The sequence below is a fragment of the Diceros bicornis genome, unplaced genomic scaffold (assembly GCF_020826845.1).
Source record: "Diceros bicornis minor isolate mBicDic1 unplaced genomic scaffold, mDicBic1.mat.cur scaffold_61_ctg1, whole genome shotgun sequence".
NCBI lineage: Eukaryota > Metazoa > Chordata > Mammalia > Perissodactyla > Rhinocerotidae > Diceros > Diceros bicornis.
Genome location: NW_026691491.1, coordinates 120930 through 193018, shown reverse-complemented (window position 1 = coordinate 193018; position 72089 = coordinate 120930). Strand labels below are relative to the sequence as shown.

Below are 72089 nucleotides of genomic sequence, written 5' to 3'. Positions count from 1 at the left end.
CTTGTGCCATTAAACTAAGCTCGAGGGTTTCAGGAAATCATAGCTAGATTGGTCAATTACTGTGCAATAATCCACTTAGGGAGGCAGCTTCCTAGGACCACTAGGGTTAAGGGTAATTTTGTAAGAATTCTCGATTTATAAGGCAGCACCCACTCTTATACCTGTGCCACACTGGACTCATTTGCCTGCTGCCAACATATCCGTGTGAAGAGATGTGAGAACTGCTGTAAAACGAGAACCACAACGATTTCCCAGTGATAGCATGGCTATGTTCTGATTTTAATATATGGAACTAAAAATCCAAGTCACGCTTCTTTCTTCCAAACTCTAGCTCATAATAACTGTCTACTAAACCAAGTGTGCCTGGTAAACTAGCATAATTGACCCAGTCAGTAACAATAACAAAAGAATAGAGGCAGCAGCGCTTAGCACAGTGCTAAACACTTTAGTTGCATTTATTATTCACAAGAACCAAACAAGTAGACTCTGCTAACACCACCCTCCCCATTTTAGAGATGAGGTAATGGAAGTTTAAGAGGTTAAATAATTTGTTATTGTCACACTGCTATTACGTTGTGGGCCTAGCACTGGAATGCTAGTCTATGTGACTCTAAGTACCAAGCACTCTATAAATATTTAACCAAATACTTCAAGATGGTGGCAGTTAAATACCCTGTCTCTGAACTGAATTTGATTTCCACCATCCCAGAAAAATAAGTTTATAACCTTTTCTTAAATGCCCCTTTCTTCCTCAATAGCATCAACTAATGCCTTGCAATTTTAATATTCTTTCCAATAATTAATTTTTTGTTTGTTTTCGGAACTAATTTTAATTGGCTATGAAATTAAGAAAATCATAAACTAAGCTTCTTAATTTTCTTTTTATTGAGGTTACATTGGTTTATAACATGTAAATTTCATGTGTACATCCTTATATTTTGGCTTCTGTATAGATTGCATCATGTTTACTACCAAGAGTCTAGTTTCCATCCATCACCATATATATGTGCCCCTTTACCCCTTTCGCCTTCTCCCCCCCCGGCCCCACTTCCCCTCTGGTAACCTCCAAGCTGTTCTTATCTATGTGTTTGTTTGGTTTTTTGTCTTTCACATACGAGTGAAATCATATGGTATTTGTCTTTCTCTGTCTGACATTTCACTTAGCATAATACCCTCTAGATCCATCCATGTTGTCGCAAATGGCAGAGGCAACTATAACCTAGCCAAGTTGACACATAAAACTAATCATCACACATTCTGAATTGAACAAATGAATGAACGAAAACCCATTCACTTGTTATCCCAGCTTTATAATTGCAGAGGATAAGCCATTATAACTGGGAAGAGAATGGAATTTGGAGAAGCTAAAAATGACCAACTCTATCCCAACACAAGAAATACCAGTTTCTTGTGCAGAGGAATTCCTCTGCTACACCAAAATGAAAAGTTCATTATCTCCCTGACTTAGCCCACATATTGTGCTTTCCAATCTTTGCTCAGTATTACATGTCTATTGGAATACCGTATCCTACTCTGCAGTCCAAGTAACAGCCTTCCTTCAAGGTTCAGCTAAGCACTGCTTACGGAGTGAAGCTTGCTTAGAGGGCAATTTGCTCTGGACTTCCATTGCAGGTAAGGTTTACAGTACTTATTTAGCAATTCCATCCACAGCTTTTATCATTATTCATCATTAGAACTAATCCCCCAGCTAGACCATGGTAATGAGTCCATATGCAATTTTGTGTTCCCTAGATGCATAATAGGTCAAAAACGATTATGACCACTCAGGTCCCTGTCAGACAAAGAGAATGGCTTCGTAAGCTAGTCTACTTTTATTAAAAGACCATCCTGATAGCAAAGTGAGCAGAAATATGTAAAGAGATCACTACATTCTCTGCAGCGCAGTATGTGCCTGTTGGTGTGCAGCCGAATCTGTTTTGGCTGCATCTGCTTTTGTTTTTTCTCCTCTTGCATTTCCTTTTCCCTTTCCTCCCCTTCTCACTGCACATGCCCATGCCTCTAAGAAGCCATACTAATATCTCTTGACAAATGCATGGGCTGCAGGTCTTACCCTGCCTCCTCAGCTCCGCCACACAGACCCTGTGCTTTAGCATGACTCACAATAGCAAGACCCAGCTAGGGTCCCGTCACCTCAGAGTGCTTCCGTGCCTCTGTAGAGACACGCTTAATTCCTGCTGGTGTTGCTGGGAGCTTATTTACAAGTGTGGGATCGAGGAATAATCCCCTAAAGGCATTACAAATGATACTTGCTTTTCAAATCTTTTTGTCTAGTGATTTAATCAAACACTGTGCTCAAGTTAAGTATCACAGATTGTAGGATATGAAAGCAGGAAAATGCCACATTACATCTTCTTCTTTTCCCTGCCATTACATGATGATCCTTGTGGTCTATTTCTTGGAATAATTAAACCCTATCTTACACCTAAGTTGTACTACAAAATTAAACCCTGAGTCATTTGTCTGGAACTTGGAATGTCTTTTCCCATTGAAAGATGTTATTACTATTGGTCAATTTCCTGAAATAGGCTAAAAAATCTCAAGATAGACTTAATTCCGCAAACTAGGCTCAGTATATTATCAATATTTTGGATTTTTTTCCCCAGTAAACTGTATTGAAAATGCAGCCATTATTTATAGCACAAGTTTCACTTTGTGACAGTGGGAGCTTATCTTCCTGCCAGAAAGGCGCTGGATAGAGATGTGGATGGATATTTGTACTTGTAGATTTCATCCACTGGATGTTTATATGAAGCGTGGCCACAACCCATGTATTTTCTGAATGAAAAAATATATTTATGAATAAGCAGATATCCTATCTGCTATGTACCATGACAGAGGAAAAACGTTAAAAATACCTCTTTTGGTATCAAGCAGCAAGAATCACAGGGAATGTTGGATCACATCCTCTCATTGAACAATTCCCTTTTGCTAAAATAAAAAATCTAACCTTTCCTTGACATTGTGTGGATAAACTCACCCCAAAATCAGGCAATTAAAGACAAGGTGTTGGTATGATGGAAGCTGGCTATATTTACATAGTTTGTTCAAATGAAGACTAGCATTAAAGACTCTACCAGGAGAGTTGACCATGTCTGTCCCTCCAAAAATCTCAGATGTCTTTCTGTTCCCTTTTTAGAAGACTTGAATAAAAAATGCAGAGTACTTAAAAACATACGCTCAGCTGGAGAAAGCAGATAGAGAAACAAGAGAAAGCTTCCTTGCCTGGTGCAAAGGGAGGGAAATGCCTGCCTTTTATATATAAAACCCTGAGACTAATTACATTAAAGGCATATTCAGTAATATCATTTAATAATTTTTTCCAGGATACTTACGAGTAATTTTAATATATATCTTTTAACCTATACCTCATGTTCCATTATACATAATTATTCTGCTTGCTTATTATACCCTTTAAATTACAATGATTAATCATACACATTGCATAATTGAATTGTGAAAAATGATTAATCATCATTGTATTATTGTTTAATTATACTACACATTTCATTTTAACTAGAAAATGCAAAGTGCTTTAACTCATGGGCTAACCACATTGTTATATGGCTAATTAGCCAGGATTTTATTACAGGTAAAGAAATTAAGGTCCAGGTTGGGTGACTTATCCAAGGTGAAACAAGAATATTCCTTGCCCTTGGTCTGAATTAAGAATAGGTTAGAATGCAGAACTTTTAGCCATTTTTTCACAAAACCAAACCAAAGAAAAACAAAAAGTTTTTCTCTCTTATATGATAACTCTTAAAGAATATGTACTCTTCTTTCCCAGAATCACCTGGTTCCTATAGGGTTTCAGAGAACATAGTCAATGAGGATATCTGATAACCTCCTATTGACATTAAACCCAGGTAGGCACACTATCCCAGTCCCAGCCTCTGACCCTATACAGTTCCACAGCATCCTGGAACAGCTTCAGGATATCTTACCTCATAACTGGCCTCCAGACAGGTGTTGTCTCCAGAGGGCAGTAGCGGAGAACTGCGATCCTGGACATAAACGCTCCATCTTTTCTTTTCTATTATAACGCCTATCCACAATACAAAATGGACAGAGACAATAAAAAGAACCGATGGGAATTGTTCTAAATCCCAAGGCAGCTTTTTCTGATTCTTAAGGAAGTAGTTAAATTCCCTCTCGAGTAAACTGCATTTGGTTTAGTTAAGTCCATTGATGGATCTTTGGATTATTGTTCAAGTTAAGACTCAAGCCTTAACCAGGAAAAGACAGGAAACAAGCGAATGAACATCAACAATAGCAACAAATTGGTCTCTGTTTTATCTCTTGCATGATGTGATATTCATAATTCCTGAGAGGGAAAGTCTCATTGCTCAATGTTAGATCATAGCACTGCCCCCTACCCCAGTTTAATTATGGGGAAGGGAGGACATTTGATATGAGATACTTGACTGAAGGAGTTTGCAGGAACCCTCTAGCTTCTGTTGACTGTAGGCAGAGCACCTACATTAATGTCACACCCAAACTCCACATAACAAGTGGGAAACATTCCTCAAGGTAGATTGGAAAATTGTTAGAAAGGGAAAATAGACGCTGAGCAGCAAAAGGTAAAAATAAAAATATACGTCCACTACAGAGTCTAATTGACACACTGGGATTTTTAAAATATGCATTGGTATCTGAATAAGGTTAATATTATTTCAAATATTCTACATTTATATTTTTACGTATGTGTGTGTTTATATCAAAATTTACAACTGGGAAGATACAACTCAGTTATTCTTCAAGTACCTCTCTCTTAATAAAGAAACATGGGAAAATCCAGCGAATACATTTTTATTTGAAGAGAAACTCTAAAATCAAGGATCATATATAAGGTATATTAACTTGCTTGTAACAATTTTTCTGGTAAGAGCTTCAAATTGCAAATTCTCTAAAGTGAATATTTTTTAAAAATATGGTAAATATCTTTATTATACACAGTCTTCTTACATGCTCTCATAATTTGTCCCTGTTAGCGTTCTTGACTGGATACAACAGACTCAAGAAATAATCCTTCTATTTGACGTTTTTAGATCTGGCATCTAACTGCAGATACCATGGTTACAATGTCAAGTGTTAGGCATGAAATTGTAGGCTTTAAAATGCAGCAAAATTGATATATTGGCTTTTTAGGACATTCAACCACATCTGGCCCAGATCACATATTTATTTATGAAGAAATGGTTGTCAGTAAGATAAGGTGATGTAGACCATTAATTATAGATGAAGCCAGGAGATAAGGAAAAAGATGATTATTTATACAACCTGGTTCCAGAGTGCTGTACAGTGCAAGAGCTAATAAAACGGCTCTAATAACTTTGAACCCAAGAGGTAATTTACATTTTATTAGGTGGAAGAGATTTGAAATTGTTTGTTGCAGAAGATTAAAAAGAAAGAAAATAAAGAGAAAGAGACTGAAGCCTAAATTAGAAATGAGATTCATGATTTTCCTTTTGATCCACAGAAGAGCAGCTGTCTGTAGTTCATTATAACTTCATATAATGTCCCCTCAGGTTGTTGTAAAATTGACTCTTTAAACGTGATGATGGTGAAAAATGGTGTCTAAAAAAAAAGATTTCTTTTTTTTAACATTACTGTCTCCTGCAGCATTTTGCTAATGTGATACACAATAAAATTATATCACTCATGCATTATTTAACATCACACCCCCCAGATTTCCATCTCTTGATTTTAGGTGACTCACATGCCCAAAAAGAGAACAGCCCCAGGCATTTTAGATTTTGAATATAAATCACCTATATAGTCTAAGAATGTTATTTTAAATAAAATACTCAATTGTCTGCCCTCTATTACATGTGAAAGAGAATATGTATTTTTGATTAATTATAACTTCATTTACATATTGCAATATTTCTTTTGTTCATTGAACAAATTTTTATTGAATGCCCGTTGGTACAGATGTTATGATAGGGATATAGGATATTGTTTAATTTAATTAAAAAATCATTAACTCCTAGCATATTCCATACCTCCCATGCTGGCACTTGAAAGAAATACTTTGATAACTTGCTGGTATAAATTAAAATATTTACAGAGATAAGATATCCATTCCACATTCAAAATGGCCCGGGACTTTAACATTTAAGTTGCAGAGGGAAATATGTTTATGTGCCCAAACCATGTAATTAAGTAGGAAGATTTATACAGTGGTGTGTGTGCTGGAGTCAGCTTATTCTGGCTCAAGAGAACTGTTGTAAGAATCTCTTTCAAATCCACGTTCACTACTGTCAAGTTACTGACTTGAAATTGGCCATAGTAAGTATTTACACCAGCGAAATTGTAAATGCAGCAAACCAGTGGTTTTTGTTTTGTTTTGTTGTTTTCAGAGGGCCAGTTGTTAGACATTTACCAGTGCACCGCTGGATTCATGCAATATTGTTTAGAGAATCACGCACACAAATAAAATGCAATCTTGAAAGAGCAACAATCCTTTTGAAAGATTTCCAATGTTGTAAATGTTGTACCAAAATAACGTTACATTAAAATAATATTGACAAATTATATATTTGGCGTTTACCTTAAAATAATCCATCTCACCTAAAAAAATGAGTTGGTATGGTGATAGGAAATAGATAAAAGAAACTGGTAAAAAATATTAATATTTTTAAAGTTGGGTGATTAATATATAAGTTCATTTTCCATTTTTATATTTGTGAAGATTTCCATAAAAACATGTTAAAAATAACTAAGAAAAAAGTCAATATGCGTATACATATATATATTCACTGATATATACTCATATATGCATGTGTGTATATATATTTACATTTTTTATTAATAATTATATGTATTCATAGATAAGTAGTATATTCTCAAAAATAAAGACCATATAAATATTCTCAAAAATAAAGACAAAGCATTTGCTGTATAGACAGTCCATTATTTTCTTAGTATTTCTCTGTATCAGGAAGTTATAGTTTGTAGTTTAATTATGAAAAGAATATTTTTCATTAATCTCAAATATTTCCTTAACTATGATTCAAATCTCATCTGGGAACAAAAAGAAGGGACCAAATTTTCTTCTTAAGTAAATGTATGACAAATAAAAGCACCAGAGGTTATAGTTTAATATTATCTTAATAGAGGTATTAAGGGCTTGTATATTTCAAAACCCTGTAAGATTGATGAGGTCCTTTGCATACTATTGAGTCCAACTATTTTATTTTGTGAATGAAAAAAAACAAAACTTAAAAAAGAGCAGGGATTTCTTCCAAGTTAGTTAACTAAGTTCTTGCTACTCAAAGTGTGGACCAGCCCCAACATCTCCTAGGAGCTGGTCCCTACCCCGGAACAACTGGAAGGGAATCTCTAGTTAAACAAGACCCCTAGTGATATACATGCGCTTCAAAAACTGAGAAGCACCCAACCAGGCAGTAACAAATTTGGGCTAGAAATCAGGTCCCCTAACTCTTTCTCTGATTCCCCCATCTCATTATACCACACTCCCTAGGGAGTGGATGAACTTCCTTTTGTTAATCATAACAGGAATATAGCCTTTCCTCATTCTATTTGTATTTTCCTCGTCTAGGTTATGTTTGTGCAGACATATGCAAATACTGGAGAGGCAGCAAGAGACTTCTGCCAGGTTTTGCCTATTTCCTTCAATCTCGGGTTGGTCATTTTATACAAGGACCATGTTGATATTCTGCAACTCGAGAAAAGTTACCATATGCTAAAAGAATCGGCACTAGGGACAGCAGTGATCTGTGATGATGATGATGGTAAAAAAAAAAAGTCTGCACTCTGCATGACAGAAAAGGAGTCACATAGATTCATCAAGATTCATACGTTAATGAGTTTGAGAAGAACTGAAAACGCTGTGCTAGTGGCCACATACTGCCCTTAAAGGGGTGTATAACCTTTCCCCTGACCTCAATAGCACTCTCTTTATTTAAAGAAAAAGCGCATGTGGAAAGCACATGGTGTCGAGAACGCAGAGCTTCTCGGACAGAGAGCCTTTGAGAGAATTCAGACGGGAGGGAGCTGCCACGGGTTAAACCGGTTACCCCACACTAAACTTAATTGACGAATAATTTATAGAAGCCAAGAAATGTTAATTGAACAATGAATCACTTAGACTGAAGGATAAAATGCACCTGGATTGATCACTAGAAAGCAAACAAGATTGAAAAGAGCTTAGGAGGACTTGAGTACCTTGAAACTTAAAGCCGCTAAATAAAGAACGTCATGACAGCAGGACTAGCAAACACTGGAGAGAGAAACTGGCAGAGCTCGTGGGGTCCCAGTGCATGGCTTGACGGCAACAGGTGTTTGTGCTTTTGTTCAATTCTTTCGCGGAAGTAGGGCACTGGGCTAGGAGAATTCTACCATATTTTTTTAACCATGTTCTTCAAACACTATTTCTTTTTTCCTTCAGGCATGCTACCCCCAAGAAATTAAGACAACTGTCATTTCAATATTTGGAACACACAGGGTGTGGTGGGCATTAATTAATTTCCTACAAGGCTCAAGAAGCTGTTCAGGTTACAGTTGAGGGGATGGCTGATGAGAGAGAGGAGTCAGGCTTGGTCATCAGGCCAACAGAAATTGGTACAGAATTAAACACAAATCTGAGTGCAACGCCTGGAGGGAATTCTGGTCAAATAGTGTTAGCGTAAGCTTGCCAAATTAAGTAACGTGACAGCAACAGGAAAAGGATACTAAACAGCAAAACACTCAGTTGAGTTAGGATCTGCCATCATACCTGTTTGTCACTGAAAATATAATTGTATTTATACAAGAGCAATGTTTATTTTATTTATTTATTTATTTATTTATTTATTTATTTATTTATTTATTTTTGAGGAGGACTAGCCCTGAGCTAACATCCAATGCCAATCCTCCTCTTTTTTCTGAGGAAGATTGTCCCTGGGCTAACATCCATGCCCATCTCCCTCTACTTTGTATGGGGGATCACCTGCCACAGCATGGCTTGACAAGCGGTGCATAGGTCCTCACCCAGGATCTGAACCTGCGAACCCTGGGCCGCCAAAGCAGAGCGTGTGCACTTAACCACTATACCACCCGGCTGGGCCCTTATTATTTTTTTAAGCAAGGATTGTTTAGAAATTTTGATGAAGTTTTGCTTGTTTTTAAGGTAATGTGGTATGACTGGGTCACAGTTTGCTAGTTTTCTAACTCTCTCCAAGTTCTGGTATGGATCCTGGTAAAATAATCTGAGAGACTTGCTTCAGTCTTTGACGTTGGAATGAAAGATTTGCTGAGCCTTTATTTTCCCTGAGAGACAGCACGGGGCAGCAGGGAGATCTCGGCAGGCAGGCAAAACTCTGGCTCTGCCCTTCTCAGCTACTAGCCACAAGCAATAACCACGTCTAGCTGTCAGCCTCCTCATCTTTGCATCTCAGATCATCCTTCACCAGCTTGCTGTGGAGACTAAATGAGGTAATAAAAGTAGATTGTTCTGCACAGTGCCTGGCATACAAAATGAGAAAAAATCTAAAAGCTCTTTTCTCCCTTCCCTCCATCTGTGATGGAAGATTTCTTCAAACACAAATCACCCAGAAGTGGCTAAACGAAGTGATTTATGGGAAAACAATAATTTCCTCCATTTTGAATAATTTACTACTACGAATTATTGAGTGTGTCACTATGACCATCTAGCTAACTATTCCCAAACAAGGGTATATGTGTGCTCACATTAAAAAACAAAAAAAGTCAAAAAAAGGAAATCCAAATAAAACAAAATTTAAAAGAAACAAAAGTCAAAATTACAGAAAATTTAAATAGTTTTCTTAAATGTTCAGAGTTTGGTCTCCTCTTCTCTCCCAGCTATATTTGTCTGTAAGGTTGACCTCAATTTAGTGATCGTTCTTACTCTGGGATGCGATAACCTTACGTTTATGGAAAATTGCTTTGAATTTTCTTAAGGTGATAGCCATTCGAGCATAAACATGCACTGTCATTTGTTTTGGGCTCTGTTTTGCCAGGAGACGTTGTGCATCTTTCAGAAAGCATGTTTCCCTTTCACTGCTTGTGTTTTCTAAGAGATCAGCCTGGCAGTGTTATTTTATGGGTTACTTTATGCTTTGTGATTTTCCTGTGATTGACTTCTTGCACTTAAGCTAAAGGGACTTACTGATGTTAACTGAGGTTGTTTCATTCCTGTAAAAGCTCAGGCTTTAACTAGGCAAATCTCAGGTGGATAAAGATGCTTCACATTCTACACTGCATCAGGATATGCATAGGATTTTACAGCAAGGGGTTTGGAGAACAGTTAGGAAAAGTTAAATAGATACACATTTGTTAACATCATTCTTCACTTCGCTGTGTATTTACAGTTTGTTGAGAACATACTTCTTGACCCCCAAGAATGATGATGAAGTGACTAATTTTCTTTGTGTCACAGTTGCCTCATTCTAACATGAAAGATTTAAACTAGATGAGACAATGACTTAATAAATGTGAAAACTTTTGTCAAATCTAAAGTGTCTGTAAATATGTATTAGCCAGCCTCCAAGATGGTTCCAGTAATCTCTGTCTCTTGTATTCACGTGCCTGTGTGGTGCCCTCCCATATTAAATAGGACTGGCCTGTTGAACCTACAGGATATCATGGAAATGATGGTGTGTGATTTCCAAGGTTAGGTCATAAAAGATATCACAGTTTACACCCTGATCTCTTTCAGATCACTTGGTCTAGGGAAAGCCAGCATCTACGACATGAGCACACACAAGCAGTCCTAAGGAGAGACCCAGACATCACGATCATAATCTCATGAGAAACTCTGAGCTAAAACTGCCCGGCTAAGCCAATTCCAAATCCGTGACCCACACAAACTGTCCAAAATAATAAATCTCTATTGTTGACATAAGCCAATAAATTTGGGGGCAATTTGTTATGTGACTATAGTTAACAAATAGGAAATGGTGGTTCATTCATTCATTCATTCAATGTGTGTAGAGCATGTTGTACCAGACACTGTAACGGAAGGTTGGATACAAAGATAAACAAGCACTCAATTCACTGAGAAAGAAAAATGTGAAAAAAAAAACTAAAAAATGTTTTACTTGGCACACTTGACTTTGATTGTAAAAGCACCATTGCTGTAATTCTTTAATCTATGATTAAGTAGCATTTATATAATCCTTGGGCAAACACAAAGTAGAAGGAAAGAAATTTCCCTCAGCAACCTGGATAAATGCACTGTGATTATTACTACTTTCATTTTCTTTCAAAATGTGTCCAGGCTAACTAATTAATTTGATCAAAAGCATGTCTCATGAACCAGAGTCAAATGCCCAATCCTTGGCCAGAGAGTTTTCCATTCCATGGCCAACACCAAAGCTCCTTAACTTGGCTTCCCTCTTCCTCAGAAGACAGGCCAAGAGAAGGTGTCACAATCAGCAGAAATAGGAAAATTAAATGCAAGCAAACCAACACAGTGAGCAAATAAACCCATCATTATATATATGATGTGCGCCTTATGAAATTTTGAAACTATCTATAGCAAGTTAAAATTGTTACATAAACTTACCTGAGTTTCAAGAATTACAAGGAGTTGTGCACAAAGACACCATGTTGATCACTGATCCAAATGATGCATTTTACAGACGTAGCAAAAGTTACAGATAAAGTAGCTTACCATCAGTCACAGAATTAGTTAATTCAAGAAGCAGAGATATAACACAGAAGTCCAATGCAGATGATTTTGCAAACTCCCTAAGTGGCTTCTTTGGCAGTTTAAGAATCACAATAACAGGGGCCGGGGCATAGTGGTTAAGTTCATGCACTCCACTTCAGCGGCCCAGGGTTTGCGGGTTCAGATCCCAGGCGCAGACCTCTGCACTGCTTACCAAGCCATGCTGTGGCAGCGTCCCACATATAAAGTAGAGGAAGACGGGCATGGATGTTAGCCCAGGGCCAATCTTCCTCAGCAAAAAGAGGAGGATTGGCAAGAGATGTTAGCTCAGGGCTAGTCTTCCTCACCAAAAAATAAAATAAAATAAATAAGAAACACAGTAACAGAAATGTGGCTGAACTCACTGCTCTGTAAATTCTAATTTAGGTTGATGACATAAACTTCTCGCTGTTCCCTTAGTGGGAGTGTCAAATGTCTATTTGATACACATTATACCAAAGAGCAAAACAATTTCTTTCTTATGCCACAAGAAGAGATAATCTTGTGGATTTGACAATGTCACGTCAGAAAGCTGTATAATACTCCCTCAAAACTACACTTTAGAGAGCATCAAGAACAGAGATGTTGCCACAGGGCAATCAGACCCTAGAGTACGACTTTTCAAACAGCAGTTGTTCCCACGTTTAGAGTCAAATAAACAAGATCTGTAAGGCTCCTAGAAATGAGGTGCTGGAACTGGGTGTGCTTTGATATTCAAAACTTTTCCAGAGGGAGAAATTGACAGTCTGACAACAGCATACGTCAGAGTTTTTCACGATTTGATATTGCTGGGAAGGTAGAGCTCCGAGCCTGGAGTAGCCAGGTTTCACATTTTTCTTTCGTAATACAACTTTAGGCTATAGCATAGTGTCAAATGAATTCAGTGATCTTCTTGATTGTTTTATTCTTAGAGAGTACTATTTACAGTTCTCAGGTTTAAAATTAATATTCAATATGTCACAGAAACAAATACGGAAATATTACTTTCCTCATAATTTCAGTGTACAAATAGTGTTATTCTATTTATTAATCTAATGAAAAAGACAACAATCTTCACTTTTTCTTTGATTAACTCAAACAAACTAAACCTCCCCTCAGAAAAGTTTTATCTACAACTCAGTTATAATTCACATTTAAAACCACTTCAAAATTTAATAATTCTACTTCATTTTTATAGTCTTCAAATGTATGACTTAACAAGCAACACCTTTCCAAGTGCTTAAAAATAGTTTTTAAGAATGTAGCAAATTAAACTTATGAAAATAGTTACTCAAATTATTTTGATTATCCCAACATAGTTTAGAGTAGTGGCCAAATTCCTTTATATTTTTCCTGCTGAAATCAGAAGTCCAAAATCAATTGTGCGTTTTAAATTGTAAATTTTAATCTAATAAAATCTCGATAGTCTATGTCAAATTCTCTTAAATGTGATAAACATTTAAAATGCCAATTACATATACTATTCTTAACCCTAGCGCCAAAGTAAGAATTCTTTAGGTTTGGTTTATTTTGTCATTTTATTTTCAGCTTTAACCGTTTGCATACTGGAAAGATACTTATCTAATAAGGAAATATTTTGATCATCTCAGGTGTGTTGGTTGCCATCTCAATAAGCTATGGGGTCACTGATCAGCCAAAAGAAGTGCTCAGGTCTGGGCCGGAGGGGCTGCACATCCAGAGTGATTCCTCCCCCACCAAAGAGGCATGCACTGAGCCATTTTCCATATTCACTTTGCAAACTGAGGAGTCAAAGCCCATACTTTTCAGATAGGATGCTAACTTTCACAAGTTAAGAGTTAAAATTCTATAATTCAATACTTTATTTCACTATATGAATATGTAAATACAGCTAAAATTGCAAATAACTGAAGTCTTTACTGAACTTCTTATTTTTTCTTTCTCTTCATTTTTCATATTCACAATTCTTTACAGTTACCTTAACGACACTCGATTATATTTTCCATGTGTCTCATAACTTTGGTGATGCACAACTCTAATGTCACCAAATGAAATGTGGAAGAGAGGTTTATAAAATATCAATACAGCAGGACAAATCTACTGAAAGCCCTACACACACAACTGTAGGACTTTCAGTAGATTTAATACTATCGTTGGGTCTCTCCTCCTAGAATAGTTGAGCAGAGTTGGCCACCTATGGATGCTTATAAGACACTTTGCCACCATAGGATCTGTCAGAGTGATGATGCATTGTTTCATCCATTCTTCACACCATTCCTTTTGACTGGATAGTATATATTTCCTTATTTAAATGTTTTATAATTATAATAAACAAAAGTATTAATTAAACTTGTGAATTTAACATTAAAAGGAATCTTAATGGAGTTGAATACTGTCTCAGAGGCACAAAGAAAAAAATGGGAATTAAATTATATACACTAGAAAGGTTATACTTCTAGTGCCATTTCAGTGACAAAGAACAATTTCTTAAAAGGGATAGTCCTCGTGAGAATGTTGTCCTGAGAAATAGGCCACTTTAACTACCAAGAGAGTGCTCAGCAGAGCTGTGTGCTTCCCTCTCGTATTAGTTTGTTAAGGCTGCCATGACGGAGAACCACAGACTGAGTGACAAACAACAGAAATTTATTTTCTAACACTTCTGAAAACTGGAAGTCTGAGATCAAGGTGTCGGCAGGGTCATGCTCCCTCTGAAGGCTCTGGGGAAGGATCTATTCCAGGCCTGTCTCCTAGCTTCTGGTAGTTCTTTGGCTGTGGCAACATAACTCCAATCTTCACATGGAATTCTCCCTGTGTGCTTGTTTGTCTCTGTGTCCAAACTCTCCCCTTGTATAAGAACACCAGTCATATGGGATTAGAGCCTAGCCAAATGACCTCATCTTCATTAATCACATCTGCAACAAACTTATTCCCAAATAAGGTCACATTCTGAAGTACTGGGAGTTAGGACTTCAACATATGAACTTTAGGGGGACACAATTCAACCCATAACCCCTCTCCAGTGCTGTCTAAGAGCAGAAGGACCTCAGAGTTATTTGAGACTGACGAGAGCAAGCGGCAAGTCATCATCACTCTGGGAGTGGAATGGCTTGAGACCTGAGATTTAAACATCTTTCCTGGAGGTGAAACATCTAATGCAGGGGTACGGGAGATGCTCTTGAGTAACAAGTCACTGACTTGGACATGAGGGGATATTTAAGAAAGCAGTAATGCAAAATATTTTTCCATAAATGAAGAACATGTTTTCATATTTTAGAAAGAGTTTAAGGAGATAGAAAATTTTTCTGAAGATAACCTTACTATTTGCAATTCTTAGCCCTGTTTCAACACAGCTTAGGACCCTTAAAAGAGAGAAATTCATCTATCCATTTAGCTTAGATATTTCTAGAAGTAGGTAAATGTGGTCACACTAAGAAAAAGCACTATAATTACCTACCATTGGATCTATTAAAACAGATTACTAAATTATAGAAATTAAATTAAGATCCCTCTGATTTCTAGAAGAAGGTGTCTCCAAAGTGTAAACACCATGATTTGGCAAAAGCTGAGTTCTGTCATTATATTTTTACCTTATTTTTATTCTATGATCTATTTTGTCCTGCTAAATCAAGAGAACTGAAAGACATATTGCACTTTGATTCAATGAAGTCAGAACATCTGATTCCACGCTCAGCCTAAGTACCAGAGCCCCCTGCTCTACCCATTGTCCCCCAAATATGTTTTGTACATCCTTATCTTAGCTTAAGTTGACATCTGTGGCCTTGCCCTATTCAGAATCATTGCATGTATTACTATTGAGGTCTCTATCATGTCAATAAACGACCATATATTCTGGGAACTCACGAAGGACACAGAGTAAATTAAAATTGTTGTAACATTATATTCTCCCGTCCAGCAGTAAAATCTCTAGTGTCTCATGTATTGGGAAGGCAAAGTCTTAAATACCAACCTGGGAGTCTATGCTTATCCTGAAGATTTCTCAACCCCTCTCACAATTTTACTGATAATGCTTTAGTAAAAGCAATCTCCACTCCAAACCTGTACAAGGCAGGCTGGCTTGAGGGACCCTGACACGGTGGACAATGCAATGGCCATGCCCCAACAGGGCAAAGTGGAGCCCAATTTTAGAAGCACGGATAACCTCTTCCAATATCACGAGAATCTTCTGCCCCAGAACTGAGAATCTGATCACATTAATTTCAATTGCATTCCTGCCCGTATTAACTATTTTTGTGACCTTGCTGTGCAACTGGATGTGGCTTAGCCGACGCTGGTGTCTGTTTCAGTTGGTTTTCCAGTCTTCGGTTTGGATCTTGGCTTTGTCAAACCTTAGCTTGCAGTTGTGCGAGCACACGCCCCGCAGCTTTAGCTCTTCTCTTCTTTCCTCACCAGTCTGGATCTCCGGGAAAGTCCAAGGGCTTGTCTCACCTTCACTGCAAAACCTGAGGGAGGTGGCGCCCAGATTTTTGGATTTGGGACTGGTGCTCTGCTGCCCCCTCCTGGCCCTAGGCCATACTTGACATTGAAGAACAACCTCTTCAAAAGCCAAGCATTTCTAAAGGAGCTTTTCTTTCCAGAACTCAATCAAACATCTATAAAGTTGACTAATAAAGAGAAAAAGCCTAATACATATTGAGAACTTAAATTCCCAGCCACCACGCTTGGACTTTTGTGCATATTCATGATTTAATCTTCTTAACTTCCTTGTGAGATAACTGTTATTATAACTCACTAGATAAATTGTTTTCAGGGAGAATTGGAGAGATTAGATAATGTGCCTAAGAAATCAAGCATAGGTCATACCTGGGGTTTTGCTTTTTTGGTAACTGTTCATACCTGCTTTTCTCTGACTCAGGGCACAGGTTCACTAACTCTCTTGGCTCAGAGTAAATTCTTAAATGCCCAAAATACCATTTTATCATTCGCAGCAACGGGGTTAAAATTAAGCTATGTACGAATTTGGGCTACAGTTCAAATTGTTTTTTCTACTATTTTCAGGACATAGAGAAATACTACAAAAGAAAATAAACATTGGATAGAAAGTCAAAAAGCCTGGATATAAATTTCAGGCTGTTGCTTGGGCAAGTCAATACACAGCCTGAGTCACAATTCCCTGAAATGCAAAACAGAGAGCACCCTCTTTCTGCCTCAGCAAGGAGTCGTGTGGATCACACCACAGTGTGGGGAACTTAGTGCACGCTCTGCAGAAGTGCCGGCACTTCTTGCGTGTCTCATTCTAGATTCCCCAATGTACATACGCATAGTGACTTTAATAAGGATCATAGATTATGCGTGAGAGAAAGAACACCGGTATTTCCTATTAAACAACAGTGGGCTTATATTGAAAAATTCAAACATTAATAATATTATAGCAATCAATATGCAAAGGATGATGTAAACAGTAGAAAGGAAAATAATTCTTGATGCAGGAGCTTACTCAAATGAACAAGCATGAACCTAAATGCTTTTTATTATTTTAATTCAATAAGTTATAAGACGACTACAACTGCCGCTACTATTACTACTACTCTTATTATAAGGTAGAAAAGGGAAGAAATTATGTTACTAATTTTGCCTCTTTATGTATAATAATCACGTAAGATGTTTACAAACTTTCTACAAGAAACATATAGAAATCATTGTAATGGTTATACAATATGCAGTCAACTTTTTTTCTGGGAAATATTATTAGCAACAAGGTTGACTTTTCTCTCCCATTTATGTTATTCCCATGAGAATTAGTTCCCCTGTGGTTAGTGTTTTGTTTTCACTGAAATTTAAAATGGAAAATAAGTAGATTATTTCAAAAACAGTGGTCCTGTAAATTAATCCTTATGACTGTAGAACAATGTAATCTATATTATCCAAGGCTATGTTCAAGAACCTCATAAGCTGTTTTCTGCCTCCCTTCTTATATCTCTCAACCTATTGCATCAGAAAGACCTATGCAAAATCCAATCTCACCAATTCACTCATTTTTTAAAAATACTTTTAATTTATATCCATTGCTTGCAAGGTAAAGTCAAATCTCCTTTGAGGGACGTATGATTCTTTTCATGATCAAGTTCCTGCTTCTCTCTTTAGCGCTCTTCTACCACTCCCCACTTGCACTTTACGATTCAGTCATATCAAACCGATGGCATTTCAAGATTATGACGTCACATCCATCTGTCTTTGTCAACTGCTCACCCTTCTTTATTCCTGGGCTTCTCTACAACCCCTTTCATCCTTTAGAGAGTTTTTATTCAGCCTTCAAGAGCCAGAATCTCTGCAAGAGAACTTTCCAGGAAGTCATCCCTAACCTTCCTCACCAATCTAGGCTCCACTAGTCACAATGATAAATTATATTTGGTTAACAATTTAATTCTAGCTCTGGGCTAAGCATGGCACATACATTAATTATGTAATCCAGACAATAACCATATGAGTAGTTAATATTATTATCCCTTTGTGTATAATGAAATAAAAACACAGAAAAGTTAATCAACTTGGCAAAGACCACACAGCTACTCAGTTGCAAAGCTGAGAATCCAAATTCCGTTAGTTTAGCTCCCGAATCCATCAGCTTTAACATCTCTGCAGACACTATTTTTCACGTACAACACTATACTGAAATGACCCCTTCAAATAGTCATCTCCCCACCAAGATTTACCAGGAGAAAAAAATCAGGTCATTCATGTTTCTATCTACAGCATATCATATGTTATAGCGTTCGATAAATATTTGTTGAGGCTAACCATGCTCTATTTTTTAAATTATGTTATTTTTCAATTACATAGAGCTTTTCAAGGGGAAAATGTATACTTATTGGAGTAAAGAGTATATAATATAAAATGTTCTTCTGAAAAGAATTTGAGATAAGTCAATAAAACCCATGTACATAGTAAGGCTATTAAATTTGCAGATAATAAAATAAAATGTGTAGTTTTCTCAACATTTTTATAACCCGATGGAATAATATGATGAAAAATTTTATGAACTCAGAGACTCTAATACACCTTCCTATGGGAGGCTTCTCTTTCCCTGACTGTTTAGAATCAATGATGCAGAACAAGCGAATAGATCAACCTCTAAGAGTAATGATTAAACATCAAGTCTAACTCTGAACTTCTCAGCAACAAAAGCAAAGTATGAAATATGATATGCATGTGTCTCCATTATAATGAAGCAAACTTTTAATTCAAATCATAATTTTAATAGTAAATTAAGTAGTAATCATAATCGTAGCATTTTAATAGTAGGTATTTATATTGATTTTTAATTATACATTAATATATTTCCAAGTTATTTGGATGAAGCAAAAAATATTAAAAAATATATATCTTTCTCCTTAAACAATATGACTATATACAAGAAAAGATTATATATAATATCATATGTATATACTTATTTTATGATAAACAGTATATAATTGTATACATAGGTAGGTCTATACATATATAGATAAACAGAAAGATTTACCTACTTGACAAAGTAGTAGGTTACATATTTCTATCAGATATTTGCTTGTTTCTGTCCACTTGAAGCAGGTATGTCCAGAATTATTCCTGACATCCAACTGTGAACACTAGATAAACAAGTTCCTTGGATACAGTCTTTGTGTTGACTATTTTTAAGATTTCCAAATTATTTAGAGACAGCAAACAGAATGTTGATGTCTAACAAATAAGACACATATCAGTACCTTAAACTTCCACCATAAATAATGTAGTTTTCTACATTGTTAATATTCTGTGATACAGAATTCTATCAAGATTTTTACTGTTTTTGAGCACTCAGACCCAGGCATGCTCATTTGCTGCAACTCTGAACACCAGGAAATAAATAAAACTTCCTTGAATATAATTCTTATATTGGAATCAGACACTCATCTGTTCATCTCTATAATGGGCCTCAGCAAAAGAATGGTTTCCTCTGGGTTGCAAACATTTGCTATGCAGGGGGAAAAAAGAGAGAGAGAGATCATTTGAGATCATCATGAATATTGTGGGGCAGTCAAGTGGGATATGTCTAATACATTGTGCTCATCATAATCTTTTTTTCTAAAATACATATTTTATAATACAAGCTAATCTCTGTCTATCTGCCTTCCGTTAATATTTTTCTAAATTGATTCATCTATTAAATTTTCCTAGTCTAATTTGTTTTGCTGATGTTGAGTGGCCTTTTGTATCAATTTACTCAAAGTTTACTCTCCCATCTATTCTCTCATTCTTAGCTGTTCTGATGTTATAAAATTGTTGATATTTCTATAATTTTATTGATGATAAAATTAATATAATTTGGGTTAAACGGTGACTTAAACTGTTTAAACAATTTCCTTAATTTTGCCTTGGCTCCCAGAAAATTATAGCCGGAAAAGTAGTAAATAGAAATAAATACAAATAAATAAAGCACATACTAGGATAAAGGGTTTTAAGTACTATGTAAAAAAAAGCCAAAAACAAAGTAAATCAGGGTAAGATATCGTGAGAGACAGGGAGAGAGAATGATTCACCCATTGTATGTTAAGAACATTTTTGGCAATGGAGCAACTACTGACATGTCCCCCCTTGCCCCATGTGCCCTGTTGAAGAATGCACAGTAGCTCACATTGTAGATGAAGACAATTATTATAAGCTAGGATTCCATAATGTTAATTATTTATTAGTAAAAAGCCTTTGCATTATACACATTAAAAGAGAAGAAATATGTAGTCAAAATGTAGCTAATATTGCCTTTAAGAGAGGAAAAGTCAAAATGTATAACTAATGAGATATGCTATTAAGTCAATACAATTAATTATATACTCTTTTTGATAAAACGAAGACATCTTAGAAATGAATTGAATATGCAGATGGAAGGGTCCCAAATCATTGAAGAACCAAGTTCTAGAAGAAAAATGTCAATTGAATTAAGGACTATTCTACGTTTATTTTGATAAGAATTGAATATTATTAATATTTTCAGGTTTTAAAACATCATACAGTCTTTAATTTAGATGACAGGAATAACCTGAGGCTTGCGGTGATTTTTTTCCCCTCTTTTTTCAGGCAAACTAAGGGTGATTCTCTTTTCAATTATTATTGCCAGGTCTTAGGTATAGTGATAATTTTTTCCTGAAATTTAATTTACATATGAATGGGATGAGTTTACATTTCTTCCATTTCTCACACTTTTCAAATTAACTTAATTAAAGAATATCAAAGGAATTTAAGTTACAAACAGAATAATTCTGAAAGAGAGAGTTTGGCTCCATCCTTTAAGACAAATAAAGAAACAGATATTAATTCACAGATATCAGTGAAGGGAAAGTACCGAATAAGAGTTTGAGTTAAATAGGAGTCATTGTGCATGTGTGTGTGTGTGTGTGTGTATGTGCGTGTGTAAGTGAAGCTTTGGAATCTTTGGAATATCACACAGTGAAAGTGACATAACTCAGTCTATGAGGATGAGGACGCCAAACCAGAAACCCTGACACTGTCGTTGCCAGGTAGCCACGAGCGGCCACTCAGGCATTAGGAAGCTGGTTAATCAGGACCTGAATTTCAGGAAAGCACTTAGTCGCCAATGAGCTCGAGTCTGAAAGGGCAATCGAGTCACCCCAAGGCAAAGAAAACAAAGATGAGCATCAGCTGAACAGCAGAATCCATAGAATCCTGCCGCCTGGAGTGCGCTGAGACCCGGAGCAAGGTGGATTCGGGGGTCAGGATTAGAAGGATGGTGAGAGAATGTCCCAGATGGGGAAAAGGAAGAACCAGGAAAGACAGGAAGACAGACCGAATATTCCTGCAACTCCCGTGATGCTGGCTGTCTGTTGTGCCTCTCCCTTGACCAACTCAGACTCCCTAAGCTTATTTCACTTTGAAACTTCTCTTAAATTTGGCAATTGATCAATAAAAAGAATTGTGAAGACATGTAAATCAAGTATTTAAAAGATGAGTCATTTTTAAACCACACAATTCTCCTAGTGTATTTTGCAATAAGCAAAGTTGTTCAATAAGAACTGTCAGATCAGGGAACTAACAATTTCAAAAGTAGATAAAATAACTAAAATGTGTGTTATTTAGCATGCAATTTGCACTCATTTGAGTTTATTAATGTTATGAAGCAGCAGCCCATTTTTTATCAGATTCCTTTCTTCATGCCCCAAATAAAATTTCCTGGAAATTCATATATAAATATCTATGAGGATGCAATGAACGCAAAGAGCAGGATGCTGCTACGTGCTGGAGAGAAAAATTGATGCATTTAAGCACATGACACTGGAGGAAGAAGAAAAACCTGAAAATGTGTGAAGAGACATTTCCCTCTAGTGTTTGTATTTTGCCCACACAGACACTAGCTCAGCTTTTATCAAGAGGGCCATAATCTGTTTTTTCTTTTTTCACAAAGGAAGCAATGAGAAGAGTGAGACTAAAGCAGTGTACTGCCACTTCCCTGAGCTAGACAGGGTCAATCAGGGTCAGAAGTGCCAAGAAGACACCAGGGCAACACAGCTTATCAGGGCGTGTCTTTGGAGCCCTCAAGCGAGAAACATCTCCTGAGAGCAAAGAAAGTCAGAGAGAGACGCGGAGGGATACTCACGAGGTGGGGGAAATTGTAGGACTGACTTGAATTTTTTAAAGTAAATAATGTGTCTGTGATATGAGACGTAGTGGAAACACAGAGCCAATTAGTCTAACTTTTTAGACTTGTTCTCTACTAATCTTAATTATCTGACACAGCAGTGACCTTATCCAGTAATAAAATGAGGTTGAAAAACTCTCTTTCTTACAACCACTTTATTGAAACGTGATTGACATACAAAAAGCTATATATATTTAATACATACGAATCGATGAGTTTGCAGGTAAGTATACACCTGTGAAATCGTCGCCACAATCTATGTGGTAAACATATCCATCAGCTCCAAAAGTTTCCTATTGCCCTCTTTAATAATTCATTACTATTATTTTTTGTGATAAGAACACTTGACATTAGATCTACCCCTTCAGCAAGTTTTTAAGTATACCATATATTATTAACTATAGATACTATCCTGTACACTAGATCTCTAGGTCTTATTCATCTTGTATACTTGAAACTTTGTGCTCTCCTATTAATATCTTCCCATATCCTCTTCCCCCCATTCCCTGGTAACCACCCTTCTACTCGCTGGTTCTATGAGTTCGGCTATTTCAGATTTCTCCTGTAAGTGGTATCATGCGTATTTGCCCTTCTGGACTGGTTTATTTCACTTAATATAATGACCTCCAGGTTCGTCCATGTTGCTGCAAATGGCAGAATTTCCTTCAATAAACATTAACGTTGCTTCCATGTTTTGTCTATTGTGAATAATGCTACAACGAACATAGGAGCACAAATAATGTTTTTATCTTCTTCTTAGTATTTAAGTGGTTAAATATAAAAGAAAGTACAGTGCCAAGAAAGAGGATATGAAAAGGAATATGCAGCCTGGTATATAAACCTATGAAGCTAAATTTAAAAATTCGAATATAGGGGCTCGCCTCGTGGTGGAGCAATTAAGTGCGCATGCTCCATTTTGGCAACCTGGGGTTCGCAGGTTCGGATCCCCGGCCTGGACCAACACAGCGCCTGTCAAGCCACGCTGTCACAGCGTCCCATATAAAGTAAAGGAAGATAGGCATGGATGTTAGCTCTGGGCTGATCTTCCTCACCAAAAAAAAAAAAAAAAATGTGAGAGAGAGAAATGATTATTGGGTGTGTATATGTATGTATTTTTTCCTAGATTATAAAATAGTTTACATAATATGAAAGGCGAATTTTTGACTAGGAAAAATTGCAGAAACATAATGGATAAAAAGCCAATATCTTTTTAATAAGAGTACAAATCTATAGGAAATAGATGAAAACTCCAGTAGAAAATGTATAATGATGTATAAGAATATTATTAGACCATTTAAAAAAATTTAATATAATAAACAAATGTTTAACCTCTTGTTCGCTTAAATCAAAGCTAATTAAAATATTTTTGAAAATATTTTAATGCTAATATCAAACATCTAGAAGTTTTGTGGAAAAGGAAAGTCTCATTTACTGCTGGTGACAGTGCAATTTGCTGTGACAGCAACTTGGAAATATGTATCAGTTGATGTATTTGACAATATGTATCAACATATCAAAAAAGGTTAAAAGATGTTTTGCTTTATGATCTACACTTTACTACCAGAAATTAATCCTAGAGAAGTAATCACAGACTGTAGTAACCAAAGTGTTAGCCACAGGAATTTACATTGGTGCACTATTGACAATAGCAAAATATTGAAAACAGCTATTCAACAATAAATTGTTGGGATTTTCTAAATCTTATACATTTTTAAATAAATTTTACAAATTTATAAAATTGTGGGATTTTATTAATAAACTATAACATAGTCCCTCGATGTAGTTACAAAAAAGAAAACTGTGGGTAATAAATGTGTCCTTCTCTCCCTGTTTCTCTCTGTCTCTCTCTGTCTGCCTCTTTCTCTGCGTGTGTGTGTGTATATATATATTTTTTATGTGTGTGTATATATATATAAAATGGAATTGTATACTCCTAATTTTAAGAAGGATTATTTATTTTCGGGTAGTGGCGTTTTAGAAGACTTTAGTTTGCTTCATTTTCTTATTCATATTTTCAAAAGTGTTCTGCAGTAAATGTGGATTTATTTTACAATATGTAAAATATAAAAGTTATAAAAGCAAATCTAAGAGAGCTTTCTCTCATACATTAGAGAGGGAGAATTAAACTAATTAAATGGCCTAAAACTCATTTAAAAACAAATAAAAAAAGCCACTTGGTCACAATGGCTTTCTAAGAGCACTACCTCACAGTTGAAAACGGTGGTTTAGCATTTCATTTGACAAATCTATATGCCTGTCTGTTGTTTGCTGAAGAATTGCAACAGTCATTGCCGGGAATGTTTCTGATTTATCAGTCACTCTCTTATGAGTGTTATTTGTAAACTGTGAGAGTAAAATGATTCTTCCTTATGATATACTAAATAATAAAGGACAATGTATATTTCTTAAATGTAAAATGCAGGATTTTACTTCTTGGTGAAATGCTTGATTTCCTTTTATATTCACGCATTTTCTTTATTAACAAAACATTGGATATATGGAGAAAACAATTGGGAACACAGATAGTATTTTTGCACGTCAAGAGATCAAAAAAATTATAGTTATAAATTCTCAAAGATATCTTGAAGAATAATATATGATATGCAGGGATGTGCAGTTTATACTTTATAATCTACTAATGCCCATGCTAAAACCTGCTTTAAGAGGATACGGCTCCTCCTCTTCAATATGCATTTTAGCATCCTGTCAGCAAGCTTTACTGACTTAATTTTGTTGGATGCTCCAAAAAAGAAAAATAAGTATTGACAGATCAATCAATGTCTGCTAAGCCTGGAATTTGTCTATACATTATGAATTTAATGTCACTCAATTTAAAAGGGAAAGAATATATGTTGAGCTAGTCCTGCACATTGTAATACTTCCATAGGTCAAATCTGAAAGTAAACTAGAGTCGTCCTAAGGTTGAATAATTAAAAAAAATAAACAGTATAAGATCCAAGGAAAAGTAATTATTCATATCATTAACATTTTTCTTAAACTGCACTTAGCTTTTTCATTTAAACCTATACAACAGGAGATATACTATTTATTGGTATTTTAATCTAATTAGTTCCTATTTTCTTTTAAGAAAACTGGAAAATTTTGGTTATCTAACCATGTGACTTGAAGGATGTTTTGCCAGTCAAATCATTTTGGGCAACTATATGGGAATACAAATGATTTACAAATGATCAAATGATATTTCCAAAAACAATCCTCATCAGTAAAATAATGGAAGTAATATTTGGAATTATAAAAAAAAAAAATCAATGCAAATTCAAATTAAAGATTTTGTAACACGAAATCCATGTTTAAGGCTCTTGAAACAAACTATTTTTCCAGATATGAATCTAAACTTTTGTATATGATATTACCAGTATAGTACAGTCATTCAGGCAGATTTTCATGGATTTTGCCATTTTATTATCTGATATAAGTGGGATATAAGTTATATCCCACTTACTCAAAAATCTTAATTGAAAATGTCATATGTTTTATGTATATACGCATTGTTCTCAGATATGCTTTCAGAATTTTCACTTAAGGAAACTGTGTTCCAAGATATGAATATTCATCCTGTTTAAATACAGAAACTCAGCTGTGGTTTTTTTTCATTTTTTTTTTCTTTGCATTGAAAATAGAAGTATTGTCACTCAGTTCCTCTGAGAGTTGGAGGATTAAGTCGTCCTTTTCCTCCTGGAAAAGAAAAATCATTTCTATTTTGCTATGATTTATGAGTAATGGACATGAAAGCATATTATGAAAGAATAAGAGAGGAACGCATTTTTTGTTTTTAGGAGTAAAAAATTGTTAGAGGTTGGCCAGAACATCTAGAAAGGAGCTAGCTGGGTGAGTTCCCCAAAGATATACAGAATTCTGGAACCTAAACCAAAGAAAATCATCCAAGAAAAAGTGCCTGCTATCCTGGAAGAGCCCAGTCAATGTATCTGATGATGGAATAGACTGTTCAGAATTCACAGGGGACCTATATTCTCCGCCTCCAAGTTTGAACCATACGTGTTTCTCAAGGCTCAATTTAATGACACTGCCAAGGTATATACAGCTGATCCTTATTATTCAGATTCAGTATTTGCAAATTTGCCTACTCGCTAAAATTTATTCATAATCCCCAATTAATACCTGCAGCACTTTCCCAGTCACCGTGGACATGCTAAGGTGCAATAAGACTATGACCTCCCTTCTTATTTCAGCTCTCAGGCTGTAAACAAGTGTCCTTTTCAAAGTCTGTTTAGTATGTTTTTCACATTTTTGTGCTTTTTGTTGGTTATTTCACTATTTAAAATGCTCCCAAACATAGTATGGTAGTTCTGTCTAGTGTTTCTAAGCCCAAGAAAGCTGTGATGTGTCTTATGGAAAAGATGTGAATGTTAGATAAGCTTTGTAAGGGACTTATAGTATTGTTGGCTGTGAGTTTAATGTTAATGAATCAAAAATATATATTAAGTAAGGTGACTTTAAACAGAAACACACATAAAACCATGTTTGCATTGATTGTTTGACAAAAAGGTTGTGACCAAAGGCTCACAAAATCTTAACCCTGTATTTCCCCTTGGAGCAATGATTCAGTATTCACTAATTCATTGTTTGAGGCAACTTTATAGACCATAACTATTGCAAATAATGAGAATCAACTCCCTATCTATCTATCTATCTATCTATCTATCTATCTATCTATCTATCTATCATGTATCATGCGTTGAATGCATACATCTAAGCCAAACAAGTCTACAGCATTCTTATTCAGAAACTAGGATGTCCAAATGCTTAACTTTGATAAATCCCACAGTTTCCAAAAAAATTTAGAAACAAAATAGGAGACTTTTAAATAACTAATGGGTAAAAAAAGAAATCAAAGCAGAAATTAGAATGTATTTTGCACTACATGAAAATGAAAACACAATATATACAAATCTCTGGGATACACCCAAAACAAATTTAAAGGGAAATTTATAGCACCAAATGCTTTTATTAGAAAGAAGAAAGGTCTCAAATCAATGACCACAGAGCTCACCTCAACACATTAGGAAAAAAAAAGCTAATTGAACTCACATACGGAAAAGGAAGAAGATGATAACAATCAGAGCATAAATAAATGAAATAGAATACACAAGGGTCTTCAGCATTTTATTTTACCCCCCTCCTGTCTTTCACATTATTATTGTCATTATTATTGTGTTTTTAATTCTACATATATTTTAAATTGACAGATGATATTATTATGGTTTTTACCATCAATATTCATTTACATTTACCCATCTGTTTATCTTTTTCATTGTTCTTCATTTCTTCTTCAATTCTTATATTTTTATCTGGGATTACTTTCCTTATCTCTGAAAAACTCTGTAAAACTCCTTTAGTATTTCACATAGTGCACATCTGCTGGCTATGAAATCTTATTTTTGTTTGCCTGAAATATTTTTATTTCCCCTTCGTTTTTAAAGAATATTCTACTGGTTACAGAATTCTATGTTGGCAGTTGTCTCCTGTGAGCACAATAAAGTTGTCATACTATTGTTTTCTGACTTGCAAACTTACTATTCTCGAAGGTTGGTTCTCAGTTCCAATGTTAACCATTTGATGATAATGAATCTTTTTTGTCTTTGACTGTCTTTAGTATAATTTATCTTTGTTATTTAGCAGTTTCATTAGGATATACCTAGCTATTTTTGGTTCCTAGATCTTCTTGATCCTGTAGATTCTATATCTCTCGTCAGTTTCGGAAGACTGTCAACTAGAACCATTTTAAATATTGCTTTTGTCTACTCTGCCTCTCTTCTTCTGGGATTCAAATTAAGTGTATATTAATGCTTTTCACCATGACCTCTTACAATCATTTCTGTATTTTCCTTCCTTTTATTTCTCTCCATGTCTCAGTAAAGATATTTTCTACTTTCTTTTCTTCAAGTTCACTTATCCTTTCTTTCGTTGTGTCTAATCTATATTTAAACTTATATATTGAGTTCTTAATGTCAATTACTGTATTTTCCATTCAATTATTTTTAAAGATTTCACTTCTCTGACAAAATTTTCTATCATATCAAATGTTTTCATGAACATAATAATCAGAGATATTTTAGACTGAGTAGGCTGGTGAAATACTTGGCTGTGGGTCTGTATCTATTATTTCTTTATTCTTTGGTTTGTGGTCGTTTCTTCCTTGACCCTAATATGCCTTGAAATTTTTTTATTGGATTCCAGTCATTTTGAATAAAAAATTACAAAAACTCTTCTCTGATAATTTTATCTTCTTTCAGAGAGATTTTACTTTTTTTTCCCCTAAATGACAGTCAGAGCATAAACAAATCATTTTGATCCAATCAGGGTTTTAAGATGATAGGAAGGTGAGTTTTAGTCTCTTTGAGGTATGGTCTAGTTCTGACTTGTTCTTTTTTTTCATAGAGCATAACTTTTCAAAGGTCTCAAATGAAATACTAGAGCAATTACCGGGCCCCTTTCTTCTTGACAGACCCTAAATTCCCAATTTTTTTTTCCCAGCACATTGAACCTGACAAAACATCTGCTTCAGTTTTTACCTTCTGAGCGTCAGCTGTCTTCTTGTCGTCTTGGTCTCGCAGTCCACAACAGCTTAGAAACGGACAAACGCCTTACAGTGAATATCAACTTAGAAAATCAGACACACTTCTCTGTGTTTCCTATTTCTTGAGGATCTTGGTCCCTCCAATTCTGACTGGTTGGTTATACCTGTGCTTCATATTATCTTGTCTCTTTAGCCCTGTAAGACTGTCAAGAGTCCTGAGTTTTTGCTTTCTGCTTAGTCTCTCTGCCTTCAGCCACTTAGCGATGGAAAATACCTCAAGGGGAAATTTTGTGGAAAGTTGGGCTCATACTGTGTATTCCTTTTATTAGGATATTGTCCTAACAATTGCTGGATGCCCTAGATACTCTCCAATGCCTCCAATAAGTAAGGTGTTTTCTTTTTCTTTTCTTAAATGTGATTTTTATAGTTATTCTTGGTGAAAGTTGGTTTGATACAAGCTAGTCATTTACAACTATATGGAGAATTTTAAATTCAGAGAAGTACTGTTGTTAAGAAATTGTGAACGTAGATTGCCTGTTACCAAATAGATAATCAGCAATTTAATAATATTATGTAAAGCTACTTTTGAGTCACAAAAAGATTCTTTAAAGGAATATTACTTGGAGGAAATGTCTACATTAATTAATATGGACAAGTAGAAAAATATATATCTATTACCATTTTTCAGGCCCAGTTTGCTAATGACCTCTGTGTGTTGTTTTGGGCACAGTTAATCATCAAAAGTGGAGGACAGACAAGAATTGTTTGAAGTCTCTTTCAGCATTTTTTTCTGTTTAGTCATAAGTAATATTAGAACAAGTGATCTTAGAGCCAACTTTCAATGAGCAGTTAATGGTGGTATTTGAGCAGTCAGAAGATGAGTTCTGGAACATAACATAGAGTTAAAATATATGCAATAAATCCAAGAAGGATATCAAACACTGAGGTCTTACTAACCCCTTTGGAAAACAAAACTGTGTAAGTATTTGCACAGCATAAGTAAATGAGATAAATACCGAAACAAACACAAGTTATTTATTAAAAGAGGTAACAATTAAAAAATTGAACACAAAGTCAAAAAACAACTCAAAGTAATCAATCATTACAATAAAAAGAGTTTTTTGTTGTTGTTGTTGAGGAAGATCGGCCCTGAGCTAACAGCCGTGCCAATCTTCCTCTATTTTGTATTTGGGATGCTGCCACATCGTGGCTTGATGAGTGGTGTGTAGGTCCACACCCAGGATCCAAATCTGCTAACCCTGGGCCACTGGAGCAGAGTGCGTGAACTTAACCACTATGCCACCAGGCCAGCCCCCCTCAAAGGATTTTTTTAATATTAAAATTGATTATTATCTAAAAAGCATGACTCTTGGAATGTGTTATTTCTCTTTTGTTGTCATAATTATTACGTGATTTGTAATTTGCAGTTAAAGTACTCAGATTCTTGAGGTTCATTCTCATTCCGCTGGAGTCTAGGAAAGTCATCTCTTAGAGGTTGAGCTGAAACAAAATAATAATAACAATAAATAGTTTCTTTTTTTATATAACAGCCTCAGCCATAAGGGGAAACCATACAGTTTTGGACAACACGAAGGAGTGAACTCAGTTGGAACAGGTTAAACGTCCCACTCAATCTCCATTGTTGAGTGAAGGGTGAGTGGACCACTGGCCCTGTTTGCATTAATCTGTCCACAAACAAAACCTCTTCTTTGGCAATGTCATGTGAACTTAATCACTAACTTCAAATTCGTCTGACAAAATATTCAACATTAATAAGGCAGTAAAATTAAGATTCTTACCATTCTCAGTCAGATTTCCCTATGCCAGCAAAAATAGTCAATCAGTAAAATCAGTGATGTATTTAATAGTCATAGCTGATCATTCCATTTTCATTGAAGACATTTTTGAACTCTCGATTTTCCTAAGGCTTAAACACTAGACTTTGCAGCTTTCATATTATACAGAATATTCTGTTCGTGCTAAAATTACATCATACAATTGAAAATACATTTACCACTTTGAGCTTATTTTATGCAAGGCAAAAGACCAAATAGGCATGGCTATAACATTGTACTTGTCATTATCTTCTTCTATGACATTCTTTTTTTTTTGTGAGGAAGATCAGCCCCGAGCTAACATCCGATGCCCATCCTCCTCTTTTTTTTTTTTTTTTTTTTTTGCAGAGGAAGATTGGCCCTGACATGAGATCCATGCCCATCTTCCTCTACTTTATATGGGATGCTGCCACAGCATGGTGTGACAAGCAGTGCGTCGGTGTGTGCCCAGGATCCGGGCCGTGAACCTCGGGCCGCCTAAGCGGAGCGTGCCCACTTAACTGCTTGCACCACTGCGCCAGCCCCCGACATTCTTTATTAACTTCAAATTTGAAGTGATATGTTAGCAATTTGAATCTTCATGTGAATGATTTAAATGTATTTTTGTTGCCTTTGTGTAGAATGGAGTCCAGGCTGGCGTCACCCGTATGCCATGCTTTTGTACATATGTGTTAATGATTATAAGTGATCATTCATTAGATCTAGTCCACAGAGAGTCTTTGTCATATAGTCTACATAATAGCACATAGAAGGCTCAGGATAGAGTTTTCTTGAGAAGAGTAATAAGATTATATAACATAGTTTTAATAATATTCATATTTTAATAATATTCATAATTTTAAAATTTTTATGTCAAATTTTAAAAGGACAACTTTATCACTTCAGCAAGAAGTTAGCATGCTCTTTAGATAGATTCTGTACTGTGACTTATAGATAGAAAATCATCTTTGATGATAAAATCACATTTTAAGCATTTTCTTTCCTAGTCTCTGATATTACATCAGTTCTTAATATAAATTCAACTCATAAACATCTACTAGGTATCTCAATTCATAGTTGTGAGACATTATGCTTACCTAATGTATCAGGCACTTTTTTCCCCCAGAAGTGATATTTTCTGATGTTACAACCATGAAAATCAGGGTGAAACTCTGGGATTTCAGGGAGGCATCAGAAGACAAGAGTAAAGAATGAAGTACAAAAATAAAAACACTTTAATTTCATGATTGGAAAAGTCTTACCCTAATCCTTGAGTATATCTTCTATGCCCTTCTCTTGTATGCCTATATTGTTGCTGTGGTATCTGCCTCCAGTGCACCAGAGAGCCACCAAACCAGGCACCTCCATGCTAATGAAACCCTTTGCTGACCACTGAGGGCCATTGTAGAAGAGGAGGGGCCTGCAAGATTTGTCAGAGATGGTCACCAGGGGTGGAGAGTTGGAGAAGGTCATCAAGAGTACGTGATCTCCAGCTGAAACTCTAACCAGACCGGAGCAATTGGAGGCTCCTCATCCACTCCCCTGTCCTTGGAATGCATATTTGGCCCACCATTCACACTAGGAGCCACTTCAAGGACACAGCCTTGGGCGAGTAATGTGTTGTTGAGACCATGTGGATGGTATTCATGACTGAATCTCATTAAGGACTCTAAATAAACTCTTAAATTAAGAACTTGGCAGGCGGATGTGGAGATCTACTTGTCTTGCGGCCAAGATTAGCCTTGTAAGTTGCCTTGCTTATTAAAACAGCCACCTAACCCCCTCCCCATAAAAATCGTAGTATTTTTATATTGTATCGGTGGGTTTTTTCCTGAGCAACTACAAATAAGGTAGAAGGAAAGTGAAATTGCTCAGGTATCTGCCTCCTTGAGAAAGACTGCATTCCTAATCGCAGTCAACCGCGTTACACATATGCGCCATATATAAAGTAGTATTTAAGAGTTCAGACTGAACTGGCTTTAAATGTAGGCATATCGCTAAGTGTAAATTTACATTTTACACTTAGCCTCTCCAAGCCTTAGTTTCGCTACCTGTGAAATGTTCTATGGTTGCTGTGAATTTCACAAAAAATACAAAAAAGTCTAACACAGTAGCTGCACATGGTACGCATATTGGCTGTTTTATCATAAGTATTATTATAGCTGATTTTATTAGTAGGAATGAAGAAATGTTTATATAGTTCAATGGAAAAGTAACTCATGTATTTATGGCAGAATGGAACATCTATACAGCTCTACAGTCCCCTATAGAGCTCTCAAACAAATCATATTCAACTGGTCCTATATGAATAACCCCAATCAACATTTCTACTTATGATTTTCCACTTACAAATTTTTTAAGAAAATATTAATAATTATAAATACTTACGGGAATTTTATTTTTATGTTGGATAAAAAGTAGAATCATTCTCTAGACATTACACAACAACCTGCCTGTTTCAGTTAACATGAACATCTTCTTAGTTCAATACATACTTGTTGCTATTGTTAATCATACTACCAGCTACTCAATCACCAAAGCAAGAAAATTGAAAAAATTATTCTTATTTGTCTCTTTCCCTCTCCCTCTATGTTTGGTTTGATCACCAGATTTTAATTTCTAAATATTTATTATATCAAATCTTCTATGTCCTTATTATAACCACTTTATTTCACTCCCTCAAAATTTCTTCTCGTAACCATTGCATTATCTCCCTAACCAGGCTCCTTCCATGCAGACATTTATACCAAATAAAAATACTCAATTATATTCTTACTAAATTGCGTCTCTGATTTTATTACACCTTTGCCTAAATTTTTTCAAATTCTTTCCTGAGAAGATAAGGTCTAAGCTCTTTATATGTCATTTAAGACCTTTCATAATGCAATTTCTATCTGTTTCTCCAACTTACCTACCACGCTTCCTACCTTATACTTTATCCTCAAGCAAGCTATGCTGCTTATAAATTTTCCCATATCGACCTTTCCCTTTTATATCTTCAGTTTATTCTCTTTACATGAAATTCCCATTCCCTAAATTCATCATTGGCTAATGCAATCGAAACATCACTCAGTAGAAGCAACACCACCACTTCCCACATCAGTCTCTCTCAGTATGGCTTAAATGGCATTCTTCGGAGTCTTGTGACACCCTCTGTATAATCCCACCATTTTTCACATCACATTGAATTATAATTTTCTATTCATAGGTCTAATTATGAACTTTTGGAAGTTGGGAGAATTTTCTTATTTTAATCGTATTTATTGTATGTTTCTAGTATATACATAGGTGGCAAGTGTTTTTTCAGTCAAAATGGTGGATTTGAGAGGTTGAATGAACATAGCCTGGCTGCTTTTTAGGTCTTAGGAATTGAGAAAAAGAGTAAGAGAGACAGAAAACTTCAATGTTTCTATTTTTTGGTAATGAGAGTATGATATTACCATGTTCTGAGTTAAGGAATATAGAAGGAAGACCAAATCTGGGTAACAATATGAAAAATTCAGTTTAATAAGAGATATCTACACTATACCCAAATGGAGATGTGCAATAATAAATGAGATCTAGAAGTCTAAACATCAAAGAAAACAAAGAGAAATACGGTCTAGAAATATAAATGTATGACTTTTCACTGTAAAGTTGAGATTAGAAGCCTCCTAGAAAGATTCCATAGGATGAGAAGAAGGCCTTTCATAGTGTAGTCCTATCTGTTTTTCAGATAGGAGCACCATCATTTAAGGGATGTACAGGTGATGAGAAGTTTAAGTAAGAACTCAATATAAACAACCCAAAAGTAGGATTAAGTGATGCAACCAGTAGTCAAAAATCAATTACCTATAGTAGTCAGTCTTATAACACAAAGGGGGAAAGTGAGCCTCACGTAAGGATTCTGGTAATGTCATCACATTTTGTTCTTAGTTCTGCAGCTGACACTCTGTCTCAGTGTTAGGAAGACACAAAGGATTGGATTACTGAAAATAGAATATCTTATAGCAAGGAGGCCTCAGCTCTTTAGCACTATTCGATCATTTCCACAAGAAGACATAGAATCTTTGTTGCCCAATATTCTCACTTTTCAATACAGACTTTTATGCTAATTTCTTATTTTTAAATATTAAACAGTGCATGAGACAAAGAAAAGACAACTCTAGGCTGGGTTCAGGATGCTGACCACAATTTTGGAACCTCTGTACTACTTGGAAAAAAGTCTGTGTTCAAGATGGTATAGAAATATCTGATTTAAATAACTGAGGTTCCAAACATAGGCAATAATTTTAACATAGGTGTGAAACACTGAAATTTATCTAACAGCAGTGTAGCTGAAAGATGGCCAGATTGGGTTTCAGAAAACCTGTTCTTTCATTCGATTATATTATTTAGTAAATATATATGAACATCATTAACTCATCATCTATTTTATGGGAATAAAATGAGAAAAAGAAAATGCTTGGGAAGTCATAAGCATTATATTTAGCATATAGCATTATAATTAAATTTATTAGTCATACGGTTCATTTGAAATCAATAACTTCAATGTGGTTCTTTGTAATTCATGTCAATGTATATATGTAGTACATATAGAATGTAGAGAAGTATACAGCAAAAATTCATCTCCTCCTACCCTCTTATATAAGCAGCAGCCGCAACATGATGCTTATCACTCCACCTCACCACTTAATGAAGATAGACAATATTTGGTGGCGGTAGTGGTGTGGTTATGACAGGTAATTTGTATTAAATACTCTCCTAGATATAGTAATTTATAGTAATACACTTAATTCTGAATGATAATTCACATATACCATTAATCAGTTAGAGAAATGAAGATGACTCACGTTTGATAATTTCCAGATATATTTAGAAGTACAATATGTTCCTTGAAGTATAGTCACCTACCAACCAAAATCTCCAAATCATAGAAGAATGATTTCTGTCTGACCTCAATGTTTAGTAAGCTAGAACTAGATGGGAAATATTCTCAAGCTTCAGAAGAATTAAAAAAAAACTTCAAAGAGAAAATGTAGTCATCTGAAAAAGTGTGATACAGTATGCTCATTGGAATTGAAATGGTCCTTGGTTAAAAAGTTTAAGAAAGTAAATTAAAATGCCAAGCATGACGGATAACTTGAGCAATAAAGAATATGTTTCACTCTCTCTCCACAGTAACAGGAAAAGAGTTCAGTCCAATTAAATATTCATGAAACAAAAGATCAAGGCTTTAAGTCTTAGACCAAGTTCAAGACTGGGCATGAACTAATGATCCAATAGTTTATATGAATATTAAACATTTAGTAGAGAAATAACTCAGAATTACATTTTGGAAGGGATTCCATTTTAATTTAATTCTCTGATAGTTAATTTTACCAATTCTGGGTAAGAAATTGATTGACATATAACACAATTATATCCAAGACCATATACTGAAGATTACTCAATTGATGGTTGCCCTAAGTTTCAGCAGTAAAAGATGCACTGAGTAATTTTTATTATATTGTGGTAACAGTTGCTGTTCTTTCCCCAAATCTTTTAACTTCTCACACATACGAAAATTAAATATGAGCTGATAGGCAAGGATACATGTGCGAATTTAATTACTATACTTTGCCCCAAAACTTGCTGCAAACTTAGTTTGAAGGGGTGTTCCTATGTATTATTTTTAGCATTAGTTGTTAGTGAGGCACACATTGCATGTATTAATCATTTGAAATGAAAACTCCCTCCTGAGACCTCCCTAGAAACACGTGTAAGCAATTTCGTTTCAAAAGATTGATGGAATAGAAATACACCCAAGGAAGCTTTGACAGGTTTGACATCCTCCTTTTAAAGATCCAGGAATAAGTGAGGTTAATCCTGCCACAGGCAGAATGCCTCCTCTAAGTGTCTATAAACCAGTGAAATGTGCAGGGGGCCTCAGACACCGCTGAGAGGTCCAGCGAAAATAATCATCTGCTCTTCATGCCGAAAGGCAGCAAACACCGCAGGGGAGATCAAGTCCCAGACTTCCAAACCATCCTCCGTGCAGCAGGCCTGTGGCCATACTTCCCCGGAGAAGGCGCCTTGTCCGTCACTACAACCAGTTCAACCAAAGTATTTTATCCATTTATTTATTTTCAAGTTGTCTACGATGTTTTTGGAAGCAACGGCAGACAAAGCTTCCTCTAGAAAGCCTAAGGGATCTGTATTCCTTTTGAGCAAAATGGCCTGCAGACATTTTTGCAAAACTACTGATAAAAGAACTCTGAGTACCAACATGTTGGCTGAACCAAAATAAAGCATGTACCAGTACATGCCAGTGTACACACCAGTGTAGTGTGATGAAATGGGAAATTTAGAAAAGAAAAAAACTAAAGGGAGCAAAGAGGCTAGATAGAATATAACAATTTATTATTACATGAATTTATTCTCATTTGCCCAGCCTAGTGTTTACTCAAGATATCAGAAACTTCTACCTAATGACAAAATGTTATTTGAAATTACACCATGCACTTTCATTAGCAAAGAAAGAAATCACTGAGATAAGAATTCATATACTTTCCTCAGAGGTGTCTTGTATCATATTTTATTTTAACACCTGCATGAGCTTATGTTTTATACTATGAGTATCTAGGGTTCATGAGTTTCAATTTACTTTTTTCTGTACACACAATATATTTCACAGTCATTGCCATATAATGGATATTCAATAAATGTTTGTTGAATGTTTTGATGAATAAAATTCTTTTTAGATCAGAGTCTTAACTTTGAGTCAATAGAGGATATTTAATAGACTCATGATCCCCTAAAAGTGTACACCAGGTGCTTGTGTTAATGTTCAAAAGTCCATTTTATTCCTGTGGAGAAATCCATATATTTCACCATATTTCCAAAGAGCATCATGATTTCCCTCCCATAAATGATTGTCTCTTTTCTTTAAAGAAATGTAAAGATACAATCTTTCAAGGCAGTATGATATAACAGAAAAGTCTAGGACTTACCGAAAACTCTCAGAAAACCTCATACTTTACAGTGATTTGTTAGAAACGTTTCTGTAAAATTAGAAAAGACAAGGATATTGATTAGGACCATTTGTTTTGAACACTGTAATGAGGTCTTATCCAGAGCAGTAATAAAATTTTTTTTAATATTAATAAGACATGTAAAGTTTGGAAAGAATTGTAAAGAAGAGCATGATTGTGTGTAGATGGTATGATCATCTATATAACAAACATGGGATAATGTGTAGATGATAATTAGAATTAATGTAAGAATTCAACAAGATTGCCAGACAACAAAATCAATATTTTAAAATAATGGGAGTTCCAATAAATTACGGAGAAAAAAGTAAAGAACACATAATTTAAAAGATTCATTTACTAAGAAGCTAAAATTATAAGAACTTTGGAATATATCTAGTATCGAATGTACATTTTATAGAAAAATGTAAAAGTGTATTAAAGAATATAAATATTGAAAAATAGAAATTTCATAAAATAAACAATAAATGAAAAAAGAAAGTTCATCTAGTTTCTTTTAACAAGGCACAACAAAACTCTAAAACATAATAATAATAAAACTGATTATATTGAAATTAATGATTCATTTAACATGTAACTCCATAAAAGACAGTCTACCCAAAGGAATCAGAGCTTTTCAATGTATATAACTAGCAAAGATATGGTATCCAGAATACATTCAAAATGTTTACAAATCAATAATAATTTTAAAAAATAGGTATGAACTGAATATATAGTAAAATTGGGAATAGGCATAGACATCAGAGTAGAAATAGTAATGATTATTATTATTAGCATTAGCATCATGATTACTATGGTTATTTAACCTGGACTTGATTTAAGCAATCTTTTCTTCTAGTTCTTTCCTTTTCCAGATCAAGTTTTAACAATCCTGAGAGGTCTCACCCCAAATCACAAAGATTTCCAAAACTACTTTTTTTTAATCCCAAATCTGAATTTCAATCTATTATCACAACACTTAATCCATTGACTCCAATTATTAGATAAATAAATGCTTTTCTATGCACACGATAATTAAGACGACCACCAGCGAATAAGGGAAAACAAATACTCACAGCAAATTATAAGGGAACTCAGTATAGAAAAAGTTAGCTCAGCCTAAGAGTAGCAGAGTGAGACTCAGCCAGTCATCACAGCAATGTAAAGCAAACTACAAACTAAAACACTCTGACAAACTTTATTATCATAATTCTAATTAATCTTTATCAGTTAATTTTGTGGTTGATATGCATAAGTAACAGAGATATGAAAATTAAATATGGGGCCGGCCCCATGGCCTAGTGGTTAAGTTCGGTGCGCTCTGCTTTGGCAGCCTGGGTTCAGTTCCCAGGTGCAGACCTAAACCACTCATCGGTGGCCATGTGGTGGTGGTGACCCACATACAAAACAGAGAAAGATTGGCACAGATGTTAGCTCTGGGCTAATCTTCCTCAGCAAAACAAAAATTAAATAGTAGGCATTTTCATCCTATTTTCTAGCAATAAGATTAATGATCTTACATCATGACCCCTGAAGATAATTGGATTTCAAGGTATAAATATTACATATAAACAACGCATTTTCATTTAGATGTCATGACTCTAATTCAAAGTATTTTACCAAGTATTGGTTCTGTCAATTAAGGACTTTTTGAGGCTAAGGTTCATAAAGTAAGAATTTTTGTATATTTCTAATTTTTGAATATTTTATCTGTATAGCATGACCTTCTTTACATCTAGTGATGATTTTAGCTTTAAATCTATTTTGTGTCTTATTAACATAGTCATGCCAGATAGTATCATATTGTTTTTCACCTTTTTACTTTCAGTTCTCTGATTTCTGATATTTTAGATATGATCTTTTGAATAGTATAAAATTGGAATTCATGTTTTTATGCAGCCTGATTTTTTAACTTTCATACCAAATATTTATTCCATTAACATTCAATTTAATTACAGATATATCTGGGTCTATAACTACCATCTTATTTCATTCTACTAATTTATTTCTTTCATTCTATGTTTTTTCTTCTCTCCATTATTGTCTTTTGGTGGTTATTTTGTGTATGTTTGAGTAGGTATTTTTTCTCACATTCTACTCTTTTTAACTTTACTACATTGGACTGTATGCTGTCTATTCTATTCTCTTAAGGTTATAATAACACATATATAACTTACCAATGTTGAAAATTAATCAATACACTTATTCTCTTCTCTCATCTTACAAGGACGTCAATTACTACTCTTCCTCACTTATATGTTATTATTTTGTTTGTTTTAATTCTATCTTGTCCCTTTTAACCTCACAAAACAATATTGTTTTTAAAAGATTAAAGATCACTTAGATTTACTACACATTTACCACTTATTTGATTATTCATTCCTTCTCACAACCTCCAATATTTTCCTTGTTATCACTTCTGCCTTTCCACATCTTTTAGATTTTCCTTTAAGGAGGATCTACTGGTGGGAACATTTTTGCTGATTTTGTCTCTTTTAGGACGTATACCTTTTTACTCTAATTCTAGACATTTGCTTTCACTAAATATAGAATTCTAGGTTGACACATTTTCTTTCAGCACATTGAAAATATCACTATTCTTTGTCTTGCATTGTTTCTTTTGTTGATACTGAGAGGTAAGCTGTCCATCTAATTGTTGCTCCTAGAATCTGTGGATTGGTGTCTTTATGACCAGAAATACCCCAAGCATTATTTATTCCAATATTGTTTATTTTCCACTTTTCTCTTTCCTCTCCTTCTAGAACACCAATTAGAAATATGTTGGACTTTCTTAGGTTAATACTCCCTGGATTTTTTCTCCTTTTTATGGTTTCCTTCTCTTATTACCTCTATATTCTAGATAATTTCTTCTATTCAATCTTTCAGACTGGATACAAGGCACATTCCAGGACAACAAAGTAATCTGAACTGGTGTTGGGAGTAGATTAAAACTGGATTACTTCCAGGGATCAAGCAATATCAAGAGAAACAGAAAGAAGGAAGCAAGGGAGGGAAGACAGAGGGCGTTGGCCCTCAGCATTTGGGGCTAGTATTTGGCCATGCCCATCAGGGATCATAACCAGCTACAAGACATCCTACAAGCCATAAAGTCAAAACACCTCATTCATTTACAAAAATGCGTTTCATGTATTGACTTTTGTTTTAACCCGTCCCCTCATTTCAGACAGGAGATCCAGAAAAGGGAGACAACTACTCAGTAGCAGAACCAGGACTAGAACCCAGGGCCCCAGACTCCTGGTCATTCATTCAGGAGGGCACCCCTTGTTCCTGGCCGCCTGCCAACCTGTAGGAGGACAACATTGGTGAGGACAACCTGAAGGAACTGAAGTCCTTGCCTTCACAGAAATTCAAAGGAGGTGCTCGAGTTGGATCTTAGAAGATGACTAAGAGTTTGCCAGACATCTGAAGGGCATTGGAGGCAGTGTGTGCAAAGTAGGGAAGCCTGAAACAGCGGTGGGATCAGATGGCACAAGTGGAGCCCTCTGCTCAAGTGGATGAAGCGCTGAGGAGAGAGGTGAGCTGGGGAGGAGGATGCACTGTAGAAGACAGCGGGGAATGCCTGCAGGGGTTTTGGCAGCGAATTTCAATAGGAAGAGCTACCTTCTAGCTCACTGTGGCTGGAGCAGGGACTGAGTGGCCTAGTAGCTGATGGGGGAGGGGAACGCCCACGACAAGGCCAGGGAAGAGATGACAATGGACAGTGGCAAAGGGAGTACACAGGGCAGGGGAAGGACTTACCTGGAGATGCGCGGAGGGCGCCACCCCTCCAGCGTTTCCCAGGCTGATGCCAAGAAGCAAAGGGCCTCAGGACAGGAAAGTGCCCTGCGCCCGCCAGAGCCTGGCAGATGCTCCGGAAACGTGTACTGCGCGGGGAGAGGACTGCGCTCAGGCAGAGCTGGAGCTCGGAGGAAGGTCGCGCACCAGGTGGCAGGGCCAGGATCGGGGGCCCCATCCACCACCCTTAGGATCACAGGTCCCCGGCTCCGCCCAAACCAGCCACCCCCGTTGGATGCGCCACTGGGGGCCCTCAGCGCCTCTGCCTTCAGCCAATACGAAACCTGGTGGCAGGCGCATTCGCCGGGGCGTGGGGTCAAGGGTCACACAAGTTGGCCTCGCCAGGTGGCCTGAAGGTGTGAAGCGGCGATGGCGCCAGCGGCGAGGGCCCGGCTGGGGCGCCGATGGGCTGCCCGGGGCCAGGGCGAGGGCTCTGAACAGCAGCTGTGTGCTCGCGGAGCCGGCAGGAGACGGCGGAGGCCGGGGGCGCGCCCGTGTGCCGGTAGGTTGGCGAGCGCCCGGCCGCGCCTACCGCGTCCTCGTGGGGGGCTGCAGCTTTTCGGGGCGCAGGGCGCCCCCGCTTCGTGCTGCCCAGCTCCGGGCCGAGCCCCGCACCGGCTCGCGGCCGCGCTGGGGGTGGAGCCGCTGCCATCCCGCCTGGAGCTGGAGCGGAAGGAGCGGGCGGCCCCTCCCTCCGCGCGTTCCGCCCGCCGCCGCCGCCGCCGCCGCCGCCGCCGCCACCCCTCCCCGTGCCCTCGGCCTCTTGGAGAAGCTGCCACGCTGGAGGGTGAGACTCCAGGAGGGCGCCCCTCGAGCGGCAGCAGGCACGGGAGGGGGAGGCGACAGGGGCGCTGCCCGCCTGGATGGAGGCGCGGAAACGGCGGGGTTGTGGCGGCCCGCGGTAGCCGCACCTCCCCGGGGGGTCGGGGTTGTCCCACAGATCAGGGAGCAGAGGGAGGCTCAGACAGGTCAAGGGACAGGCCCCAGGCCCCACAGCTGGTAGGGGGAGGGACAGTGGGACCCGCACTCGGACGGTCGGCCCCGGAAGTTCTGATGTTAGGACAGCCGGCTGCCAAAGCTCCGGGACCTTGTGGGCCGGCTGGAGTCGGTGGACCAGTGGGAAAGGAAGCGTTAACTGGAGCACGTACAGGGATGAGCGAGGAGGAGCGGAGGTCCGTACACACTAGGGTGTTTGCACAGGAGGCGTCTGCCTTGACTCAGGTTTGAAAAGATGGCAGCAGAGGGCGACCTGGGGCGGCTTCTCTTGGAGCCAACAGTCAGAAGAGCAAAACGAGGTGCTTGGGATAGGTTCTTGTTGGGGATGCTCGTAGGAATCTCCATGCGGGATGAAAAAGCAGCAGATCGGACCAGTTTGGCTTCTGACTTGTCTGTCAAGGGTAACAAGTGATCTTGAACTGAAAAGGGGAGATCAAGAGAAACGGGGCATTGAATCTCCAGAGGAATGACAAGTTGCGTTGTTTTTTCCTTAATATTGAGTTGTAAGAGTTATTTCTGTGTGCTGGATAGAGGTCCTTGATCATATACATGATATGTGCAGATATTTTCTGCCAGTCCACGGCTTTTCTTTTGATTTTCTTAAGTGTCCTTTGAAGAGGCAAATGTTTAAATTTTAATGAAATTCAGTTGATCACTTTTTCTGCTGTGGATTGTGTTTTTGGTATGTGTAAGACGTCTTTGCCTAACCCAAGATCACAAAGATAGTTTTCCTATGTTTTCTTGTAGGCGCTTCATAGTTTTAGTTCTTCTGTTTAGGTCTATGAGCCAGCCATTTGAGCTGGTATTTGTGTATGGTGTGGGGTAAGGGCCTTTTTACGTGTGGATGTCCCATTGTCCTAGGATCATTAGTTGAAAGACTATCCTTTCCTTATTGAATTGTTTGGCACCTTTGTCCAAGTCAGTTGCCTGTAAACAGTAAGGGTTTATTTCTGAACTGTTGGTTCTGTTCCGTTGATCTATATGTCTAACCGTATGCTAAAATTATGCTCTTTTGATTACTGTAGCTTTATAATAAATTTTGAACTTGGGAAATGTAAGTCCTCCAGCTTGTTCTTGTTTTTAAAAATTGTTTTGTCTATTCTGAGTCTTTTGATTTTCCACGTAAATGTTAGGATTAACTTGTCAGTTTTTGCAGAAGTACTTGCTGGGATTTTGGTAGGGATTATGTTGAATTTGTAGATTGATTTGGGCACAAATACTCTCTAAAAATTCTTTTGTCTTCCAATCCATGAACGTGGAATCTCTCATTTAAGTAGGTCTTTAATTTCTCTCAAGTATGTTTTGTAGTTTTCAGTACAGAAGTCTTGCATTTCTTTTGTTACAGTTATTCCTAAGCATTTTATCCTTTTTGATGGTATTTTGAATAGAATTCTATTCTCAACTTAATTCTTGGAGCGTTCCTTGCTAGTATATAGAAATACCTTTGGTTTTTGTATATTGACCTTCTATCTTTTGACTTTGCTGAACTTGTATATTAGTTTTATATGTTGTTGTGTATTCCTTAGGATTTTCTACTTACAGGATGGTGTTGTCTGGTTGTCTGTGAATCAAGACAGTTTCACGTCTTCATTTCCAATTTGGATGCCTTTGTTTCTTTCTCTTGCCTAATTGCACTGGGTAGAGCCTTCAGTACAGTGTTGAATTGAAGTGCTGTCCGTGTTCTGTTCCTGATCTTAGGGAGACAGCCTTCAGTCTTTGACCATTGCGGGTGATGCGAGCTGTAAGGTTTTCACAGATGCCTTTCCTCAAGTTGAGGAAGTTCCCTTCTTGTCCTACCTTATGCGGAGTTTCTTTTCTTTTTTAAAATCCTGAAGAGGGACTAGATTCTGTCAAATGCTTTTTGTATATCTGTTGAGGTGATCATGTGATGTTTGTCCTTTATTCTGTGAATAGGATATATTACGTTAGTTGATTGTTGGATGTTAAACCAGCTTGCATTCCTGGGAGAAATTCCTCTTGTTCTTGGACAATAATCCTTTTTCCACTGGGTTGGTTTTGCTAACATCTTATTGAGGATTTTTTTCTTGTGATGTCTTTGACTGATTTTGGTAATAGGATATTCCTGGCCTCATAGAATGAGTTTCTGGAAAAGTTTGTGAAGAATTGGTATTATTCCTTAAGTAGATGTTGGGTTAATTTACCAGTGAAGTAAGTTATCTGGGTCTGGACTTTCCTTGGTAAGAAGAGCTTGTTTTATTCCTAATTTAATTTTTTTAAGCTTGTTTTAGGTATATTAAAATTTCAATTTCTTCTTGAGTCGGCTTGGGTAATGTGTTTCTTTCCAGGAATGTGTTTTTTCTTGTTAGTTATCTAATTTGTTGGCATAAAGTTGTTTCTAGTATTCACTTCTGATCTCCCACAGTTCTGTAGGTTGGTAGTGATCTTCTCTCTTTAGTTCCCAAATCTGGTAATTTGTACTTTCTCTTTTTTGCTTGGTCAGTCTAGCTGAAGAATTGTCAACTTTATTAATGTTTCAAGAGAACCAAATTTTGGTTGAATTGATTTTCACTGTTGATTTTCTGTTTTCTGTTTGATTGATTTCTAGTTGTATTTTTAGTATTTCCCTTCTTTGCTTGCTTTCGGTTTAGTTTGCTCTTTCTAGTTTCTTAAGGTGGAAGGTTTGCCTATTGTTGAGGTCTTTTTTCTTTTGTCATGTAGGTATTGAAAGCTACATTACAAGCTTTAAACTTTAGTTTAAAGTTTATAATTTTGTCTCTAGGCACTATTTAGCTACAGCCCATAAATTCAGATATGTTGTATTTCTTCTGTCTTCATTTACCTTCAAGTAGTTTTCAGTTTTCTTTGGAATTTCTTCTTTGACCCTGGAGTTATTTAGAAGTGTTTACTTTCTAAATATTGATGGTTTTCCTAATTTCTTTATTTGTGGATTTCCAATTTCATTCTCTTGTGGTTAGAGAACATACTTTAATTTCAGTCCTTTTAAATGTATTGAGACTCCTTTTTCGCCTAGCATATGATCTATCCTGGAGAATGTTCCGTGTGTGCTCTAAAAGGATGTGTATTCTGCTGTTGTTTGGGTGCAGTGTTCTAGAGATGTCAGGTCAAGTTGGTTGATAGTTTCTGGGTTAATCTATATTGTTTGCTCCTACTATTATGCACCACCCAGGCAGCTTTAATGTTCGTTATTAGTCTCTCATTGTTTTCAACAGACACCCCAGGAGGAAAGGCTGCTCTGGGTGATATCTGCATCAGGTCAGAAAAATAGAGCCTTGTTAATGGGGTCTTGCAGGGCACCACCAGACAGATGAAATGCGAGTTCTCTGGGAGTGGGGCTTTGAAGTTGTTCCAATCCTTTTCTGCCTCCCCCAGTGGCTGCCAGATTGCTGATTTCCACTGAAATTGTGAGCTGTTGGTGTTGAGGGCTCCTGCAGAGCTGAGGAGAGGTGGATAGGAATAGGTCAGATTAAAATGCCACCAAGCTTGCTGTTCTGACTGAGAGTCAGCTGCTTTCCTGAAGTAAACATCCCCCAGATTGCTTGAAGTCTTTGGTTCTTTGTCAGAGTTTTGAAAAGTGGATTCTGACAGTTTCCCCGTGTTTTTCTTGCTCCACTATTTTCACTGACGTTGCTCAATCCTTGTCCTTTGAATGTAGTTACGGATGTGGTCGGATCACATCTGCCGTTTTGCTCTTTGTTTCTTTATGTCGTTTTTATCTCTCTGCTCTTCCTTTGAGGCCCTCTTTTGTGGTTAATAGGTATTTTTCTAGTGGACCTTTTAAATTCCTTTGTTGGGTGTTTTACTATATTTTGTTTGTTTGTTTAGTAGTTGCTCTTGGGATTAAAATGTGTGTCCTAATTTATCACAATCTGCTTCAGGTTAATAGTGACCTAATCCTGAGGAAACTAACTTTGTTCCAACATTGCTGCATTTCCTCCTCTCGCGTTTGTGTGGTGGTTGTGATATATAGCACATCTTTATACATTTTAAGTCCGACAAAGCAATTTAGGATTATTATTTTATGCAATTGTCTTTTTAATCTCTTAAGGGATGAGGATAATCAAAATATATTTGTGCAATGTTTTATATTTACCTTTATAATTACTCTCACTGATGTTCTTCATTTCTTCTTGTCACTGTTAGTGACCATCTGCTGTCATTTCCCCTCAGCCTGAAGGACTTCTTAAGACAGGTCTGCTAGCAGTGACTTCTCTCAGTCTTTGGTTGGGAATATCTTTATTCCATCTTCAATTTTTTTTAAGTATGTTTTTGTGGGATATAGAATTAACGCTTGGTTGACAATTTCTGTCTTTCAGCACTTTGAATATGTCATTCTACTGGTTTCTGTTCTCCACAGTTTCAGAAGGGAACTGAGCCATTAATCTGATTGTTGTTGCCTTGTACTTGATGAGTCCATTTTCAGTACAGGTCTCACTTTCTTATTTCTTTGCACGTCTTGTATTTTTTTTTGTTAAAAACTGGAATTTTTGATGATATAACAACTCTGGATTGTGGTATTTTTCCCCCTGGGTTTTTTTTTTCTTTTCAATTTTTGGGGGCTTAAGCTATAGCCTCAGCCTCCTCTGCTATGCGTGGCTACTGATGTCTTTGCTCAGATTTCCTTTTTGTCTCCGTCCCTTTAGTTTTTTTAGCCTGGCTGCTTTAGGGTTGCCCCCTGTCTGCATACCTTTGTGGTCAGGCAATGATTTGGGCAGAGGTTGTGCTCAAACACCTTGAGCTTCTAAGGTTTCTACCCTCTACCTTTGGTTCTGTGGGTAGGTTGGAACCAGATCAAAGTTCAGCCTGTTCTCCAGTCTCCTCATCTTTACTTTCCACTGGTGCTCGGGTCTCCTCTGTCCATCCGTGCTGTTGCCCAGGTGGCGTGGGTGTGTGCAGAGCCTTCTGTGGCTCTCTCCTTTCTAGCATCTTCCCATCAAATTTCTGGCTGGTCTGCCTCTCCTCTTGCCCCCAATCAGGATTGCAGTCAGGCTCCTCGAGTTGCGCATTTTCCCTGTTTGTTTCCTACTAGTTTGCTGCTGGGCCTGAGTTTGCATCCTCCAGTTTCAGCACCCAATTTAAGTCTGTCCTTTCTGGCAACAAAGCTGAAGGTTTTCGTGGCCAGCCCTGCCCTGTTCAAACTCCTGTGCTAACTGAGCTGGGGTGGACGAACAGCACAAGACAGGAAGTCTGGAGACTGCAGCTGTTCTTACCTGTAGTTCTCGCAGTCTTCTGTGAATGATTCCTCAGTTTATTTGCCTTTTATTGATTTCCCAGGCCGTGAAGTGGTGTTTTTTAAATAATTTTGTCCATTTTTGTAGTTCTTTTTTGGTGAGAGCTTCACTAACCACTTCACTCCACCATAGTTGGAAGTGCTCTGCTGGCACATTATTATAACACACATTACTGAATGCTGACTCTGTGTCAGGTGTTGTTCGAAGCCTTTTCCCATACTAGCAGATTTAATAACACAGTAGGTGCTCACCAAGTATTTGTTGAGTGTTGAATCAACAGCTACCACAAGCAATGAGAGAAAGCATAGAGTGCTGGGCATCCTCTGTGGACTCGCTTCTTTTCTATGTTTCTTGCCATGTGGTCAGGGGCTGACTCCTGCCTCCCCAGTGGGTCGTTTCTGTGGACCCAAGCCGTTCCCAAAGGCCAGGGAACTGAGCTTTTTGACTCACACAGGGGTGCATGTGTATATGTTCCCTGTGAATGTGAGGAGAGAAAATATCACAGGGCAAAAGGAGGGATATGTCACTTTGAGATGACTTGATTAAACAAGTCACCAACAAGTCAAGTTTAAAGGAAATACTTAGCTAGCTTTCTTCCAGAAATGCTGGAATTAAAAAAGAATTATTTTCCTTTGTTTTTTGCACAGGAAGTGTCACCCTGAGCTAACACATGTGCCAGTCTTCCTCTATTTCCTATGTGGGTCGCCGCCCCAGCATGGCCACTGACAAGTGGTATAGGTCTGCGCCAGAGAACTGATCCCAGGCCACCAAAGCAGAGCACACCAAACTTAACCACTGGGAAGTAGACCACTGGACCGCCCCCCACCCCCCAAAATTCTTCATCTTTGTTCACTATTAGTGGTCAGCTGGCATTTTCCCTAGGAGTACATTTACGTGTAGTCTCTGAGATTGACTCTGGAGGCCTGTGATGAACTGTAAACAGCTAAGAGACAGTGGGGGCTCATGTGGGTGACCATAGAATTTGTCGTCCAGTTTGTTTGAGAGTGAACGCTGGGACATCAGGTGTAAACTAGGCCTATCCCAGGCCACACGGGGAGGTGCTCACTCTGGGTTTTATGCTAAGGGGGTTAATTCTAAAGCCAGGCTGCCTTTGATTGGCTTCAGCACCACCTAATCCTCAGTTTCCTCACGCGGCCAGTGAAGGTGAGGATTGATAACATCACATGTGGGTGAAACACCCCACAAAGCCGCTGGGCTGTGAATGTGTCACGTTGGATGTAGCTGTGGTATGAATGCTTCTTCATGGCAGGGGTTTGAGAATGTCACAGTGTAGCATGAGGCTCACGGGAGTGCATTCTGGAACCAGACAGCCTCCACTTATTAGCTGTGTGACTGTGTCGGGAAACTTATTTAATCTCTAGGAGCCTCGATTTTCTCCTCTACCGCATACTCCTCCTGCTACCACCAGTAATGATAGTGAGTATATGCCGTCGCTATTACACGTTAAGTCAGGTTCTATTCACTGTAGGGGCTTTAGCTCTATTAACTCATTTAGTCCTCACAACAACCCAATAAGAGAGGTATTGTTCTCAACTCCAATTCACATAGAGGGAAACAGACACAGAGAGGTCAAGCAGTACATCTCAGGTCGCACAGCTGGTCAGAGTCTACCAGCTGTAGACCCCATGGTCTTTCCAAGATTCAAACTAAGGTAATCTTCAATTTAACTGCTCTGTGAGACTGTGTCTTCGTAAACGGGGAAGATCTGATACCTAGACCCTTGGATGAGTGTGAAGATGAAAAGAGACAGTACATCTCAAACACGTAGCACATAGGAAACGTTCCTTAAGTGTTTGTTGCTGTGTTAATACTGTGTGTTCTTGGAGTGGGTGAACAAGCTGCCATTTATTGCTGGAAAAACTGGACGTCCCAGGTCAGTGAGTGCTTTATGGGAACTCTTTTTCAGATTTCACCTGCTGCCTGTGGCCATGGATTCACATTGCTGTCCTCTAAAACCAAGGATGGGATGAAAGTTTGGGGGATGGAACTCAACAGAGAGTCCCAGCTTGGCTTTCACAGGAGCCAGGAAGAGAAAAGTGAAGCTCTCCCCTTGGCTTTCTCTGCTGTGATTGGCTGAGGAAGCTCCCTCTGACTTTCAAGAATCTGATGACATAAACCAAACCATAACAACAAGGATGGAGTCTTGAAAGCCATGTTGTTTGAAACCATCTGGGCTAGATTATTTTTCAGCTCGTTTGGTAAAGGTCATTTGCTGCTAAGTAGGGCTGTTATTTTTTGGCCCCAGAGTGATGACCTTTGTTTCCTCACTTGAGATAGCCTGAGACACTCAACAGTGCCTAGAATGTGGTCTGGGGAAGAAATTCAATGAAAACCTTAAGATGGAGGCTTTATTCCAATTATTTGAAACTGGATTGTAAAAATGTTAGAAATTATTTATGATATTTTAACAAATATACATTAGTCAATGAATAGTATGAGGACAATAAGAAGCATTTTTTAAAATAAAGTGGAATTACCCAGAAGTACATACTGGACAAATCTTTCTTGTCATTTTTTTCGTGTTCCCTCATTTGTATGCAAGTATCTTTTTATATAATTTTGATCACTGTATATTTTGTGTTCTGCCTTCCTTCAGTTAATTTTATATCAGAATTCTTTTACAGTTAGTATTGAAGTCTTGATTGGCTGTATGATGCCACATTACGTTTCTTTTTACCTTTTGTTAGGAACAATTGTAGACATACACAGAAGTGACTGGAATAGGATAATGCACCCCGTGGGCCGTCGTCAGCTTCTGCCGTCATCAGCACATGACGGTCTTGTTTTACTCATTTCCCTCACCTTCCCCCTCGGCAAATTGGGAACAATCGTCAGATTATTGATTTCATTTATGAATATTTCAATCCGTATCTAAAAAATAAGGACCCCCAAAAAAGTAAATACATCATCACATCTAAAAATAATTAACAATATAATCCCTGAATATCAAATATGTAGTCAGTATTCAAACTGCCTTTTGTCTCCGAACTGTCAATAGATTTTTATTTTAAATTTAAAAATTTATTTGAATCAAGGGCCAGAGAAAGTCTAGGCGTGGCAACTGGTTGATAAGACTTTTATAGTCTTTTAAGTCTGTTTTAATCTTTTCTCCTTGATATTTATTTAGTGAAGTCACGTTGTTTATTCTACAGACTTTTCCAGTCTGCAATTTGTTGAATGCATCCCTGTGGTGCCGTTTGTCATGATCCTCTGTCCTCTGTATTTCCTGCCAATTGGTAGTTGGACCTAGAGCCAGATTCCCTTTCGATGTTATGTATTTACTGCTTCGCAGGCCCTTAGGGGTCTATGCAGATAGTAATGGGGGATGTGAATCAGTTTTCAGTATTTTAAAGTACTTCATATTTTCAGCTACTAATATAAGCTAACAACATTGTCCATTTTCTTTGATTTTGCCTAAAATCACATCATCTCATTGAGATAAACCAGATATTTCATGCAGGTAAAAAGTTGTCTGGAAATTATATCATTCACTGATGAATACGAATGGGCAAGTGTATTATTATAACAGTCATAATGCCATTTATTTGGTAGACGAGATCTTTTGAAAGATGGGGATCATAGGAGAAAGTAGGGGATCCTTAGTAAGGAGTATGTTGAGAACCAGTGCATTTGCAGACCTTCTCCTGAACTCTAGCCTCCATTGTAAATATTCAGAAGGTCATCATTTAAAACCTGCAAGAGGCGTTCCCTACATAGACCATCTGGCTTCCTCGGTAGGATTGTAAAGAATAATAAGTTTCTTTAGAGTGACTTCTAAACATCTTTCCCCCTTACTTGCTTATTTAAAAATTAAAATTTTCTATTATGAATAGATGCCATGTTTGCATAATTCAGAATCCTAGAGGCGCAGTAGAACATATGATGAAGACTCTGCTTTCCACCTCTGTCTTCCCAGCACCATGGTTTCTCTGCCTGTAGACAACCTGTGTTAACAGTTTCCAGTTCATCCTTCCGAAGGGATTTAATGCATGTGCAAGCAAATGCATGTGTGTATTCTTTTTACCTCCTTTTATTCTAAGTGCTGTCGTATAATATAGATCCTGTTCTTCACCTTACTGAGAAATCCTAGTGGCTATTGCAGGAAGTGACTATTGCTTTTACTTTCCTGAAGAATTCAAATGGTGTGAAATGACACGTGAAGAGTTTTCTTTAAAAACTAAGAATGCTTTTCCCTAACCCAGTGTGTCATGGAGGCAATGTGGTGCAGTGGGTTGGAGTTGGGGACTGCTCCTCACTCTGCCACTAACTTATGTACCTTGAGTAAGTCTTTCCAATCTCGCTGCGTAACAACGTGAGGATGGGGCAGTGATCTCTCATGTTAGAAATGCTCTGACTCTGCGTCAGTGCACTGACCCCGGTTGTGTTCATTTGAGCGAGGGGAGACGAGTGTGTTTTAGAGCTCTCACCTGTCCCACTGCCTCTGGATAGACCTCAGGAGACACAGGTGTACAAGTCTCCTGTGCCAGAGCCCACTCTCTGGTCCTGACAGACGGTGAAGGAGGTGAATTGACCTGTTGGAGATTGGTGGAGGGTGGGGGGACCACTTTCTTGCCATTGGGCCTGAAGTTGACCATTTGATTGAGCCACATGTGATTTGTGAAGCTGTTGGAATTTCCCGGGGCAAATCAGTAGGATGGCTCAAGAGAGCTGTGTTGGGCAGACCTTGCTGACTCTCTTCTGTTTCTGCACTCTGTGGTTCTTGGGAAATCTCAGGTATTTATAAACATGACAGCGCACACCAGGCAGCCTCATCAAGGCCTCCCTTTGCCGTGAAGTCACTGAGCCAGGCTGCGTATGTAGATGGCTTTTTCTATTGTACTGAGAGAAGGCTGTTTGCTAAGGCTTCCTCCAAGAGAGAGGGTTTCAGAGTCCAGGCTCCTTGGTGACCCTGATCGTCGCCAAAATGTGGTTATCCCAGGGAAAGCCACCTCGACTAAATTTTTCACATTTCATTTTCTGGCTAGGGGTGCTTTGTAGGAAAAGGCCAAGGTGGTGTTTAGGAACTCTTTCCAGAGGGGACTTGGCCTCGAGGGCAGCCCTTTGACAGGTCCAAGGAATGGGGGTGCTGAGGCCTTTCACAGGAGGTACTCGCCTCTTATGGAATTCCTGAGAGGCAGAACGAGGGCTCAGAGGGGAAGCAGAGGGAAAGTACAGGTGGCCCAGTGTGTTGCAGCAGGTCTGCACCCCAGTATGCCTGGAAGTGTGCCTGCACTGGCTGGGAATATTGGAGAAGGAAACCCAGTGGCAGTTGGGTGAGCAGTTGGACTAGGACCACTTTCCAGACCCCCTTCCAGTCCTGACATTCTTGGGTTCCACACACCTGTAGAACTGATTTTATTAGTGGTGGTATTCTTTAGTCTTCAGCCTGGCAAACGGCTATTATGGACAACGTGGAAGGAAGGTGGTGGAAAATGAACTTTACAGGTGAGTTCCCACAAGGACTACCCCTCCCCAAGTTGTGTTGAGCATTAAACATCTCCGGAGTGATTACTGTGTGATAGAGCCACAGAGCAGTACCAAGCAAGGTTCCTCATGCCTGAGAGGAGCAGTGAGCGCTTCCCAGAGAGCTGTGGAGAGTGTTGTTCCATCGCAGGGGGAGCATCAGCCTGGTGCGAGGGCAGGTGCATGAGCATTGATTGGGATACCTGGACTTTCTTTGGATTCACTCTTTATTTTTAACCAAATTGATTAACTTCAAAAATTCCTCTGTTTCAGTTCTATGTCTGTTTGTCTTTAAAAAAATTTCTCTCTAGATCTTCGCATTATGCTGGTGGGTCTAAATACCAGTCTCAACTCTGGCAGCATATTAAAATCACCAAACGATTTTGTTTGTTTTGTGTTACTTTCCCACCTGGGTCTACCTCTGCCTGCTATTTGACCTTGAGAGTTTCCCTGATAGTTATTATGTGTGTGGGGGACCACCAGTTAGGGGTGACAGAGGAGAGACCAGAACCCCACAGTGCTTACTATGACCATATGTCTTGCTTCTACCCAGATTGCCCTCAGTCATTAGCGAAAGTCAGAAAGTCCATAGAAGGCAGGACGTCAGTGGACAGGTGGTCCAGGTAAGAGGCTTGGGCTGAGAGCCACTCATTCTGCCTCCTGGGGCACTTCTAAAAGCGTGAAATTTGGCTGGGGTGATGGCAAATTTGTTAGAGGGATTTTATGAATTAATAAGATGTTTTATAAAAATTATTACCTGCCTTCTATAGGCCAGGATGTATCATAGATCATGGGGTATGAAGTTTGATAATCTTTGGGGGGATAACACTGTTGTGGGAAAGACAGGATAAAAAACTAGCTGTACCCGAGTGTGTCCCGGCACTGTGTGTGTTCCAGGCTGCCTTTATCTTGCTCACCATTTATTCCCACCCCAGGGGCAGTGCCTGGCACATGGTAGATAGCTATAATCAATACTTAAATATGTAAGTGAATGCATCTAGAAAGTGCTATAAGAGTACCAAAAGGGGAATTGTTAAGTCCGTGGGGTGGAATGGAAGGGAGAGAAGGCATCGTGGAGGAGGTGGCAGAGGAATCTACCAGATAGGCCTGGGATGGAGGGTGGGAAAGGTTTCATGGCAGAGGGGAGGGGACTGGTGGAGACTTTAACTGCTGAGAGCATGCGGGGTGGCTGGAGTTTGGCATACTTACAGGGGACTGCTGTGGCATAGGCTGGAAGACAGGTGGAGAGTGAGCGATGCAGGGTTTTCTAGGGTTGGGGGAGGAGGTGATGAAGGCCACTTGGGAAGGCGTGGGGAGAAGGGACATGTGGAGAGACATGTAAAGAGGATTGACCAGATTTGGGGCTTGATAAGAGGTCCAGGGAGTGAGCTAGAAGGAGTGGAGCCTGACTCCACTGGCAAATGAGTGGCTGCTGATGTTCTCAACCCAGATGCGGGAGTCCTAGAGGAGGGGCAGGCTTGGGTAGAGTGGGAGGGAGACGCGAGGAGGAGGTAGAGACTGAATTTGCTTTTAAGTTTGCTGTAGAGTGTAGTGCTTCTTGCACAGATTTGAACGTCCCATGGATGCGAGTTCAAGTCCCTGCTTCCCCACATATTAACTGGATGACTTTGGGCAAGTTACCAACCTTCTCTGAGATTCAGTTTCTTCGTAGGTGTTCTTGGTTATTGACTTAGCACAATGCCTGGCATAATAAGCATTTAGTAAACAGTGCTTTTCATTAGGCAGTTAGAAAAGCAGATCTGGAACTCAGTAGAGTTGTTGGGAGTGGAGATAGCAGTGTAGAGGTGACAAGGAAAGCCTTGGAAATGGATGCAGCCTCCCAGGGGAGCGTGAAGAGGAGGAGAGAAGAGGGCAGAAGACAGACCTTGGAGAAGGATTCCAACACTGAAGGGTAAGCAGTAGGCCTGAGCTAAGGAACAAGATTGGAAGCTACTGGAGAGGCAGAAGAGAGGGATGGGGAAGAGAAAGGCTTGTGGAGGAGGGAGTGGTTCCACAGGGATGGACTGGGATGGAGGAGCTCTTGGGTCTTCTCCTCAGGACATCTGGCCCTTTCCTTTAGCAAGAGCTGCGTCAGTGGAGAGGCAGGCAGAAACCAGGCTGCAGTGGAGTGAGAAAGAATAAGAAGTGGAGGCCGTGTGGAGCCTGCCTGGGCCCGGCCCCCTCGGGGCTCAGGGGTGGTAGGGAATGCTCCCGTGCTTTGGGTCCCTCGAGCGGGACACTGGGCTTCCAAGGATTTCTTCTCCTCAGCCTTCCCTCTGTTCGTCTGATAGGTCGCCAGTGTTCAGGACCATAGTCTGTTCCTAACGGATAAAGGAGAAGTCTACTCTGGTGGATGGGGCGCAGCTGGGCAAACAGGTAATGGACCTTACACCCCCTTGTGATGGTGCAGTATGGAGCTGTCAGCGGTGGGGCTCTCATGGGCTAAAACCACCTGCCTTCATTTGACTCTTACCTCTCTTATCACTTCCTGGGGCCACTGTTCTGTTTGTCCCTTCCCAGTTCCCTCAGCCCTGGCTCCCATGGAAAGGAATGGATAAAGGATTGGGTGGAGGATTAGAGCCACTCCTCAGCAGAGGAGCTGTGAGCCTTTCTCTCAGCAGAGACAGGAAACTGTGTGAGGCTTTCAAAGATAAAACAAGTGTCCCCTAAAAGGAGCTTGATTTTCACTGATTTGAGAAGAATGTGATTAGTGCAGGGAGGAATGATTGAGAAACTTTCTCAAGCTTGTATATTTAACCTTTTTGTGTCTGATATTTGTCTGAAGGGAGGGCCATTCAAAATAAGATTGGATCTTGTGTAAATCCTCAGTAATCCTACCAGCACATGACATCATCTTTGTTCATTGTCTAGTGTTTTCTTCCAGTCCTCCTTCAGATGTGCACATCATTTATACTGTAATCACAGCGTAAGTGTCGTTTTATATGCTTGTTTTATCATTTCCATTTCCACGAAACTTTTTTCCATGTTGGTACAACTATCACAGTTACAGTTTTTAAAATTTGTATGACAGAGCATCAATTTAATTTACCATAATTAATTACTCTTTTAGTTATTTTATTAAATAATTACTTAAGCGTTACCCTGTTGTCAGCTGGCATACTTCTTTGGGGGGCTGGGTGCAGTGGCCATTGGAGATATTATGACATTTGTCTCGTGTGCATACGTAACTTTTTCTTTCATTTGGATTATTGCTCTAGGATAAATCCAAAAAGTGTGTCAAAGGATTAGGATATTTTTATTGTTGTCGGAATATATTGTTAAATTTCTTTCCAGAAGTTTTACCCGTTTATACTGCCAGCAGCAATGGATAGAAGTACAGCTTGAATCATATCCCCACTAGCAATGAGTATTGGCAATTTCAGTGTGCTAATTTCATTACTATGTCAGTTTTTTTCTTCTCTCAATTATTTTATTGAGGTCATATTGGGTTATAACATGGTATAAATTTCAGGCATATTTTATTACATCTCAGTTTCTATATCCGCTGCATCATGTTCACCACCAATAGTCTAGTTTTTATCTGTTGCCATACATTGGTGCACCTTTCCCCCTTTTGCCCTCTCCGCACCCCCTTCCTCTCTGGCAACCACTGGTCTGTTCTCCTTCTCCATGTATTCATCTTCCACACATGAGTGAAATCATACAGAGTTTGTCTTTCTCTGTCTGGCTTATTTCGCTTAGCATAATAGCCTCAGGGCCCATCCATGTTGTCACAAATGGCACAATTTTCTCTTTTATATGGCTGAGTAGTATTGCATTATCTATATATATATAGCACATCTTCTTTATCCATTCATCCATTGATGGGCACTTGGGTTGCTTCCACATCTTGGTTATTGTGAATAATGCTATGACGAACATAGGGATGCATAAATCTGTTTGAATTGTTGATTTCCTGTTCTTTGGATAAATACCCAGTAGTGGGATAGCTGGATCATATGGTATTTCTATTTTTAATTTTTTGAGAAATCTCCATACTGTTTTCTGTAGTGGCTGCACCGGTTTGCATTCCCACCAGCAGTGTACGAGGGTTCCCTCTTCTCCACATCCTCTCCAACATTTGTTATTTCTTGTCTTGTTATTTATAGCCATTCTGACGGGTGTGAGGTGATATCTCATTGTAGTTTTGATTTGCATTTCCCTAATAATTAGTGGTGTTGAACATCTTTTCATGTGCCTGTTGGCCCTCTGTATATCTTCTTTGGAAAAATGTCTGTTCATATCCTCTGCCCATTTTTTAATCGGGTGGCTTGGTTTTTTGTTGTTGCGTTATATGAGTTCTTTATATATTTTAGAAATTGATTCCCTGTCTGATACATGATTTGCAGATATTTTCTCCTCATTGGTGGGCTGTCTTTTCATTTTGTTCATGGTTCCCTTTGCCTTGCAGAAGCTTTTTAGTTGGATGTAGTCCCATTTGTTTATTTTTTCTTTTGTTTCCCTTGCCTGAGTAGACATGGTATTCAAAAAGATACTGCTAAGACTGATGTCAGAGAGTGTACTGCGTGTATTTTCTTCTAAGAGTTTTATGGTTTCAGCTCTTACATTCAAGGCTTTAATCCATTTTGAGTTAATTTTTGTGTGTAGTGCGAGATAATGGTCTGCTTTCATTCCTTTGCACATGGCTGCCCAGTTTTCCCAGCACCTTTTATTTATTTGTTTGTTTATTTGTTTGTTTGTTTTTGTGAGTCAGACCAGCCCTGAGCTAATATCTGATGCCAATCTTCCTCTTTTTGCTGAGGAATATCACCTCTGGGCTAACATCTGTGCCCATCTTCCTCTACTTTATATGGGACGCCACCACAGCATGGCTTGACAAGCAGTGCGTTGGTGCGTGCCTGGGATCCGAACCCCGGGCCACCGCAGTGGAGCACGCGCACTTAACCGCTGTGCCACCGGGCCGGCCCGGAACACCTTTTATTGAAGAGACTTTATTTTCTCTATTATATGTTGTTGGCTCCTTTGTGAAAGGTTAGAGGTCCATAGATGTGTGGTTTTTTATCTGTGCTTTCAATTTTGTTCCATTGATTTGTGTGTCTGTTTTTCTGCTGTTTTGATTACTGAAACTTTGCAGTATATTTTGAAGTGAGGGATTGTGATACCTCCAGCTTTGTTCTTTTGTTCTTTTTTTTCTCAGGATTGCTTTGGCTATTTGGGGTCTTTTGTTGTTCCTTATATTTTAGGATTCTATGTTCTATTTCCGTGAAGAATGTCATTGGGATTCTGTCTCCATCCTGGTGACCTGGGGAAGCATGGCCTCCTGCCTGTGCCCTCGAAGAAAGCCTCCCCCTCACTCCTTCCACCACCTCCAGCCAGTCGGGAACCAGGGGCCAGGTGATCCTCACCTGCACACGTGTCCCCACCTTGGGGCTGGAGCTGACCCTGTTAGCTTCACACCATCTCTCCCCAACCATGCGACCACCCAGAACCTGAGCTTCCTGGCTGTGAGACCTGCAGAAAGCCCCCCAGAGGACCCTCAGCTGGAGCTGCAGCCCGCTCTCCTCCACCCACACCCTCATGCCTGTTGGACTGCGCCACCCACCAAGGAGAATCAGGGCATTGTTGGGTCCACCCATCCTGCCTGCACTGGCTTGCCCACGTCCTCCTCATCCCTAGCCCACCCGTGGTACCCCACAGACAGGCAGAGTCACCAGGAATTGCCGAAGCTCTTTATGTGGAACCAGGAAAGTCGATCCAGGGCTGGGAGAGGAAGGGCAGTGGGGGTGGCAGGAGGGGAGAGCAGCCCAGGCCCCAGAGGCAGGAGCTCTGTCCATGTCCTGCAGGAAAGAGGGTTCTGGTGGTGCCGCCCTGGGGCTGCTGTGGAGCTCTGGTGCCCCCTGCCCTAGAAAGGAGGGAGGGTGGGTGAGTCCAGGACAGGGGGAGGTGGGAGGGACAGACATGGGGCTCTCAGGGCTGCAGGGTGGGGGCAGATGTCGGGTTGCCAAGGGAGTCAGGTGCAAAGCTCTCAGGGGTGCTGCGTGGGGGCAGGATCCCACTACCACCAGGTGCATCGGTATGGTAGGGGACAGGCCCTAGCCCGTTGTTCCTGAGTTACACAGACATTTAGACAAAAGAAGGGAGTCCCTAAATGCCCGGGGAATGATGCTCGGGGACAGACATCCCAAGTGAGGATCCAGTCCCAGAGGGGATCTCAGAACAGACAAATCAGACAGAGATCCCTCCTGTCGGCAGCTTGGGGGGCCCCGGTGCTCTTGACATCCCACTGAATCCAGGACTCTTGTTTGCTTTAAGGGTCACTTACCCTAGTCACCTTCAGGAATGCAGCTTTCTGTAGAAACCAAGGAGAATTCAGGAGTGAGAAGATGCCCTGGACAAGGACACAGACCTCATCGCTGCCGCAGCTCAGACACCGACAGTGAATACCCAGAGTGGGGCCCTGACATCCCTGTGCCATGTCACAGTGCTGATGTCTCCCCCGTGGAGGGGATGGGCGAGGAGGCGGGAGGGTCATGGGGGACAAGGAGGGACACGAGAGACCCAGTGTGACGTGAGGAACCTGGAGGAAACACAGGGAGGCACGCTGGGGACAGAGGGGAATGCAGAGTGGACCCAGGGAACATGGGCAGAATTGTCCTCTTACCCAACTGGACAGGCATGAAGCTGTTCTGTGGCAATCCCTGTGTGGCAGGAATTTCTTCAGGGCTTCCAGGTTCAAGTCGGGATTTCTGCCTGCAGGTGAGGTGACCAGGTTAGCCCGGGCTGTCAGGAATCAGACTCTTGGAGGAGATGACCCCTCCCAGCACTTTGGGGGCTTTGTCCTGGAGCAGCAGAGGCCGGGAGTGGAGGGCTCAGCCTGAAGGTGGGTGCAAAACAGGCACAGAGTAGACAAGCGACCACCCAGCCGACAGGTCGCCAGGAAGGGGGATAGCCATGGGGATACCCAGAGCCACTGAAAGCCCCTGGGGTCCCGGGCCCACTCCCAAAGCCAACCTGCAGGGTCACACCCCTGACCTGGAAGAACCTCGTGACCTGAAGGAACCGTGCTACCCTCTGGCCAGAGAAATCTTGGACTTCCCCCAACCCTGGAGGGTCACTGCCCCGAGAAGGCCTCTCTCAGCAACAGCACACTCCCCCACGCCGACCTGGCCCCACCACCAGGCCCCAGGAAGTCGCACTTTATAGCTGTGGCCCCATCCCCCTTGTGAGTAGTCAGGTCACCGAGGGAGCATGGACTGGCCGTCCCAGGACAGCAAACCATGCCAGGCCCAGAAAGACAGCCACAGGGAGTTCATATTTCCCAGATCCAGGGCTGAAACCAGTTCTACTGGTTTCTGGAAGCGGAGACTGTGGGGCTGGGTCAGGAGAGGCAGATCTCAGAGGACCCGGACAGCAGCCTGTTACTCATGAGTTTTCCCATGCAAATCAGTTTCCCTTGAAGCTGGCCCTCGCAGTAAAAGATGTGGTGGTCCTTCACTGACAGCTCCCGGGTGTCCATATGCCTCTTGCCCCCATCTGTAGACAGACGGAGAGAAAATGGGTCTTGAGTGTCTTCATTCCTGGAGAAAATATTTGAGACCACATTAGGGAACATTTGGTGCCTCTCAGTTCCACCCTCGTGGCACTGGTCCCCCTTCCTGGAAAACAGGAGGCAGGAGAATCTGCACTTGAGAAACATGCTTGAGCCAACCTGAGCTCACCTGGCACGTGGGCTTCTGCCCTGGTGTCCCCACAAATTCCACTGTCACCCCCCACAGCCTGGGACTCTGTCCCTTCAAGGTCAGGGGACATTCATTTTACCCACATGCCAAACTGGGATGGGAAGAGGCACCAGGAGGGGCTGCTCTGGGCCACCCCACAGCCTGGGGAGGGGGAGAGGGAGAGGGAGGAGAGAGCTGGACCCTAGGAGGAGGGACACTCACATGAAGGTGAAAATGGCCTCCACGTCTCCACCATCCAGGACAGTAACCATCAAAGGGGACACCTTCCTGGGCCTCTTCTCCTTAGGTAGGTCCTTGTCAACCACCATGGCCTTCACATACCATGTCCCTGTGATCTGAGCAGGGTGGGGGCCGTGAGCCCAGCAAGGGCACGGCCCAGATTCTCCTCCTCACCCCCCTGCCTGCCTCCCCGGTGCACAGGCTGCAGCCATCCCCAGACGTCCCCAGCACCCCGGCTGCAGTCCTCCACAGGCCGGCTTGGTTCCACACATCTGCACCCCAGGGCTCGGTCAGAACAAGCCCAGCACTCAGGGCTCCCAGCCCTAAAGAGAGGCAGGGCTGTCTGAGACCCCACGAATCTCTTTGCTGGGACCAGGCCACAGCTCCCTATGAGTCCACACTTCACAGGACCCTCAGTGCCTTTGGGGTCCCCAGGAGGTCAGTTCAACAGTCCTTGAGCTGAACCTGCTCCCCTGCTTCAGCCTCTGGGCCCAAGGAGCTGCCCTATCTGAAAACACAAGAACAGAGCCCTCCTGCCCCCTCTGACCACTGTCTGCAGGGAGCACAGGGTCAGAACTTTGACCCTGAATGACACCTCCTAGGACAGGGCCCCTGGTCACTGCGCACTCACAGCCAGTCACCATCTTTCGCCTACACCCATCCTCCCCGCCCCTCCCCAGGCTCACACCCTGTCTCACCAAGGGGAAGAACAGGGGGTCCTGGGTCTGCAGGGCCGTGATCAGGCTGAGGGTGGTGGGCAAGAACAGAACCTTCATCTCCAGGGCTTTGCGCTCACAGCCGCCAGCAGGTCACTGGGCGTCTGGAGGAGGCTGTGCGGGCCCCTCACAGGGCTGCCCCTTATACCCAGCTCGGCTCCTGCCCGTGAACACTTGGCACAGACCACACCCCTCCCACCCAGCATCCTGGACAGTCCTGCATCAGGGAAGGTGGACTGTCATGATTGTTGGAACCTGACTTAACCTGACAAGTTAAGTGCCAACCACATAATAAGACTGATCCTGCCATCCCGTTTGCACCTCCAAGGGCGCTCACTCCAGGTGAGCCATCTGGAGGAGGATGTTATCAGAATGGGCAGGTGTGCGTGTCTGCACTACGGTCACAGAGGGAAGGCCAAGGGCTTGCTTCCCTCCCTCCCACCCCTGCTCCTCCCAGGAGCCCAGGACTGGACCCTCAGCAAGTTCTCTGGACACGGGCCCCCGCCAGCTGCTGAAGGGAGAGGGACTGAGCTTTAGAACCAAAGAGACACGGCATGTGATCAGCCGAGTCCCACAGGCTCCCCAGAGCCCAGGCTCTCACCACCCTGGGGCCCCTGCATTTGCTCCTCCAGGGACTGGGATGCTCACCCAGATCTTCCTGGGGTGGGGGCACTCTTTTAGGACTCGGGATGAGTTGAAATATCGCCTCCTCAGAGGGGCCTCCCCAGGCCACAGGAGGGAGCGCTTCGTCTACCCTACCCCTTCATTCTGGACCCCGTGGCCGGGCTGTGTTTCCCAGGAAGCACTCGTTACTCTCTGAATTGGCTGCTCATTTCTTCACACGTGTGTTCACCGCCCGCCTCCCCTGTTAGAATTTAAGTTCCCCAAAGGTAGAGGCTTGATTCCTGTCTCACAAGGGCGATGCCACTGTATGGGGAGCTCCTCCCACATGCTAGGTGCTCTCAGACCTCTGTTCCCTCAGGAGTAAACCAGTTACTGAGTCTCTCGGAGCCTCAGAGCATTCCTCTCCGACAGGGGACCCACAACTTCTATCGCTTTGATCTCCGTGAGGCTCTGCTGGGACGACGTGTGAAGCCCGCTCCCTTGGCAGGTACAAGGCTCCGTGAACGAGGGCTCCTCCCCTCCGTCTGCCATGGACCAGGTTCCATCAGAGCCTGTCCAAGCCCACACTTGTGCAACTGCCTTAATTTCCATTCTTGCAGAACCCCGGCTCTCCAGAGCACTTTCACCTCCCTCCTCAGCCTTGACCCCCCCCCATGTCCCTCAAGACAGGCCTCAAATCTCATTCCCTTTGGATAAATGTGCCGAGTGAGGCACAAAGAGGCCACGTGCAGGGCTGTGCTCAGAGTTCATGGCTGATGGCTGAGCATCTCTGGGCATCCGGCTCTGCTGGCCTCAGCCCCGCTGCCTCCTGAGCGAGAACTTGGCCTTCTCCCTCCCTGACCCTGTAGTTCCTGGGCTTGAATCATCTTCCCTGAGAGCCACAGCTGACCCAGAGCCTGTACACAGGGGCTGGGCCACACAAGGGCACCTTTGTGCCTCTCTGGCCCGGGATTGGACACCACCGTATGTCGCTCATCCCCAAGTACTCCCTGAATAATCATCATGAGCGCTCCCTAATAAGCCCTGGGGGATTGCACTGAGGGTGCGGGCATGACCCAGTGATTAACTCCCAGCTCAGATGGTGCTGCTGAGCAGAGAGCCTGCCCTCCTGGGAGAGGGACAGGGCGAGGCCAGTGTACTTTAGGACCAGAGGTTAGTAAACGTGCTGGAGTCTCTGTATCAGTGTGAGAGCTCTTCCTGTCCCTGTTCTTGTTGACTGTACCACAGAGACCTGGTATTTCCCTTATTATATGGAGTCACTGAAAGAAGCATCTTGTGACATTGACAAATGTAGTTCGTTCCTCGAAAAAGATGGTGGAAGACATGCAGAGATCATTGAGAGTCCAGGCGACCCCGTGAACCCTATACTTGGTGCGATTGGAACTCTCCAGGGGCTGCCCATCATCCACCATCTTGCCCTGTGCCCCAGCAGGTGAACTCTACAGAGTTCTCCAACGGTGTTCCCTTTGGATACTGGATGTGTTCAACTGGTGGTAGACACCACTGGGAGACACCGGGGCAGGAGGAGTGAGCTATCCATGCCCCCGAACCCCATGCCCTGAGGCATTTCTTTGGATGGCTGCATCCCTTTCTGATGGGAGACCCTCACACCAGCCACACCATGAGGACTGCCCCTACTCCACAGCTCTAGCTCTCACCACTTGTGCTGACACTTCTCGCAACTTGTCCTTTGAATCTCAGAGTGGTCTCAGCTTCTCAGTGCTGCTACTTCTCAGGTGCCTCACTAAAGGGGACAAAGTCTGGGCTTTCCTTGGCATTTGGGGGCAAGATGGTCTTGATGGCCCCACCAAACAAACACCAAGTCTAGAGGGCATGCTGGCTGGGACTGAGGGCCATGTGGAAGGGGTAGGAGAGGAGTCAACGTGAATACCGATTAAGGCCGCAAGACCAACTGGAAAATGGGGACTGTAGCTTGTTCCACTAACCGTCTATTTTCATTATTTTAGAGATCATGGTAAGCTCCCACTCTGAAGCCTCAGTTCCAGAATTTGCCAGAACGGCTTGGATTTGGAGCACGAGTGCATCAGTGCAGTGCGAGGGGTGGACTGTGGTTGACAGAGCTGATGACCCACCCCCTCAGCCCAACCGCAGCTGCAGTTCCTGCACAGTGACAGGTTCCCAGCTTCCCACCTCAGTGCCCGCACCCTCTGTTCTTCTCTGCTTCCCCTTACACACGTGGTGAAACCATATGTGCAGGTGAATTCACACACCACGTCACTGGAGATGGTAAGTGATGGGCTAAATGTCCTAAGTTTTTTGTTCTCCATAGGGCAGTCTGAGATGGTTCCACCCTCTTTAATGGAGGGTCTTCAGGAAGACTGAGTCTGAGTTGCCCTGATGGTGACCTTCTCATTAACATACTCTTTATTGGATATTCTGCCTTCCCCATCTCACTTGATCACAGACTTCTGCTTCTAGGACTCTGGGAGAATGAAAGTCTGTGTTTTAGTCAGCTGGTTTGTGGCACTTAGGTACAGCAGCCCAAGGAAACTCATACAAGCCCTAACATATTAATGATTATATCAAATAGAAATGGACTAAATAGAAAAATTAGAAAACAGGGATTGGCAGAGTAGACTAGAAACCTTGATACAACCATATGCTGTCTTCAAAATCTTACTTTGATAGAGGCAAGTTAGAAGTAAAAGCATAGAATACAGAAAATAAACAAAATAATAAGGGAATTATGGTGCCAGTTATCAATGGATTGCCTCTGTGTAACAACATCAGTGTGTTGCCCTCCATTGTCTGTTCTGCAATAATGGAGCTGGACCCAATAGGCATGTCTCTTTTGCACCTGGCAGGGCTTAAGCTTTGTTAGAGAAGGTTTAGGACAAAGGGCCTTCCTTCCTAATTCTGGGGTGCTTCCATTTTTTCCTTTTTCTTTCTCCTGCAGTACAAGCAGCCGTGGCACAATTCAGGGATGTCCACAGGGACTCATCCACAGTGGGTGATCCATGTTGGGTTCAGTGGATCCCCTTGGATGGCTTCCTAGGGAGATTCAACAGCACCTCCACAAGTGGAATCCCAGTGAATCCTATAGCATCCCAGCCTCAGCCCACCTGCCCCTGGGAGGGCACAGGCTTTCCTATTTGCCAGTCTCAGCCTGCTGTTCCCTACCTGCCGAGCTCTGCCCTGACCAGGGACCAGTACTGGCCTTGGGAAGCATGACAGTCTTCTGCCCCATCCCTGTGCTGCCTGAACACAGCCTTGGCGAGGGGGTCTCCTCCCAAATTTGTTTCTTTCTTAACTACTTTGCTGTAATTCTGGGCTATTCTCTATAGTTCTCTTTGAACATTTATAGTTAATTGTTCATTATATAAACTATCCCTGCTCAATCTATTGATTGGTTTCCTTGTCCTGATTGAACACTGATTCTCATAATTATACATTATTTTATAGGGTTTTAGCGCTAAGGGGAAAAATCAAAGGCGAACAAGTTGGATAGGGAGCATCAGGGCAAGGGGGTAGTTTGTATTTTAAATGACATGGTCGATACAGCGTCACCAAGATGACATTTGAACACAGAATTAAAGATAGTGTAGAAAATGAGGCATGAAATCATCATGTGGAGGAGGACTCCAAGTGGAAGGAGCAAACAGTGCAAGTCTTCAGGTGGGAGAGTGCCTGGCATGTACCAGGAGCACAGTGGAGGGCAGAGGGACTGGAGCAAATGATACAGGAGACGACTGGCCAAAGATGATGTCAGAGAGAGGGTGGGACCGATTGTGTTCGGCTTGTAGTCCATCATAAGGACTTCAACTTTGACCCTGAGAGAAATGGAGAACCCCTGGAGAGATTTTACAATGTCAGCGTGTGATTATTGGTTTTAAAGGGTCACTCCAATTGCTGCCATGAGGATAGATTGGGGGAGGCCAATATAGAGGCAGAGAAAAGTTAGACGGCTACTGCAATAATCCAGGCCAGAACAATGACACAATGTGGTGTACCCAGCCATCAGGGAGTAACAGACTATGGACTTACATTCCAACACAAACAAAGAAAAAGCTGGTCAAAATACATGATATGATTGTTTCACTAATGACCAGTGTACATATGCAGTGGGTGAAAGTCCACAAGGGCAGAAAAACACAGCCTTCGTGTAAAGAAAACTTTTAAGCAATTGAAAGTTAAACTACCCCCAACAATCACAGATTCTAGAATTAGTTTAGATGCCAAGACAATGAGGAGGGAATAATCTTTCAACAAGTAGTGCTGGGACAACTGGAGATCCACATGTGAAATAATAAAGGTGAACCCCTACCTCACACCACATACAAAAATGTTACATCTTCTTACAATCAAAGATGTAAATGGAAGACCTAAAACTATAAAGCTCTTAGAAGGAAACATGGCCCTGGATTAGGCAATCGTTTCTTAGGTGTAGCACCCAAAGTGTAGGGAACCAAAGAGAAAACAGATCACTTAAACTTCACCAAAAGGAGTACTTGAGTGCGTCGAAAGATGCTATCAAGAATGTGAAAAGACAGATCACGAAAGGGGAGAATGTATTTGCAAATCGTTACATGTCTGATAAGGATCTACTATTGAGAATATATAATATAGTCTTACTTCTCAACAATAAAAATACACATGGCCCAATGAAAAATGGGCAATGCATTTGGATAGGCATTTCTCCACAGGAAATAGATGCCTGTCTGGTGTTGTGGTGTCCTGGCCTGAGGCTGCAGTTCCTGTGCTGGCCATCAGGTGGCAGCCTCCTGTGTCTGTGGTGCCCACTGAGCTTTGCTGGAGCAACTGGAGAAAGGAGGAGTCATGCAGAAGTCATGCCAACCCTCCCCTACCTCAGGACCCACTTGCACCTCCTATTACTAGCGTTCATCTCCACAATCGGAGCAGGTCAAAAGCAGGAAGGAGGGATCCAAGATACCCCTTTTTGTTCATTCAGCAGCTATGTGCCAAGCCCTCACCCTGAGCCAGGAGCCCTGGTGGGCCCAAGGGTAGTGCTGAAATCTACCCAGCAGTACCTGCCCACCAGGAGCTCAGTCTGCAGAGAGATGGACGAAAACACAAAATCAGAGACACGTGAAAGAGAAGAGCATGGACTGGAATGAAAATAAAGAGAGTCCTGCAGGGAGGGCTGGGGTCTCACTGGGTAGGAGGGTCTGAAAGGCCTGACAGAGGTGACATTTGCTGTGACCAGAATGACAGGAGGACCCAGCGCTGCACTCACCTGTGATCAGCGTGCCAGGGAGAAGGCACTGCTGGTGTGGAGACACCCAGGCAGAAATGAGTTTGGCCAGAGGAGGTTAGAGAGGTGGGCACTGTGGCTGCAGAGAGCCTGGAGGGGAGAGGAGGGAGGGGGCAGGCCAGACCCGGGAGCTGGGAGATGGTGTGAGGTGTCTCCTCCTCTCTGACAACACTGCTCCCCACCCTGCATCTGTAAACCGCAAATATTCACTCTCTCTCCATCTCTGTGGACCAGGAATCCTGCACAATTGAGCTGGAGCCTCTGCTCATGGCGTCATCCAGGTTGGGGCTGTGGCCTCCACTGAGGCTGGACCAGGGTGAGATGTGCTGTCAAGCTAACTACCATGGGCGTGGTCAGGATCAGCTGGACTGAGAGCCTGGCTCCTTTCTGTCTGTTGGCCAGGGCTCTCCCTCGGTTGTCTCCTGTGTGGGCCTCTGCATAAGGGAGCTCAGCACGTCCATGTGTGTCCCCAGGTCCAGGGTAAGACAGACTGAGACAGGGAAACAAGAGGAGAGGGAAGAGGGAACACAAGAGAGCGAGTGAGAGAGAATGACAGCCTCGGTGATGGAATCTGGGAAGGGTCGTCCTGTCACTTGTGCTGGGTCTTCTGGTCAGAAGCCAGTCCCTAAGCAGTCAGTGGTCCACAGGAACGTATAGAACAGGCAGGGAGATCATCCCTGCAGGAGCACGCTGACCTTGACTCGAGGGTCCTGGTGGTGAAAGGCTCCCTTCCTACCTGGGCTGATCCTGCGTTGAGCTCAGATCCTGCTCCTTGGGAGTGTTGCTCATCGCGGCCCGGGTGTGCTCTCCCGGGTTCCCTGGGCTCCTGTCGCCTCCAGGAGGGAGATGTACACTGAGGGGGCTGAGGCCAGAGCAAGCAGGGACCACTCCCCCCTCCCAGCTCATTTGCTTCCTTCCCCAGGAGGGCCGACTCCTCAGGAGCCTCTCCTCACTGCTCACCATCTTCTCTGCTCTGAGAGCACCTCGTTCAGTCTCAGAAGAAGACCTAGGGAGGAGTTTCCAGGTGGGAAGGCCTCTCTCCATGGGAGCCCCAGAGTGGACAGGGACCTTCCACAGGGCTGGGCATTGTCCCCTCAGTCAACTTGGACTTCCTTGGAGGCAGCAACCCCTGGGGGCAGGGCCTAGGCTGGTGGCAGGTCTCTAAGCGTCCCCACAATCCCCATCTGCCTGGTCTCTCCTGATTGGGCACAGGCCTGCACAAGCACACAAACTTTCATACCCCTGGGGTTACGTGCAGCCCATCAAGGTCGCTGTGTCTATCTCATTGTGTGGTTGTCCATCTCACCTTGCTGGCTGATTCATTGCTCTGTTCTAGATCCAACCTCAGGCGGCTGCAAAGTTGACCTTTCACGTCAGCTTGCCACTGAGATGGCTACTGTTTCCAGAAATGCTTAGGGGCTGGGCATTGCCCAACCATGGCGAAATCAAGTGGGCAAACTCTGACGGTGAAGCCATCCCCCTTCAGGCTTGCCCCGCTCACAGGGCCGTCACACTGAGGATAGGAGGACGGGACCTGCCCTGGGCAAAAACACCACAACTCTCACTGTCCTTCCCTCAGCTTCAAATGCTCCTCAGTTGGTTGTATTTATTTGGTCTCTTCCCAGTGGCCTGACCTGGTTGTGTTCTGACAGCGTGTCCAGTGTGATCATTGCTTTCTGGGAAGAGGATTGGCTGAATTACTCACTCCACCATTTGGTGTGTCCTGCCGCCCCACCCCAATCACGTTCTGAAGGTGCGTCCTTTCAGCAATCTGAGGACCCAAGATTGTGAGTCTGTGTCCTGGAGGGATTTTGAGAAGAGCTGGTGGGATGGCAGTATTGCAAAGCATAAAGTCTTGCTTCCAGAAAGCTCTCTGGGATCCTCAGCATCTTGCTGTTTTGGAGTCAAAGCCCTGAGACCTTTAAAAAGCCAGCAATGTTAGAACATGGGAGGACAAACAAAAGTCTCTTGGCTCCAAAACCAAATAAAAATATTCTGAATTTCTAGTAACCTGAGATGAGAGGAAAGGAATTGGGAGTGTGGAGTGGAGGGGCGGTTTGGTCCAACCACGCATCTGGGAGGAGAAATGCCATGCAGAGCAGCCTTTCTGTGGGCATAAGGGTGAGACATGTGTGCAGACCCCTGCTGCACACATTGCTGCTGCTGCCCCTCAGCTCCCTCAGCCCACTTGAGTCCCTGCAGTCCCTGGGAGCCAGTCCCCAGCAGGCACACAGTGTCCCCCTGGAGCACCTGCATCCACTCTCTGCCTGAGGGCTCTCTCTTGCACTGGGAGCTTCCTCTCCTGCAAGCCTGTGCCAGCCTGTAGCACAGAAGCCTTCATGACTCGGGGTAAACCCTCCACCCACGGGGACAGAGACAGTCCAGGTGGAATCTCGTCTCCCAACAAGACTAGGATGGATGGTCACCTCAGTGCTCCCTCGTCAGGCCCCGCACTGGCTCTCCTCCTCCAGGATCCCTTCCCCATGGCCTCCCTCGGGCCTCATCCATCACCTGCAAACAAACCACTTGCCCTACATCCTTGTCTGCTTTGGGGGCCCAAGCCCTGCCGAGACTCCACGCTGGCTGTGACTTGCAGCAGGTCATCTAGCCTTCTGGACTTGAGCTTCCTCACCTGTAAGATGGAGACAAAAGGCCTGCCTCCCGGAGTCATCAGAGGAGACACAGCGTGGGAAGATGCAAACCGCTGCAAAGAAGGATGCCAGGTGATCACCCAGTGAAAACACCAACCTTGCCAAAGAAACAAGAGCTCATGAGGCTGAGGGAGGAATGGGGGCAGCCTGTCCAAACAACGTGGAGAGTCACTGACGAGTGTGGCCATGCAGGGTAGGCCCCCGAACAGTGGAAGAGCCATTCGACAAGGAGGGTGACAGGACAGAGGCTTCCAAGGAGAAATATTTAAGTGTTGGAGGATCACAGAGGCCTTAGGAAAATCGTGAGGCCCTGGAAAATGTTTACTGAAATGCTATTATTGGCCAGAAAAATGTGTTACAAATACTCAGTCCACTCTGGATTACTTCTCATTGGTTGTAGGAATGAGTGCACACTTGTGATTAGAACCCACATTTTGTTAAATATAGGATATCTTTATTTTTCTTAACTTTTAATTATTTTTTTTTGTCCATGAAGTGCCAAGCATGGGTTTTCTCCATTCTTCTCTATGCATGGGTGGCCTCTACTTTCAGAAGTGGATTCCTGGTGCTCATCACCCCTGCTAACCCGAGGGACAGCCCTCTTTCAGGTCACACAGTGGATGTGAGCTCCAGGTGGGCAGTGACCACGTCGGGTCATACTCACTGGTGAAGTTACAGTGCTCGGCCCATGGCAGGGACCAGCGCATATTGGCTGAATGAGTGAGTGAAACAATGAACGAATGCATGAATGAGTACATGAGTGCAGGAGTGAGTGAGTGAGCTAATGAGTGAAGGAATGACTGGGTGAATGAAGCAATAAGTAAATAAACCACAGAAGCTGGATCCACAAAGGAGGAGACTTTATCTGTGGCGGGCTCACAGGGCATCACAGCACAAGCCCTGGACGGTGGCATGGAGCATGTCCAGCTGTCCTTCCAGCGCTGAGCCTCCATCACCTGCAAAACAGCGTGGTCCTGGATCTTCTTCAGCTCCTCCTCAAACAATGCTGAATGTTCCCGGGAGCAGGGCAGCAGGAAGGGAACCTGAGGAGGGACTTCCCAGACCCTGCGCCCTGGAGGACCACTGTGACAGTCTGGCAGGGGGCTCTTAACTCGCTCCAGGCACCAGGCTAGAGATGCTCAAGCCATTCCTCAGGGAAGTCTCCCAACAGCCCATCAGTAGGCCAAGTTATTTCCTCATTGTACAGATGGGGAAACTGAGGCTGAGAGCCTCACCTGCATCACCAGCTAGAAAGAGGCTGAGTAGGGACTAGGACCCCTGTTTCTCTGACTTGGGATCATTCCAAACCACTGTCCTGTGCTGCGGCCTCCTCAGGCTCAGGGGTCCTGGCCTCCCTGGGGCCTGCACCCTTCTGGCCTCCAGCCATCACTGAACTAAAGGCACAGGGTCACTCCATCTGCTTGGGGCTGGGTATGGTGGCCGGGGAATGGCCAGCCGTGGGTGCTGTGGGCTCTCCCAGTACCAAGGACCAGCCTATCCCCGCACAGAGTGAGGTCTCTCTGGGCATCAGGACCAACAGTTCTCAGAACTTTAAGGAAAAGAGGTCCCTCCCTGAGCATGTGGGAGCCCTTCTCAGGCAGGCCCCATGGGGTCTAAGAGGCACTGGGTTCAAACCCCGGCTCTGCCACTCTGCAGGGCACAGAGGGGGCAAGTCTCTTTGAGCCTCAGTTTCCTCATCAGTGAAATGAAAACAATAATTGCTCCTCCCCCAAGGAGTTGTGGGGAGGATTCAAGGAGATAGCTCAAGAGGAGAACAGAGGCCCCGGTAAGTGCTCATCACAGTGAGCTGTTCCTGCTGATG

The 72089-nt window shown here is 41.2% G+C and overlaps 2 long non-coding RNA genes across 2 annotated transcripts; both read right to left on the bottom strand.

Moving 5' to 3' along the window:
- Positions 1-30210: 30210 nt before the first annotated feature.
- On the bottom strand, positions 30211-37675 carry LOC131403266 (uncharacterized). The gene is made up of 3 exons (XR_009219350.1): positions 37622-37675; positions 31748-31822; positions 30211-30336 (listed from the first exon to the last, which is right to left on the bottom strand). It is a non-coding gene; the product is annotated as an uncharacterized LOC131403266 (long non-coding RNA).
- A 22858-nt stretch (positions 37676-60533) lies between these two features.
- LOC131403265 (uncharacterized) lies at positions 60534-68970 on the bottom strand. The gene is made up of 3 exons (XR_009219349.1): positions 68923-68970; positions 61026-61159; positions 60534-60618 (listed from the first exon to the last, which is right to left on the bottom strand). It is a non-coding gene; the product is annotated as an uncharacterized LOC131403265 (long non-coding RNA).
- Between the last annotated feature and the right edge of the window lie 3119 nt (positions 68971-72089).